Source organism: Cetorhinus maximus, unplaced genomic scaffold (genome assembly GCF_964194155.1).
Source record: "Cetorhinus maximus unplaced genomic scaffold, sCetMax3.hap1.1 HAP1_SCAFFOLD_1370, whole genome shotgun sequence".
NCBI lineage: Eukaryota > Metazoa > Chordata > Chondrichthyes > Lamniformes > Cetorhinidae > Cetorhinus > Cetorhinus maximus.
The window spans coordinates 25818-87712 of record NW_027597311.1 but is presented as its reverse complement, the minus strand read 5'-3'; the positions used below and the strand labels follow the sequence as shown (position 1 = coordinate 87712).

The following is a 61895-nucleotide window of genomic DNA, read 5'->3' as shown; positions in this document are numbered from 1 at the left end:
TGTTGTTGAATTTGTTGGTGCTTTTCAATGTTGAGATTGTTGTTGAATTTGTTGGTGCTTTTCAATGTTGAGGTTGTTGTTGAATTGGTTGGTGTTTTGTAACGTTGGAGTTTTTGAATTTCTTGGTGTTTCCAGTGTTGAGGTTGTTGTTGAATTTGTTGGTGCTTTTCAATGTTGGGGTTGTTGTTGAATTTGTTGTGTTTTTCTATGTTGAGATTGTTGTTGAATTTGTTGGTGCTTTTCAATGTTGAGATTGTTGTTGAATTTGTTGGTGTTTTTCAATGTTGATGTTGTTGAATTGGTTGGTGTTTTGTAACGTTGGAGTTTTTGAATTTCTTGGTGTTTCCAGTGTTGAGGTTGTTGTTGAATTTGTTGGTGCTTTTCAATGTTGGGGTTGTTGAATTTATTGGTGCTTTCTAATGTTGAGATTGTTGAATTTGTTTGTGTTTTTCAAGGTTGAGCTTATTGTTGAAGTTATCGTTGTTTTGTGATCTTGATGTTTTACAACCTTGCCTCGCACACTGGAACGCTTGATCTGAAATAAGATCATCTTTCTTCTGCAAAATGTTGGAGGGTTTTTCATCCTGGACACCACGACCCCGTGATCACGGATTCGCTCATCAGTCAGCTCCCTGTTTCTGCAAGGACTCACCTGAATGTATAGGTCGGTTAGGAATAATCCAATAGATTCCCCAGGTTGCTACGAGGGCTGGTTAGAATGTGTTTGTTGAATTACGAAGTCTTGCTTCAGGCTTAAGTGAGTGTCAAAGGTGTTTAGTGTGAGCTTAAAATTCGCTGTCGACTCCCCTGTCCTATGACAATGCCATCTGCCACTGGACCTACTGCATACAGAAAGGTCCTGACCTGAAGCTTCTGCTCTTTCACGTGAAGGCCTGATGCTGCTCCATACTGGAGACAATGGTGTTTCCATAACTCCCACTGCTGGCCTCTCCGCAGGCACTCGGGGTGGTTAAATGGACCAGGTTGGGGCAGGGACTGCTAACCAGGGATGGTCATCCTTTCCTCCCTCCAGTGTTCTTCCTTCTTCCATCAATGTGTTACAAGCTGCTATCGAGCTGCTGTCACCCTGTGGTTCCTTCGAGAACAACCTTGTGTTTTACGCATCAATGTCTCCACGGCTGCCACCATGTTATATAATGGTCCTTCCATCTTGGCCTCTAGGCATGGGACTTGGCTATTGGGCACCCTGTAGATTCTCTTTGGTATCTGATCAACAGTTGTTTACTAGTACGACTTGTGAACAGGTTACAGAGTAGGCACATTACACCTAGGCCTGTTTCCAACTCCTCTCTCTCTTTCAAGAGTCTAACTCATGACTGATTGAGGTTATTGATATATCATCATCTATGTCATACATGAACATATCACACCTGTTAACTCTTTTTTTTATGCTCCAGAACAGACGACATGGGCACAGTCTCTAAAAACATTACTCTGGGGTTGTTCCAGAGGACTGGAGAATTGCAAGCATTACACCCTTGCTCAACACAGGGTGAAAAGATAAACCCAGCAACTACAGGCCGGTCAATTTTACCTCGACAGTGGGGAAGCTTCTGGAAACAATAATCCAGGAGTAAATTAAATCATCACAAGGACAAATGCCGGTGAATTAAGGAAAACCAGCACAGATTTGTTCTGGGAAAATACTGTTTAATGAACTTGTTGGAGTTTTTTTGATGAGGGAACAGAGAGGGTCGATGAGGGTACCACTGTAGATGTAGTGTATACGGACTTCCAGAAGGCATTCGATACAGTGCCACACAACAGGCTTGTGAGCAAAGTTATAGCTCACGGGATGAAAGGGATAGCAACAACGTGAATAGATAGGGAGAAACTGCCGCGTTGGGGAAAGGAGCGAGGACGAGAGGGACACAGATTTCAGTTAATCGGTGAAAGAAGCAATTGTGATTTCCAGCTCATTGTGGTCACTTCCTGGGTAAACATCAGGACACCGAACACACCTAAGGGATTGGTTAAAGCAAAAGTGCGTAGGTTGGTGTATGAAGGAATTGAGAAGTTAGGTGCAGTATTACCAAGTTGGAGATCTTGTACACATGTCTGAGTTGGTAGGTTCCTCAGAATGAACTGTTCTGTTCAAATTGTACTTGTGTCTCTCACCAACTGTCCGTACGCAGAAGGTGTTTTGAATTCTTTGTGAAGTGTGTTGTGGTGTGTTTTCCCAAACCCTCAGTGTGTCTGATCCACTTTACTAATCACTCACAGCAAACTCACATTATGATCAACTCGAGTTAGTTTATTTGAATTTAAAACCCGGGGCAGAAATGTTCACAATGTCAACCTCCACATTCACACCCACACACACACACTCACACACCCACACACACACACCACATATACACAACACATAACACTCACACACAGACACACACAACATATACACACACGTTCACACACACACCCACACATTCACTCACACACGGACACATAAAGACACACACACACTCACACAAGCAAACACTCACACACAGACACACAGACATATACATACCAAAATACATACACATGCAAACACACACAAAAAAAATGCACCCACATACACACAGGCGCACACATACACAGACACACATACGCACACACACACACACACACACTCACACACACACACAGAAATGGAGGATAGACAAAGGAAATTTTTACAACTATGGATAGTAACAGTACAAGAACCACGGAGATGAAAATGAGTTCACACGATTTCCAGAGTATGAGAAGAAAAAGTCCAAAGGCTATTTCCGATGTGACGGAGTTTAGTCCCAAGTCCAGTGAGAGGTTACTGCACGCAAATTGAATGTCTCGTTTCTGACTTAACAACAATGAAAACATTGTAAGGAGTTACTTCATTGGCTGCAAAAGTACATTGGGGATCTCCTGAGTTAGTGAAAGGTGCTAGAGAAATGCAGGGCTTCTGTCCTGTAACATTTTGTCGGATTCCTGCCTGGATTTATAATGGGGTTTTCCAATGTCAACCGTCACACTGTCATTCCACCCCTCCTACCACTGGTGGCGCTGCAGGAGGCTTCTCCTGGGGGAGAAGGGGAACAGATGAACTTTCACCTTACGGACGTGGCCTCGGGCAGTCGGGGATTGTGGGGAAGGGAGGAGGGGCTGGGGATCTTTGGACAATCCTGACACTCTCGTTCTGTGTCCCAGTCTCTCTTCAGGAACAATATTTCTCAATATCAGCTGCCTCGATGCAGGGCAGTGCCCTTTTCTCACAGATGAAAGAGAGGCGATCGGTACAACTGACATCATTCCAGCCGTTTATTCTGATGATGGCACAGTTTTCATTACCACTCCCATTATTCGGTTCACCCTGCTCCCATCGAGTAAAACTGGGAATTGGGGAAATAAAAAATACCGATAAAAATCCACCACATTCTGCACAGAATCAACAAGATTCCTACAGCCTGGTACAAATCCCGAACTAATCCCACTGTCCCACTCTCTCCCCATAGCCCTGTATCAATCCCAAACTAATCCCACTGTCCCGCTCTCTCCCCATAGCCCTGTATCAATCCCAAACTAATCCCACTGTCCCGCTCTCTCCCCATAGCCCTGTATCAATCCCAAACTAATCCCACTGTCCCGCTCTCTCCCCATAGCCCTGTATCAATCCCAAACTAATCCCACTGTCCCGCTCTCTCCCCATAGCCCTGTACAAATCCCAAACTAATCCCACTGTCCCGCCCTCTCTCCATAGCCCTGTACAAATCCCCAAACTAATCCCACTGTCCAAATCTCTCCCCATAGCCCTGTATCAATCCCAATCTAATCCCACTGTCCCGCTCTCTCCATGCGACGCTGGGACTCACCTCACTGGGGTCCCATCCACCCATTTCCAGTTTCCTTCACTCTCTCGATCTGTTAGTCCGATCCAGTAATCCCGAGGATTGTTCTCGATAGATTTCTCTATGAAATTCTGCAGTGGATACAATGATGGGGTGTGAGCAGTTAGTTTTACGGCCTTAATTCACAGTGACACAGACACACACACACACACACCGACACACTCTCACACACACACACACACAGGGATACACTGATTCACTCACACACACAACTGATACCCAAAATACACCAAATCCTTTCTAAGGAAATTCTCCCTCATTCCCTCTGATTAAATATCGGGAAGACTGAAGTTGTTGTTTTCCGTCTCTGTTCCAAACTGCATTCCCGAGTTACCGACTCCATCCTGGGAACTCTCTGAGTCTGAACCAGACTGTTCACAAACCGGGGTCGGGTTTAACCTGGAGATGGGATTCCCACCTCATATCCTCATTGTCACCAAGACGGCCTCTTCCCAACTCCGTAACATCGCCCAGAACCACCCCGGGCTCAGCTCATCGACTGCTGAAACCCTCGTCCATGTAGTGTAGAGAGAGCTTTACTCTGTATCTAACCCCGTGCTGTACTTGTCCTGGGAGTGTTTGATGGGGACGGTGTAGAGGGAGCTTTACTCTGTATCTAACCCTGTGCTGTACCTGTCCTGGGAGTGTTTGATGGGGACAGTGTAGAGGGAGCTTTACTCTGTATCTAACCCCGTGCTGTAACTGTCCTGGGAGTGTTTGTTGGGGACGCTGTAGAGGGAGCTTTACTCTGTATCCAACCCCGTGCTGTACCTGTCCTGGGAGTGTTTGATGGGGACGGTGTAGAGGGTGCTTTAATCTGTATCTAACCCCGTTCTGTTCTTGTCCTGGGATTGTTTGATGTGGACAGTGTAGAGGGAGCTATAATCTGTAACCCCAGGCTGTACCTGTCCTGGGAGTGTTTGATGGAGATGGTGTAGATGGAGTTTTACTCTGCATCTAACCCCGTGTTGTACCTGTCCTGGGAGTGTTTGATGGGGACAGTGTAGAGTAATATTTTCTCTCTATTTAATTCTGACCGATGCGTCTGTCATTCTCACCTGTTCCTGTTCTGTATTTATGACGATGAGGTGTGAAGTTCGGGATTCACATTGTAGTTTTGCCGAGTACCATTCCTTGCTCTTCGTTGACAATCTATAGCAATGATGATTATGAACTTTCCAGCCGCTAGGACAGAGAGACTCTGCAAATTTATGAAGACTTAGTTCAGAGAAATACATCAGGACATTAGGAACAGGAGGAGGCCATTCAGCCCCTCTCGAGCTTGTTACACAGGAACAGGAGGAGGCCCATTCAGCACCTCTCGAGCCTGTTACACAGGAACAGGAGGAGGCCATTCAGCTCCTCTCGAGCCTATTACACAGGAAAAGGATGAGGCTATTCAGCACCTCTCGAGCCTGTTACGTGGGAGCAGGTGGAGGCCCATTCAGCGCCAACTCACCCGAGCAGTTTCGGAGAACGGTGCAGAGGGATCTGAGGTTCCGGAGCATCTTTTCAAGGGTCTCGGACATGTTCTGGATCTTTCCGCTTAACCCCGTCATGTTCTTGTCCATCTGTAGGACTGAGAGAATCACAGGGTCACAGAACTCACAGGATTAAAGGACCACAGGGTCTGAACCGCACAGAAGGAGGCCATTTGTCCGCACTGGCTCTCCGAATGAGCGTTAGGACCCAGTGCCATCGCCCTGCCTTTTCCCCCCTGTACCCTTGCACATTGTATCTGTTCAAATAACCATCCAATGCCCCCTTGAATGCCTCGATGGAACCTGACTCTACATATTCTTCCAGCCAAAATCAATCACTTCACACTTCTCTGTGTCAAACGTTGTCAATCCCCTACCTGCCCACTCCGACACCTGTCTATGTCACAACAGAGCTGGAGTGAGTGATGTGGATGTGGGATATATCAGAATGTTACAGTGAAGGCTGTGGGGTACATCACAGTGTTACCGTGAGGGATGTGGGATATATCAGAGTGTTACAGTGAGGGGTGTGGGATATATCAGAGTGTTACAGTGAGGGGTGTTGGATATATCAGAGTGTTACAGTGAGGGGTGTGGGGTATATCAGAGTGTTACAGTGTGGGATGCGGGATACATCAGGGTGTTACAGTGAGGGGTATGGGATACATCAGGGTGTTACAGTGAGGGGTGTGGGATACATCAAGGTGTTACCGTGAGGGGTGTGGGATACATCAGGGTGTTACAATGAGGGGTGTGGGATACATCAGGGTGTTACCGTGAGGGGTGTGGGGTACATCAGGGTGTTACCGTGAGGGGTGTGGGGTACATCAGGGTGTTACCGTGAGGGGTGTGGGGTACATCAGGGTGTTACCGTGAGGGGTGTGGGGTACATCAGGGTGTTACCGTGAGGGGTGTGTTGGTACATCAGTGTGTTACCGTGAGGGGTGTGGGGTACATCAGGGTGTTACCGTGAGGGGTGTGGGGTACATCAGGGTGTTACCGTGAGGGGTGTGGGGTACATCAGGGTGTTACCGTGAGGGGTGTGGGGTACATCAGGGTGTTACCGTGAGGGGTGTGGGGTACATCAGGGTGTTACCGTGAGGGGTGTGGGGTACATCAGGGTGTTACCGTGAGGGGTGTGGGGTACATCAGGGTGTTACCGTGAGGGGTGTGGGGTACATCAGGGTGTTACCGTGAGGGGTGGGGGGTACATCAGGGTGTTACCGTGAGGGGTGTGGGGTACATCAGGGTGTTACCGTGAGGGGTGTGGGGTACATCAGGGTGTTACCGTGAGGGGTGTGGGGTACATCAGGGTGTTACAGTGAGGAGTGTGGGATACATCAGGGTGTTACAGTGTGGTGTGGGTTATATACCAGACTGCAACTGTGAGTGGTGTGGGATATATCAGGGTGTTACAGTGAGGGTTGTGGGATATATCAGGGTGTTACAGTGAGGTGTGTGCGATATATCTGAATGTTACAATGAGGAGTGTGTGATTTCTCACAGAGGTAAAGTCATGGGTATGGGATATATCACAATGTTACAGACAGGCGGGTGGGATATATTGCAGTGTTAAAGTGAGTGATCTGTGATATACCACAAAGCTACAGTGGGTGTGTGAGGTATATCAGAGTGTTGCAGCGAGGGGTGTGGGATATATCAGGGTGTTACAGTGAGGTGTGGGTTATATACCAGACTGTAACTGTGAGGGGTGTGGGATATACCAGAGTGTTGCAGTGAGGGGAATGGGACATATCAGAGTGTTACAGTGAGGAGTGTGTGGTATATCACAGAGGTAAAGTCTTGGGTATGGGATATATCACAATGTTACTGAGAGGCGGGTGGGATATATTGCAATGTTAAAGTGAGTGATCTGTGATATACCACAAAGCTACAGTGGGCGTGTGAGGTATATCAGAGTGTTGCAGCGAGGGGTGTGGGATATATCAGGGTGTTACAGTGAGGTGTGGGTTATATACCAGACTGTAACTGTGAGGGGTGTGGGATATATCAGAGTGTTGCAGTGAGGGGAATGGGACATATCAGAGTGTTACAGTGAGGAGTGTGTGATATATCACAGAGGTAAAGTCTTGGGTATGGGATATATCACAATGTTACTGAGAGGCGGGTGGGATATATTGCAATGTTAAAGTGAGTGATCTGTGATATACCACAAAGCTACAGTGGGCGTGTGAGGTATATCAGAGTGTTGCAGCGAGGGGTGTGGGATATATCAGGGTGTTACAGTGAGGTGTGGGTTATATACCAGACTGTAACCGTGCGGGGTGTGGGATATATCAGAGTGTTACAGTCAGGGGTGTGGGATATATCAGAGTGTTACAGTGAGGGGTGTGGGGTACATCACAGTGTTACCGTGAGGGATGTGGGGTATATCACAGTGTTGCCGTGAGGGGTGTGGGATATATCAGAGTGTTGCAGTGAGGGGTGTGGGATATATCAGAGACTTACAGTGAGGGATATGGGATATATCAGAGTGTTGCAGTGAGGAGTGTGGGATATATCAGTGTGTTACAGTGAGGGGTGTGGGTTATATCTGCATGTAATAGTGAGGTGTGTGGGATATATCAGAGTGTTACAGTCAGGGGTGTGGGATATTTCAAAATGTTACAGCGAGGGGTGTGGGATATATCAGTGTGTTACAGTGGGGCGGGTGGAATATATTAATGTGTTACAGTGAGGGGTGTGGGATATATCAGAGTGTGACATTGTGGGATGTGGGATATATCAGAGATTTACAGTGAGGTATGCGGGATATATCAGAGTGTAACAGTGAGGTATGCGGGATATATCAGTGTGTTACAGTGAGGGTTGAGGGATATATCAGAGTGTTACAGTGAGGGGTGTGGAATATATCAGAGTGTTACAGTGAGGGGTGTGGGATATATCAGAGTGTTACAGTGAGGGGTGTGGGATATATCAGAGTGTTACAGTGAGGGGTGTGGGTTATATCAGAGTGTTACAGTGAGGGGTGTGGGATCTATCAGAGTGTTACAGTGAGGGTGTGGGATATATCAGTGTTACAGTGAGGGGTGTGGGATATATCAGAGTGTTTCAGTGAGGGGTGTGGGATATATCAGTGTTACAGTGAGTGGTGTGGGATATATCAGAGTGTTTCAGTGAGGGGTGTGGGATATATCAGAGTATTACAGTGAGGGGTGTGGGATATATCAGAGTGTTACAATGTGGGGTGTGGGATATATCAGAGATTTACAGTGAGGTCTGCGGGATATATCAGAGTGTTACAGTGAGGGGTGTGGGATATATCAGAGTGTTACAGTGAGGGGTGTGGGATATATCAGAGTGTTACAGTGAGGGGTGTGGGGTACATCACAGTGTTACCGTGAGGGATGTGGGGTATATCACAGTGTTGCTGTGAGGAGTGTGGGATATATCAGAGTGTGTTACAGTGAGGTGTGTGGGATATATCAGAGTGTTACAGTCAGGGGTGTGGGATATTTCAAAATGTTACAGCGAGGGGTGTGGGATATATCAGTGTGTTACAGTGGGGCGTGTGGTATATATTAATGTGTTACAGTGAGGGGTGTGGGATATAGCAGAGTGTGACATTGTGGGATGTGGGATATATCAGAGATTTACAGTGAGGTATGCGGGATATATCAGAGTGTTACAGTGAGGGGTGTGGGATATATCAGAGTGTTACAGTGAGGGGTGTAGGATATATCATTGGCTGTGTCGTGTTTGAAAGGGATCGTAAACTTTTGCTTTTGCTTTATTTGAAAAGTGGCCCTTCTTCAACCAAACAACTTCGATTAAGTTATTGAAAGCTGTAAAAAAGCTTTTTCCTATGCTCCTGTTATGTGCTTATGTGTGTGTATGAAGTTGTGATGACCCCCCCCGGGTTTGAATGTATGAATAAACTACGCTGCTGATTTAAACCTAGAGAGATGTTGCTGCTTCTCCCTTAAAATCTGACCTCACAAACTGAGGGTTTGGGTAAACGCACCACAGCCTATTTCCAACATGAAAACACCCCTGCTTACGGACAGAGGGTGAGAAAATAAAGGAGTTCAGTATTGCCTCCGTTCACTCTCTGTAACAGTTTCAATGTGAGGTTCAGCTTCCTACCTGGGACTCCCAGCCCTATTGCAATAGCCAAACTGATGATTAAGACAATGAGGCAGGCGATGCCAAGATTTGTTGAAGTTATTGATCTTCTTCCTCCAGCTGTTTCCTGCCCAGTTTTACCTGGAATAGAGAAGTAAAGATTGACCCACGTTGAGCAGCCTGTGTAACTGCACAGAACAGACAATGGTGACATATCTACCTACCTTATTGAGAGAAACAACAACCACGTTACTCGTTTATATCCCTCGTTTCACATCCCAGCGCACGGTACAGGAGGCTTATCAAAGAGAATCGAACACCGAGTCAAACAGGGAGATATTAGGGACAGGAAACCAAAAGCACAGACACAGAGATCGGTACAAGGAGCGTCTTAAGGAGGGTAGAGAGAGAGAGAGACAGACAGAGAGAGAGAGAGCCGGATAAAGAGGGAGAGAAATGGAGAGAGACAGAGAGTGAGAGTCAGATATATAGGAGGAGAGGTTTAGCGAGAGTTCTCTGCATCACAGGGCCCAGGCAGCTCAAGGCTTCTGGGGATAAACATAGATACAGAGTAAAGCTCCCTCTACACTGCCCCATCAAACACTCCCAGGACAGGTACAGCCTAGGGTTAGATATAGAGTAAAGCACCCTCTACACCAACCCCATCAACCACTCCCAGGACAGGGACAGCACGGGGTTAGATACAATGTAAAGCTCCCTCTACACTGCCCCATCAAACACTCCCAGGATAGGTACAGCACGGGGTTAGATACAGAGTAAAGCTCCCTCTACACCGTCCCCATCAAACACTCCCAGGACAGGTACAGCACGGGGTTAGATACAGAGTAAAGCTCCCTCTACACCGTCCCCATCAAACACTCCCAGGACAGGTACAGCACGGGGTTAGATACAGAGTAAAGCTCCCTCTACACTGTCCCCATCAAACACCCCCAGGACTGGTACAGCACGGGGTTAGATACAGCGTAATGCTCCCTCCACACTGTCCCCATCAAACTCTCCCAGGACAGGTATAGCACGGGGTTAGATAAAGTGTAATGCTCCCTCTACACTACATGAACGAGGGTTTCAGCAATCGATGAGCTGAGACCGGGGTGGTTCTGGGTGATGTTACGGAGTTGGGAAGAGGCCGTCTTGGTGACGATGTGGATATGAGGTGGGAATCCCATCTCCAGATTAAACACAACCCCAGGTTTGTGAACAGTCTGGTTCAGAGGGAGGGAGCTTTACTCTGTATCTAACCCTGTGCTGTACCTGTCCTGGGAGTGTTTGCTGGGGACTGTGTAGAGGGACCTTTACTCTGTACCTAACACCGTGCTGTACCTGTCCTGAGAGTGTTTGATGGGGAGGGTGTAGAGGGAGCTTTACTCTGTATCTAACCCCGTGCTGTACCTGTCCTGAGAGTGTTTGATGGGGACGATGTATAGGGAGCTTTACTCTGTATCTAACCCCGCGCTGTACCTGTCCTGGGAGTGTTTGATGGGGACGATGTAGAGGGAGCTTTACTCTGTATCTAACCCTGTGCTGTCCCTGTCCTGGGAGTGTTTGATGGGGACAGTGTAGAGGGAGCTTTACTCTGTATCTAACCCTGTGCTTTAGCTGTTCTGCGAGTGTTTGATGGGGACGGTGCAGAGGGATATTTTCTCTCTATTTAATTCTGACAGATGCGTCTGTCATTCTCACCTGTTCCTGTTCTGTATTTATGATGATGAGGTGTGAACTTAGGGATTCACAATGTACTTTTGCCGAGTTCCAATCCTTGCTCTTCGTTGACAATCTATAGCAATAATAATTATGAACTTTCCAGCCGCTCGTACAGAGAGACTCTGCAAAATTATACAGACCTAATTCAGAGAAATATATCGGGGCATAAGGAACAGGAGGAGGTCATTCAGCCCCTCTCGAGCCTGTTATATAGGAACAGGAAGAGGCACTTCAGCCCCTCTCGAGCCTTTTACACAGGAACAGGAGGAGGCCATTCAGCCCCTCTCGAGCCTTTTACACAGGAACAGGAGGAGGCCATTCAGCCCCTCTCGACCCTGTTACACAGGAACAGGAGGAGGCCATTCAGCCCCTCTCGACCCTGTTACACAGGAACAGGAGGAGGCCATTCAGCCCCTCTCGAGTATTTTACACCATTCTATTGGATCTGCTCTGTACCTTAACTCCCTCGGTTCCGTGACCCTCCATCCCCAACAACGATCCCTCAATCTCAGTTTTGACGTTCCCCTTTGACCTCCGGCCCCACAGTTTATTTCGGAGGCGGGGGTGAGTTCCTGATTTCCGCTCCCCTTTGTGTGAAGAGGTGTTTCCTGATGTCCCCCCTGAACGTCCTGGCTCGAATTTTAACCTCCTTCCCGCGTGTTCTCGACTCCCCCTCCCCGGCTCCCCCACAACCCACCGGATCAGAGGAAATAGTTTCTCTCCATCGACCCAATCGAATCTCTTCATTGCTTTCAACGCCTCGGATCCGGTCGCCGTGGTTTCACCTGTAGACCTCAGGCTTCGAGCTTGGATTGCCCGCCTGCACCTTATCCAATCCCTTCAATCTGTCAGACAGACCCCACCCCCCCGATCGATTCATCCCCTCGCCTGTCCCAAACTCCGGGAGGCAGAGGCCAGGATAGTGCGGACTTCCACCGCTTGGAGATTAAGGCCTTGACTGAAGGATGGGGAGGGCGGGGGTGGGGAGACAGGGGGTGGGCGTGGGGGTGGGAAGACAGGGGGTGGGGGTGGGGAGACAGGGGGTGGGGGTGAGGAGACCGGGGGTGGGGGTGGGGAGACAGCGGGTGGGGGGCGGGGGAGAGAAGGGGTGGGGGTGATCCCAATGGGGCAGAACGTGGGATGTTGCGGGAGGGGGCAGGAGTACGGCCGGCAGCTCCCACTCACCTGAACAGATTCGGAGCATTGGGCAGAGCAATCGCGCTGTCTCGGACAATTTCTGGAACGTTCCATTCAGCTCTGCAACGTTCCATGGGGCAACAGCCAAGGTCCGGTTCAGGGGGTCAGCATCACCGCACTCCTTGTTCATCTGTAGAACTGAGGGACAGAGTCAGGGTGAGAGATAGTGTGAGATATATCAGACTGTTACAGTGAGGGGTGTGGGATATATCAGAGTGTTACAGTGAGGGGTGTGGGGTATATCAGAGTGTTACAGTGAGGGGTGTGGGGTATATCAGAGTGTTACAGTGAGGGGTGTGGCATATATCAGAGTGTTACAGTGAGGGGTGTGGGATATATCAGAGTGCAACAGTGAGGAGCGTGGGGTATATCAGAGTGTTACAGTGAGGGGTGTGGGATATATCAGGGTGTTACAGTGAGGAGCGTGGGATATAACAGTGTTACAGTGAGGGGTGTGGGTTATATCGGAGTGTTACAGTGAGAGGTGTGGGATATATCAGAGTGTTACAGTGAGGGGTGTGGGATATATCAGGGTGTTACAGTGAGGGGTGTGGGATATAACAGTGTTACAGTGAGGGGTGTGGGTTATATCGGAGTGTTACAGTGAGAGGTGTGGGATATATCAGAGTGTTACAGTGAGGGGTGTGGGATATATCAGGGTGTTACAGTGAGGGGTGTGGGATGTTTCAGGGTGTTACAGTGAGAGGTGTGGGATATATCAGAGTGTTACAGTGAGGGGTGTGGGATATATCAGGGTGTTACAGTGAGGGGTGTGGGATATATCAGAGTGTTACAGTGAGGGGTGTGAGATATATCAGGGTGTTACAGTGAGGGGTGTGGGATATATCAGAGTGTTACAGTGAGGGGTGTGAGATATATCAGAGTGTTACAGTGAGGGGTGTGAGATATATCAGAGTGTTACAGTGAGGGGTGTGGGATATATCAGAGTGTTTCAGTGAGGGGTGTGGGATATTTCGGAGTGTTACAGTGAAGGGTGTGGAATATATCAGAGTGTTACAGTGAGGGGTGTGGGATACATCAGAGTGTTAGAGTGAGGGGTGTGGGATATATCAGAGTGTTAGAGTGAGGGGTGTGGGATATATCAGAGTGTTACAGTGAGGGGTGTGGGATATATCATACTGTTACAGTGAGGGGTGTGGGATATATCAGAGTGTTTCAGTGAGGGGTGTGGGATATTTCAGAGTGTTACAGTGAAGGGTGTGGGATATATCAGACTGTTACAGTGAGGGGTGTGGGATATATCAGAGTGTTTCAGTGAGGGGTGTGGGGTATTTCGGAGTGTTACAGTGAAGGGTGTGGGATATATCAGAGTGTTACAGTGAGGGGTGTGGGATATATCAGAGTGTTAGAGTGAGGGGTGTGGGATGTATCAGAGTGTTACAGTGAGGGGTGTGGGAAAAATCGGAGTGTTACAGTGAGGGGTGTGGGATATATCGGAGTGTTACAGTGAGGGGTTTGGGATACATCGGAGTGTTACAGTGAGGGGTGTGGGATATATCTGAGTGTTACAGTGAGGGGTGTGGGATGTATCAGTGTTTCAGTGAGGGGTGTGTGATGTATCAGGGTGTTACAGTGAGGGTTGTGGGTTATATCAGAGTGTTACATTGAGGGGTGCGGGATGTTTCAGAGTGTTACAGTGAGGGGTGTGGGATATATCAGAGTGTTACAGTGAGGGGTGTGGGATCTATCAGAGTGTTACAGTGAGGGGTGTGGTATATATCAGAATGTTAGAGTGAGGGGTGTGGGATATATCAGAGTGTTACAGTGAGGGGTGTGGGAAAAATCGGAGTGTTACAGTGAGGGGTGTGGGATATATCGGAGTGTTACAGTGAGGGGTTTGGGATATATCGGAGTTTTACAGTGAGGGGTGTGGGATATATCCGAGTGTTACAGTGAGGGGTGTGGGATGTATCAGTGTTTCAGTGAGGGGTGTGGGATATATCAGGGTGTTACAGTGAGGGGTGTGGGTTATATCAGAGTGTTACATTGAGGGGTGTGGGATGTATCAGAGTGTTACAGTGAGGGTTGTGGCATATATCAGAGTGTTACAGTGAGGGGTGTGGGATGTATCAGGGTGTTACAGTGAGGGGTGTGTGGGATATATCAGAGTGTTACAGTGAGGGGTGTGGGATATATCAGAGTGTTACAGTGAGGGGTGTGGGATATATCAGAGTGTTACAGTGAGGGGTGTGGTATATATCAGAATGTTAGAGTGAGGGGTGTGGGATATATCAGAGTGTTACAGTGAGGGGTGTGGGAAAAATCGGAGTGTTACAGTGAGGGGTGTGGGATATATCGGAGTGTTACAGTGAGGGGTTTGGGATATATCGGAGTTTTACAGTGAGGGGTGTGGGATATATCCGAGTGTTACAGTGAGGGGTGTGGGATGTATCAGTGTTTCAGTGAGGGGTGTGGGATATATCAGGGTGTTACAGTGAGGGGTGTGGGTTATATCAGAGTGTTACATTGAGGGGTGTGGGATGTATCAGAGTGTTACAGTGAGGGTTGTGGGATATATCAGAGTGTTACAGTGAGGGGTGTGGGATATATCAGAGTGTTACAGTGAGGGGTGTGGGATATATCAGAGTGTTACAGTGAGGGGTGTGGGATGTATCAGAGTGTTATAGTGAGGGGTGTGGGATGTATCAGGGTGTTACAGTGAGGGGTGTGGGATATATCAGAGTGTTACAGTGAGGGGTGTGGGATATATCAGAGTGTTACAGTGAGGGGTGTGGGATGTATCGTGGTGTTACAGTGAGATGTTCCTCCCCGTACTGTGGACTGTGAGACCTGTAATAATTGTGAAGTTGCAGATTAAGACAATGAGGCCGACCACGATGAGACGTCTAGATTTTTTTGAGCTTCTTCCTCCAGGTGTTTCCAGTCCAGTTTTATCTGGAATTGAGAAGTGAAGATTGACCCATGTTGAGCAGCCTGTGTAACTGCATGGAACAGACAATGGTGACGTATCTACCTCCCTTATCGAGAGAAACAACAACCACATTTTGCACCACATTTTCCTTTTGTCTGTGACATCTTTTGGTTATCTCCTCCTATCACTGCTTGCTTGTCCCAACAACCCCCTCCCCACACCCCCTTCTTTCCCACGCCCCCCTCCACCGACCCTTAAACCAGCTTATATTTCACCCCTATCCTATTTCTACTAAGTTCTGATGAAGGGTCATGACGACTCGAAACGTCAACTTTGCTCTTCTCCGCCGATGCTGCAAGACCTGCTGAGTTTTTTCAGGTATTTATGTTGTTGTTTTGGATTTCCAGCATCCGCAGTTTTTTGTTTTTATCAACAACCACGTTACTCGTTTATATCCCTCGTTTCACATCCCAGCGCATGGTACAGGACAGTTGTCAAAGAGAATCGAACACCGAGTCACACAGGGAGATATTAGGGACAGGTAACCAAAAGGTCAGTCACAGAGATTGGTATAAGGAGCGTCTTAAAGGAGTGGAGAGAGGGACAGAAAAATGGAGAGACAGACAGAGAGCGGGACCGAGGCAGAGAGCGGGACCGAGGCAGAGAGCGGGACCGAGGCAGAGAGCGAGTGTTGTAGGGGCTGGAGGCGGTTACAGGGATAGGGAGCATTATAGGGGCTGCAGGAGGTTACAGAGATAGGGAGGGGTGTAGGGGCTGGAGGAGGTTACAGAGATTGGGAGCGGTGTAGAGGCTGGAGGTGGTTACAGAGATAGGGAGGGTTGTAGGAGCTGGAGGAGGTTACAGAGATAGGGAGGAGTGTCGGGTCTGGAGGAGGTTACAGAGATAGGAAGGGGTGTAGGCACTGGAGGAGGTTACAGAGATAGGGAGTGTTGTAGGGGCTGGAGGTGGTTACAGAGATAGGGAGAGGTGTAGGGGGCTGAAGGAGGTTACAGAGATAGGGAGGGGTGTAGGCACTGGAGGAGGTTACAGAGATAGGGAGGGGTGTAGGCACTGGAGGAGGTTACAGAGATAGGGAGTGTTGTAGGGGCTGGAGGAGGTTACAGAGATAGAGAGTGTTGTAGGGGCTGGAGGCGGTTACAGAGATAGGGAGGGTTGTCGGCTCTGGAGGAGGTTACAGAGATAGGGAGGAGTGTAGGGGCTGGAGGAGGTTACACAGATAGGGAGGGGTGTAGGGGCTGGAGGAGGTTACAGAGATAGGGAGGAGTGTAGGGGCTGGAAGAGGTTACAGAGATAGGGAGGAGTGTAGGGGCTGGAGGAGGTTACACAGATAGGGAGGGGTGTAGGGGCTGGAGGAGGTTGCAGGGATAGGGAGGTGAATCACTTCACCACGTCCCTCCCCTCGACTACCCTGAACCATTATGACCTCTGACCCCACACTCCCAGGATGCCTGACCTTTATCCAGGGTCACCTTGGTTCTGCTGCGGACTCCGTGGAGTGAAGTTGACTTGGGCGTAACTTGGTTCCTGTTCACCTACAAGTGTCGGAGAGAGACGGAAAGAGGGAGTGAGAAGGGATGAAGAACGTGAGGACAGTTTGGTCAGTACGTGTGACGTAGGTGGGAAGCAGAGGACAACGACAGAGCAACAACACACACACCGACATGTCAATCAGCTCTGGAGAACGCCAAGATTAACTAGAACATAGCCAGGTGCATCTCAAATGCTTCCTTCACCAGCTCCAGGCAGATGACATGTAACTTACTCCTCCAACAAGTGCAACACAAAACGAGCAGGCATGGAAACCGAGGAACAACAGGCACATAGATACGGTGCGATCGTCACGTGGCTGAGGTCCAACAGAAATGCAGCTAAAATGCAACGGATGTGCGATTGTGGTGCAAGCTAACTGCAATTGAGATGTAACACACACGGAACTAAGCAGCACGTGACACACTACAGTACAACAGGGACAGGACTCATGCTTAACTGTGACGTAACTACGATGCAATGGAAACATAACTCAGATGTAAATGACAGGGAAGAGACGTGTCGCTCAGTTGTGTTAGGAAGAGGGTATTCGATTTTCAAACAGAGATTAGCAGATCCATAATTAAGGTCTAACAGATACATAACTAAGGTGTAACAAACAGAGAGGAGTTGGATCAGGTACGATATTGACTCAGGTGTAACTTAAGATGAAACTAAAAGAATCAAGGTCTACCTAATGCCTCATGTACAACACACCTGAAAAACAACTAAAGTGCAGCAGGTTGGGCACAAATCAGTATCTTACGACTGACATACGATATCTGTAACTGACCTGTTGTACGGACCTTAGTTGTCCCTGAGGCAGGAAGAAGATTCAGCTCCGCGTACAAGATCTCCGGATCGTCTGGAAAAGGGAAGAGAAACTACACAATGGATGAGAGTTAGATACAGAGTAAAGCTCCCTCTACACCGTCCCCATCAAACACTCCCAGGACAGATACAGCACGGGGTTAGATACAGAGTAAAGCTCCCTCTACACCGTCCCCATCAAACACTTCCAGGACAGGTACAGCACGGGGTTAGATACAGAGTAAAGCTCCCTCTACACTGTCCCCATCAAACACTCCCAGGACAGGGACAGCACAGGGTTAGATACAGAGTAAAGCTCCCTCTACACCGTCCCCATCAAACACTCCCAGGACAGGGACAGCACGGGGTTAGATACAGAATAAAGCTCCCCCTACACCGTCCCCATCAAACACTCCCAGGACAGGTACAGCATGGGGTTAGATACAGAGTAAATTTCCCTCTACACCGTCCCCATCAAACACTCCCAGGACAGATGCAGCACGGGGTTAGATACAGAGTAAAGCTCCCTCTACACTGTCCCCATCAAACACTCCCAGGACAGGGACAGCACAGGGTTAGATACAGAGTAAAGCTCCCTCTACACCGTCCCCATCAAACACTCCCAGGACAGGGACAGCACGGGGTTAGATACAGAATAAAGCTCCCTCTACACTGTCTCCATCAAACACTCCTAGGACAGGTACAGCACGGGGTTAGATACAGAGTAATGCTCCCTCTACACTGTCCCCATCAAATACTCCCAGGACAAGTACAGCACGGGGTTAGATACAGAGTAAATCTCCCTCTATACTGTCCCCATCAAACACTCCCAGGACAGGTACAGCACGGGTTTAGATACAGAGCAAAGCTCCCTCTACACAGTCCCCATCAAACACTCCCAGGACAGGTACAGCACGGGGTTAGATACAGAGTAAAGCTCCCTCTACACTGTCCCCATCAAACACTCCCAGGACAAATACAGCACGGGGTTAGGTACAGAGTAAAGCTCCCTCTACACTACATGAACGATGGTTTCCACAGTCGATGAGCTGAGACCGGGGTGGTTCTCGGCGATGTTACGGAGTTGGGAAGAGGCCGTCTTGGTGATGATGCGGATATGGGGTGGGAATCGCATCTCCAGATTAAACACAACCCCAGGGTTGTGAACTGTCTGGTTCAGACTCAAAGAGTTCCCAGGATGGAGTCGGTAACTTGGGAATGGAGTTTGGAACAGAGACGGAAAACAACGGCTTCAATCTTCCTGATATTTAATCAGAGGGAATGAGGGAGAATTTCCTGAGTTTGGGGCATTTTGTGTATCAGTTGTGTGTGTGTGTGAGAGTGAGTGAGTGTGTCCGTGTGTGTGTGTGTCTGTCTGTGTCAGTGTGAATTAAGGACGTAAAACTAACTGTTCACACCCCATCATTGTATCCGCTGCAGAATTTCATAAAGAAATCTGTCGAGAACACTCATGGGGATTACCGGATCGGACTAACAGATCGAGAGAGTGAAGGAAACTGGAAACGGGTGGATGGGACCCCAGTGAGGTGAGTCCCAGCGTCGCATGGAGAGAGAGAGCAGGACAGGGGGATTAGTTTGGGATTGATACAGGGCTATGGGGTGAGAGCGGGACAGTGGGATTAGTTTGGGATTTGTACTGGGCTATGGGGAGAGAGCGGGACAGTGGGATTAGTTTGGGGATTGATACAGGGCTATGGGGAAAGAGCGGGACAGTGGGATTAGTTGGGGATTGATACAGGGCTATGGGGAGAGAGCGGGACAGTGGGATTAGTTTGGGATTGATACAGGGCTATGGGGAGAGAGCGGGACAGTGGGATTAGTTTGGGATTGATACAGGGCTTTGGGGAAAGAGCGGGACAGGGGGATTAGTTTGGGATTGATACAGGGCTATGGGGAGAGAGCGGGACAGTGGGATTAGTTTGGGATTGATACAGGGCTATGGGGAAAGAGCGGGACAGTGGGATTAGTTGGGGATTTGTACAGGGCTATGGGGAGAGAGCGGGACAGTGGGATTAGTTTGGGATGGATACAGGGCTATGGGGAGAGAGCGGGACAGTGGGATTAGTTGGGGATTTGTACAGGGCTATGGGGTGAGAGCGGGACAGTGGGATTAGTTTGGGATTGATACAGGGCTATGGGGAGAGCGGGACAGTGGGATTAGTTTGGGGATTGATACAGGGCTATGGGGAAAGAGTGGGACAGTGGGATTAGTTGGGGATTTGTACAGGGATATGGGGAGAGAGCGGGACAGTGGGATTAGTTTGGGATTGTTACAGGGCTTTGGGGAAAGAGCGGGACAGTGGGATTAGTTGGGGATTTGTACAGGGCTATGGGGGGAATGACAGTGTGATGGTTGACATTGGAAAACCCCATTATAAATGCAGGCTGGAATCCGACGAAATGTTACAGGAGAGAAGCGCTGCATTTCACTAGCACCTTTCACTAATTCAGGAGATCCCCAATGTACTTTTGCAGCCAATGAAGCAACTCCTTAGAATGTTTTCATAGTTGTCATGTCAGAAAAGAGGCATTCAATTTGCGTGCAGTAAGCTCTCACTGGACTCGGGACTGAACCCGGTCACATCGGAAATACCCTTTGGACTTTTTCTTCTCAGACTCTGGAAATCATGTGAACTCATTTTCATCTCCGTGGTTCTTGTACTGTTACTATCCATAGTTGTAAAATTTTCCTTTGTCTATCTTCCATTACTGTATCGGTGTGAGAGTGTGTGTGTGTGTATGCGTATGTGTGTCTGTGTATGTGTGCATCTGTGTGTGTGTGTGTGTGTGTGTGAGAGAGAGTGTATGTGGGTGCTTTTTTTTTGTGTGTTTGTATGTGTATGTATTTTTGTATGTATATGTTTGTGTGTGTATGTCTGTGTGTCTGTGTGTTTGTGTGTGTGAGTGTTTGCTTGTGTGAGTGTGTGAGTGTCTGTATGTGTCCACGTGTGAGTGTGTGTGTGGGTGTTTGTGTGAATGCCTGTGTATATGTTGTGTGTGTCTGTGTGTGAGTGTATGTGTTGTGTACATGTGGTGTGTGAGTTGTGTGAGTGCGAGTGAGAGTGTGACATTGTGAACATTCCCGCCCCGGGTTTTAAATGTAAATAAACGAGCCCGAGTAGATCATAATCTGAGTTTGCTGTGAGTGATTAGTAAAGCGGATCAGACACACTGAGGGTTTGGGAAAACACACCACAACATACTTCACAAAGAATTCAAAACACCTTCTGCATACGCACAGTTGGTGAGAGACAGAAGTACAGTTTGCCTTTCCCTTTCCTGTCTGGAATAGTTCATTCTGAGGAACCTACCAACTCAGACATGTGTACAAGATCTCCAACTTTGTAATACTGCTCCTAACTTCTCAATTCCTTCATACACAAACCTATGCACTTTTGCTGTGACCAATCCCTTAGGTGTGTTCGGTGTCCTGACATTTACCCAGAAAGTGCCCACAACGAGCTGGAAAACACAATTGCTTCTTTTACCGATTAACTGAAATCTGTGTCCCTCTCTTCCTCGCTCCTTCCCCCAGTGGGACAGTTTCTCCCTCTCTATTCACGTTGTTGCTATCCCTTTCATCCCGTGAGCTATAACTTTGCTCACAAGCCTGTTGTGTGGCACTGTATCGAATGCCTTCTGGAAGTCCATGTACACTACATCTACAGTGGTACCCTCATCGACCCTCTCTGTTCCCTCATCAATAAAACTCCAGCAAGTTCATTAAACAGTATTTTCCCAGAACACATCCGTGCTGGTTTTCCTTAATTCACCTGCATTTGTCCTTGTGACAATTTAATTTTCTCCTGGATTATTGTTTCCAGAAGCTTCCTCACCGTCAAGCTTAAACTAACTGGCTTGTAGTTGCTGGGTTTATCTTTTCACCCTGTGTTGAGCAAGGTGGTAACGCAATTCTCCAGTCCTCTGGAACAACCCCAAAGTAATATTTTTAGAGATTGTGCCCATGTAGTCTGCTCTGGAGCTTAAATGGTTAACAGGTGTGATATGCTCATATATGACATAGATGATGATATATCAACAACCTCAATCAGTCATGAGTTAGACTCTTGAAAGAGAGAGAGGGATTGGAAACATGCCTAGGTGTAATGTGCCTACTCTGTAACCTGTTCACAAGTCGCAATAGTAAACAACTGTTGAGCAGATACCAAAGCGAATCTACAGGGTGCCCAATAGCCAAGTCCCATGCCTAGAGGCCAAGATGGAAGGACCATTATATAACATGGTGGCAGCCGTGGAGACATTGATGCGTAAAACACATGGTTGCCCTCGAAGGAACCTCAGGGTGACAACAGCTAGATAGCAGTTTGTAACACATTGATGGAAGACGGAAGAACACTGGAGGATGACCATCCCTGGTTAGCAGTCCCTGCCCCTACCTGGTCCATTTAACCGCCCCGAGTGCCTGCAGAGAGGCCAGCAGTGGGAGTTATGGAAACACCATTGTCTCCAGTATTGAGCAGCGTCAGGCCTTCACGTGAAAGAGCAGAAGCTTCAGGTCAGGACCCTTCTGGATGCAGTAGGTCCAGTGGCAGATGGCGTTGTCAAAGGGCAGAGGAGTCGACAGCGGGTTTGAGCCCATTTCTAACACCTTTGACACTCACTTAAGCCCGAAGCGAAACTTAGTAATTCAATGAACACATTCTAACCAGCCCTCGTAGCAACCTGGGGAATCGTTTGGATAATTCCAAGCCGACCTATACAGTCAGGCGAGTCCTTGCAGAAACAGGGATTGGTGAGCGAATCCGTGATCACAGAGTCCTGGGTGTCCAGGATGAAAAACTCTCCAACATTCTGCAGAAGAAAGATGATCTTATTTCAGATCAACCTTTCCAGTGTGCGAGGCGAGGTTGTAAAACATCAAGATCACAAAACAACGATAACTTCAACAACAACTTCAACCTTGAAAAACAGCAACAAATTCAACAACAACCCCATCATCGTTGGTGCTTTTCAAATTCAACAACCCCAACATTGGAAAGGACCCACAATTTCAACAACAACCCCAACATTGAGAAGCACCAACAAATTCAACATCAACATTGTAAAACACCAACAAATTCAACAACAACACCAGTATTGAGAAACACCAACAAATTCAACAACAACCTCAACATTGAGAAACACCAACAAATTCAACAACAACCTCAACATTGAGAAACACCAACAAATTCAACAACAACCTCAACATTGAGAAACACCAACAAATTCAACAACAACCTCAACATTGAGAAACACCAACAAATTCAACAACAACCTCAACATTGAAAAACACCAACAAATTCAACAACAACCTCAACATTGAGAAACACCAACAGATTCAACAACAACCTCAACATTGAAAAACACCAACAAATTCAACAACAACCTCAACATTGAGAAACACCAACAAATTCAACAACAACCTCAACATTGAGAAACACCAACAACCTCAATAACCTCAATATTGAAAACACCAAATTCAATAACAACCTCAACATAGAAAACACCAACAAATTCAACAACCCCCTGCCCGCTCTGTGTGACCCCGCCCCCTCCGCGCTTTGTGTCACCCCGCCCCCTGTGCGCTCTGGGTGGCCCCGCCCCCTGCGCTCTCTGGGTGGCCCCGCCCCCTGCGCTCTCTGGGTGGCCCCGCCCCCTGCGCTCTCCGTGTGACCCCGCCCCCTGTGCGCTCTGTGTGACCCCGCCCCCTGCGCGCTCGAGCGGAGCCGGCAGTTGAAGGGAAGCGCGAGAGGAGCCGGGTGAACAGGGGTGACTGAGGGAGTCGGTGAGGCGGGAACGAGGTGATCCTGTGAGTGCGGCCGGGGCAGCATTTACTACTCTTATTACTGATCGTTTTTAATGTCTTATTTTGTGATTCATCGTTTGTAAGGGACTATATTCTGTAACAGCGAGGAGCAGGGATGAAGGGCCCGAGAGTAATTGATATTATTTGATATTAAGTATCTTCCAAAAGGTTTAATTTAATTTAAAGGGGTCAGTCATGGCAGGAGAGCTCAAAGCCGTGGTGTGCTCATCCTGCTCTATGTGGGAAGCCGGGCACGTTTCCAGTGCCCGGGACCAGCCTGTGTGCGGGAAGTGTCTCCAGCTGCAGCTCCTGGAAGCCGGGGATTTGGAGCTGGAGCGGCGGCTGGGGACACGGTGGAGCATCCGCGAGGTGGAGAGTATCGTGGATAGGGACGTATAGAGAGGTGGTCACACCGTAGGGTCCATGGTTTGTGTCTGAGGGGGTCTCTCTCCTCCGTTCCTGTCCTGTCTGCTTCTCTCTCTCTCTCAGATGTGTCTCAGTCTTTCCTCAGACTCGATGTCAGGGCGAAAACTTCCTCAAAACTGTTTCTGCCTCTTGGTTCCATTTCACAATGACACTTCCCCTGAGATCAGAATGAGAGGCTGGTTGTACTGACTCCAGGAGCAGCAGTCCCTCTCTCACAATCTCTCTCACCATCTCTCTCTCTATCTCCCTCTCTCTCAATCTCTCTCACCATCTCTCTCTCTGACTCCCCCTCTCTCAATCTCTCTCACCATCTCTCTCTCTGTCTCCCTCTCTCTCAATCTCTCTCACCATCTCTCTCTCTGTCTCCCTCTCTCTCAATCTCTCTCACCATCTCTCTCTCTGTCTCCCTCTCTCTCAATCTCTCTCACCATCTCTCTCTCTGTCTCCCTCTCTCTCAATCTCTCTCACCATCTCTCTCTCTGTCTCCCTCTCTCTCAATCTCTCTCACCATCTCTCTCTCTGTCTCCCTCTCTCTCAATCTCTCTCACCATCTCTCTCTCTGTCTCCCTCTCTCTCAATCTCTCTCATCATCTCGCTCTCTGTCTCCCTCTCTCAATGTCTCTCACCATCACTGCCTCTGTCTCCCTCTCTCTCAATCTCTCTCACCACCTCTCTCTCTGTCTCCCTCTCTCTGTCTCTCTCACCATCTTTCTCTCTGTCTCCCTCTCTCTCAATCTCTCTGTCACCTTCTCTCTCTCTGTCTCTCTCTCAATCTATCTCACCACCTCTCTCTCTCTTTATCTTACACTCTCCAGATCTCTGCATCTCTCTTTATTAATCTCTTTCACCATCTCTATCTCCCCATCTCTTTCTCTGTCTGACTGTCTCTCTCTTTTTCATTCCTTTTGTCTCTCTCTGTCTCTCGGTTTCTGTGTAATTTTCATTCTCTTTCTGTCTCTCTCTCTCTCTCTCTCGCCCTCACTCTGTCCCACCAATGGTCCCCCAAACCCTCAGTCTCTCTCTCACCATCGCTCTCTCTCTCTCTCTCAATCTCTCTCACCAACTCTCTCCCTGTCTCCCTCTCTCTCAATCTCATTCACCATCCCTCTCTCTGTCTCTCAGCTTCAATGTCTGTCACCATCTCACACTATGTCTCTCTCTCTGTCTCTCTCTCTCTGTCTCACTCCCAGTCTCTCTCACCATCTCTCTCTGTCTCTCTCACTTGCAATCTCACTCAGCATCTCTCCCTCTCTCTCTGCCTCCCTCTCTCTCTCCCTCTCTCTGTCTCTCTCCCTCTCCCTCTCTCCCTCCCTCTCTCTGTCTATCCCTCTCCCTCTCTTTCCTTCCCTTTCTCCCTCTCTCCCTCCCTTTCTCTCTCCCTCTCTCCCTCCCTCCCTCTCTCTCTCTCTCCCTCTCTCCCCCTCTCTCTCTCTCTCTCGCTCTCTCTCTCTCTCCCCTCTCTCTCCCTCTCTCTGTTTCTCTCTCTCCCCCTCTCTCCCTCACTCCATCCCTCTCTCTGTCTTTCCCTCTCCCTCTCTTTCCTTCCCTTTCTCCCTCTCTCCCTCCCTTTCTCTCTCCCTCTCTCCCTCCCTCCCTCTCTCTCTCTCTCCTCCCTCCCTCTCTCTCTCTCCCTCTCTCTCTCTCTCTCTCCCTCCCTCTCTCTCTCTCGCTCTCTCTCTCTCCCTCTCTCTGTTTCTCTCTCTCCCCCTCTCTCTCTCTCTCCCTCCCTCTCTCTCTCTCTCTCTCCCTCCCTCCCTCTCTCCCTCTCTCTGTCTCTGCAGTTTGTGGACTGGCTTCTCCCGGTCCTGCCGGGAGTTTGGGCTGACAATCTGTGTCAGGAAGAGCGACCGTTCCGGCCTGGGACGTGGAGCCTCCTCCTTCCGTCCACATTGACAGCCTGACTGAAGCTCCTGACCCCCAAACCCCCCCTCCCCTCCCCCCATCTGTGATACAAGGAGGGCAGCGACCAAGAGCTCGAGTCCAGCTTGTTGCTGCTTCTCAATGTTGAGGTTGTTGAATTTGTTGGTGCTTTTCAATGTTCAGGTTGTTGTTGAATTTGTTGGTGTTTGTCAATGTGGGGGTTGTTGTTGGGATTGTTGGTGTTTTTCTATTTTGAGTTTGTTGCTGAACTTGTTGGTGTTTTTCTATTTTGAGGTTGTTGTTGAATTTGTTGGTGTTTTTCAATGTTGAGGTTGTTGTTGAATTTGTTGGTGTTTTTCAATGTTGAGGTTGTTGTTGAATTTGTTGGTGTTTTTCAATGTTGAGGTTGTTGTTGAATTTGTTGGTGTTTTTCAATGTTGAGGTTGTTGTTGAATTTGTTGGTGTTTTTCAATGTTGAGGTTGTTCTTGAAATTGTTGGTGTTTTTCAATGTTGAGGTTGTTGAAGTTGTTGGTGTTTTGCAATGTTACGATTGTTGTTGTATTCATTGGTTCTTCTCAATGTTGGGGCGGTTGTTGAATTTGTTGGTGTTTCTCAATGTTAGGGTTGTTGAATTTGTTGGTGTTTTTGAATGCTGAGATTGTTGTTGAAATTTTTGGTGTTTCTCAAGGTTGAGGTTGTTGTTGAATTTGTTGGTGCTTTTCAATGTTGACATTGTTGTTGAATTTGTTGGTGTTTTTCAATGTTGGGGTTGTTGTTGAATTTGTTGGTGTTTTTCAATGTTGGGGTTGTTGTCGAATTTTTGGTGCTTTTCAATGTTGAGGTTGTTATTGAATTCGTTGGTGTTTTTCAATGTTAGGGTTGTTGGTGAATTTGTTGGTGTTTTTCAAGGTTGAGGTTGTTGTTGAAGTCATTGTTGTTTTGCCATCTTGATGTTATACAATCTCACCTCGCACACTGGAATGCTTGATCTGAAATATGATCATCTTTCTTCTGCAGAATGTTGGAGGGATTTTCATCCCGGACACCCACGATTCTGTGATTATGGATTCGCTCATCAATCAGCCCCCTGTATCTGCAAGGACTCACCCGACTGTATCGGTCAGTTTGGAATAATCCAATCGATTCCCCAGGTTACTGCGAGGGCTGGCCAGAATGTGTTCAGTGAGTTACTAAGTCTTGTTTGCGGCATAATTGAGTGTCAAAGGCATTAAGAATGGGCTGAAACCAGCGGTTGACTCTTTTCCCTTTGACATCGCCGTCTGCCACTGGACCTACTGCATGCAGAAAGGCCCTGACCTGAAGCTTCTGCGTTTTCTCATGAAGGCCTGTTGCTGCTCAATACTGGAGACAATGGTGTTTCCATAACTCCCACTGCTGGCCTCTCTGCAGGCACTCGAGGCAGTCAAATGGACTGGGTAGGGGCAGGCACTGCAGACCAGGGATGGTCATCCTTACCTCCCTCCAGTGTGCTTCCTTCTTCCATCCATGTGTTACGAGCTGCTATCTAGCTGCTGTCACCCTGTGGTTCCTTCGAGAACAACCATGTGTTTCATGCATCAATGTCTCCATGGCTGCCACCATGTTATATAATGGTCCTTCCATTTTGGCCTCTAGGCATGGGACTTTGCTATTGGGTACCCTGCAGGTATCCTTTGGTATCTGCTCAACACTTGTTTACTAGTACGACTTGTAAAAAGGTTACAGAATAGGCACGTTACACCTAGGCATGATTCCAACCTCTCTCAAGAGTCCAACTCATGAGTGATTGATGTTATTGATATATCATCACCTATGTAATACATTAACATATCCCACCTGTTAACCCTTTATGCTCCAGAATGGACTACATGGGTACAATCTCTTAAAAAAGTTATTCAGGGGTGGTTCCAGAGGGCTGGAGATTTGCAAACATTGCACCCTTGCTCAACACAGGGTGAAAAGATAATCCCAGCAACTACAGGCCAGTCAGTTTAACCGCGATGGTGGGGAATCTTCTGGACACAATAATCCAGGAGAAAATTAATTGTCACATGGACAAACGCGGGTGAATTAAGCAAAACCAGCACAGATTTGTTCAGGGAAAATCCTGTTTAATGAACTTGATGGAGTTTTATTGATGACAGAGCAGAGAGGATCGATGAGAGTATGGCTGTAGATGTGGTGTACACAGACTTCCAGAAGGCATTTGATACAGTGCCACACAAGAGGCTTGTGAGCAAAGTTAAAGCTCACGGGATGAAAGGGATAGCAGCAACGTGGATAGATAGGGAGAAACTGTCCCATTGGGGGAAGGAGCGAGGAAGAGAGGGACACAGAATTCAGTTAATTGGTAAAAGAAGCAATTGTGTTTTTGTGCTCGTTGTGGTCACTTCCGAGGAAAACATAAGGACACCGAACACGCCTGAGGGATTGGTTACAGCAAAAGTAGAGAAATTGGGAGCAGTATTACAAAGTTGGAGATCTTGTACACGTGTCTGAGTTGGGAGGTTCCTCAGAACGAACTGTTCCGGACAGGAGAGAGACAGGAAAACTGTACTTCTGTCTCTCACCAGCTGTCCGAACGCAGAAGGTGTTTTGAATTCTTTGTGAAGTGTGTTGTGGTGTGTTTTCCCAAACCCTCAGTGTGTCTGATCCACTTTACTAATCACTCACAGCAAACTCACATTGTGATCAACTCGGGTTAGTTTATTTACATTTAAAACCCGGGGCAGGAATGTTCACAATGTCACACTCACACTCACACACGCACACGAACAAACACAAAAAAACACACACCCACGTACACACACACACACACACACACAGAGACGCGCACACACAGTGATGGAGGAAAGAAAAAGGAAACTTTTGCCACTATGGATCTTTGGACAATCCTGACACTCTCGTTCTGTGTCCCAGTCTCTCTTCAGGAACAATATTTCTCAATAGCAGCTGCCTCGACGCAGGGCAGTGCCCTTTTCTCACAGATGAAAGGGAGGTGATGGGTACAACTGGAATCCTTCCAGTCGGCTGTTCTGATAATGACACAGTTTTCATGACCATTTGCATTATTCCGTTCCGTCTGATCCCATCGAGTAAAACTGGGAAATGGGGAAATAAAAAACTACCGATAAAAATCCGACGCATTCCTGCACAGAATCAGCAAGATGAAACTGAAAGAATCAAGTCCTACCTGATGCATCATGTACAACGCAATTGAGAAACGACTAAAGTGCAGCAGGTTTGACACAAATCAGTATCTTACGACTGACATACGATATCCGTAAGTGACCTGCTATGCGGACAATAGTGGTCCCAGATTCAGCTCCGAGATGGAAACAGAATCTTTACAATGGGTGGGAATTTTATACTGAGTGAAGCTCCAGGTTGTTGAGTGTTTTGCTGGGTGAGTCTCTCTCTCTCTCTACGGGGCTGGTTGTTTTGCTGGGTGAGTTTCCCCCTGTATATATTTCTCTCCCAGCTGGAGTCAGGTTGTTGTTGCTGTTAAAATTCACTGTCGCCTTCTCCCGGTCTTTGCACTCCCAACACAGACCACAGGTGGCAGGACGTACAGCCGGGATGCGGCAGCGCCGGCTCAATATTCACACAATCATTGGCCTTCGCCCTCTAGAGGAGGAACCAGAGTCTGCAGGGACACCGCCCTCTGGAGGTCCGGAGGAGGCACTGCACACTGTGTGCACACCGCCCTCTGGAGATCAGGAGGATCCACACCCCGCCTCCTGTGCTGTCTGTGTCACCCCGCCCCCTGCGCGCTCTGTGTGACCCCGCCCCCTGTGCGCTCTGTGTGACCCCGCCCCCTGCGCGCTCTTTGTGACCCCGCCCCCTGCGCGCTCTTTGTGACCCCGCCCCCTGCGCGCTCTGTGTGACCCCGCCCCCGGCGCACTCTGTGTGACCCCGCCCCCTGCCCGCCCTGTAGAACCCAGCCCCCTGCCATCACCATGTGACCCCGCCCCTTGTGCGCTCGAGAGGAGCCGGCAGTTGAAGGGAAGCGCGAGAGGAGCCGGGTGAACAGGGGTGACTGAGGGAGTCGGTGAGGCGGGAACGAGGTGATCCTGTGAGTGCGGCCGGGGCAGCATTTACTACTCTTATTACTGATCGTTTTTAATGTCTTATTTTGTGGTTCATCGTTTGTAAGGGACTATATTCTGTAACAGCGAGGAGCAGGGAAGAAGGGCCCGAGAGTAATTGATATTATTTGATATTAAGTATCTTCCAAAAGGTTTAATTTAATTTAAAGGGGTCAGTCATGGCAGGAGAGCTCAAAGCCGTGGTGTGCTCATCCTGCTCTATGTGGGAAGCCGGGCACGTTTCCAGTGCCCGGGACCAGCCTGTGTGCGGGAAGTGTCTCCAGCTGCAGCTCCTGGAAGCCGGGGATTTGGAGCTGGAGCGGCGGCTGGGGACACGGTGGAGCATCCGCCAGGTGGAGAGTATCGTGGATAGGGACGTATAGAGAGGTGGTCACACCACAGGCTCCATGGTTTGTGTCTGAGGGTGTCTCTCTCCTCCGTTCCTGTCCTGTCTGCTTCTCTCTCTCTCTCAGATGTGTCTCAGTCTTTCCTCAGACTCGATGTCAGGGCGAAAACTTCCTCAAAACTGTTTCTGCCTCTTGGTTCCATTTCACAAAGACACTTCCCCTGAGATCAGAATGAGAGGCTGGTTGTACTGACTCCAGGGGCAGCAGTTCCTCTCCCTCACCATCTCTGTCACCATCTCTCTCTCTGTCTCCCTCTCTCTCAATCTCTCTCACCATCTCTCTCTCTGTCTCCCTCTCTCACAATCTCTCTCACCATCTCTCTCTCTGTCTCCCTCTCTCTCAATCTCTCTCACCATCTCTCTCTCTGTCTCCCTCTCTCTCAATCTCTCTCACCATCTCTCTCTCTGTCTCCCTCTCTCACAATCTCTCTCACCATCTCTCTCTCCGTCTCTCTCAATCTCTCTCACCATCTCTCTCTCTGTCTCCCCCTCTCTCAAACTCTCTCACCATCTCTCTCTCTGTCTCCCTCTCTCTCAATCTCTCTCACCATCTCTCTCTCTGTCTCCCTCTCTCTCAATCTCTCTCACCATCTCTCTCTCTGTCTCCCTCTCTCTCAATCTCTCTCACCATCTCTCTCTCTGTCTCCCTCTCTCTCAATCTCTCTCACCATCTCTCTCTCTGTCTCCCTCTCTCTCAATCTCTCTCACCATCTCTCTCTCTGTCTCCCTCTCTCACAATCTCTCTCACCATCTCTCTCTCTGTCTCCCTCTCTCAATCTCTCTCACCATCTCTCTCTCTCTCTCCCTCTCTCTCAATCTCTCTCAACATCTCTCTCTCTGTCTCCCTCTCTCAATCTCTCTCACCATCTCTCTCTCTCTCTCTCCCTCTCTCTCAATCTCTCTCACCATCTCTCTCTCTCTCTCCCTCTCTCTCAATCTCTCTCACCATCTCTCTCTCTGTCTCTCTCTCTCAATCTCTCTCACCATCTCTCTCTCTGTCGCCCTCTCTCTCAATCTCTCTCACCATCTCTCTCTCTGTCTCCCTCTCAATCTCTCTCAACATCTCTCTCTCTGTCTCCCTCTCTCTCAATCTCTCTCACCATCTCTCTCTCTGTCTCTCTCTCTGTCAATCTCTCACCATCTCTCTCTCTGTCTCCCTCTCTCTCAATCTCTCTCACCATCTCTCTCTCTGTCTCCCTCTCTCTCAATCTCTCTCACCATCTCTCTCTCTGTCTTCCTCTCTCTCAATCTCTCTCACCATCTCTCTCTCTGTCTCCCTCTCTCTCAATCTCTCTCACCATCTCTCTCTCTGTCTCCCTCTCTCAATCTCTCTCACCATCTCTCTCTCTCTCTCTCCCTCTCTCTCAATCTCTCTCACCATCTCTCTCTCTCTCTCCCTCTCTCTCAATCTCTCTCACCATCTCTCTCTCTGTCTCTCTCTCTCAATCTCTCTCACCATCTCTCTCTCTGTCGCCCTCTCTCTCAATCTCTCTCACCATCTCTCTCTCTGTCTCCCTCTCAATCTCTCTCACCATCTCTCTCTCTGTCTCCCTCTCTCTCAATCTCTCTCACCATCTCTCTCTCTGTCTCTCTCTCTGTCAATCTCTCACCATCTCTCTCTCTGTCTCCCTCTCTCTCAATCTCTCTCACCATCTCTCTCTCTGTCTCCCTCTCTCTCAATCTCTCTCACCATCTCTCTCTCTGTCTTCCTCTCTCTCAATCTCTCTCACCATCTCTCTCTCTGTCTCCCTCTCTCTCAATCTCTCACCATCTCTCTCTTTGTCTCCCTCTCTCTCAATCTCTCTCACCATCTCTCTCTCTGTCTCCCTCTCTCTCAATCTCTCTCACCATCTCTCTCTCTGTCTCCCTCTCTCTCAATCTCTCTCACCATCTCTCTCTCTGTCTCCCTCTCTCTCAATCTCTCACACCATCTCTCTCTCTGTCTCCCTCTCTCTCAATCTCTCTCACCATCTCTCTCTCTGTCTCTCTCAATCTCTCTCACCATCTCTCTCTCTGTCTCCCTCTCTCTCAATCTCTCGCACCATCTCTCTCTCTCTGTCTCCCTCTCTCTCAATCTCTCTCACCATCTCTCTCTCTGTCTCTCTGTCAATCTCTCACCATCTCTCTCTCTGTCTCCCTCTCTCTCAATCTCTCTCACCATCTCTCTCTCTGTCTCCCTCTCTCTCAATCTCTCTCACCATCTCTCTCTCTGTCTCCCTCTCTCTCAATCTCTCTCACCATCTCTCTCTCTGTCTCCCTCTCTCTCAATCTCTCACACCATCTCTCTCTCTGTCTCCCTCTCTCTCAATCTCTCTCACCATCTCTCTCTCTGTCTCTCTCAATCTCTCTCACCATCTCTCTCTCTGTCTCCCTCTCTCTCAATCTCTCGCACCATCTCTCTCTCTGTCTCCCTCTCTCTCAATCTCTCTCACCATCTCTCTCTCTGTCTCCCTCTCTCTCAATCTCTCTCACCATCTCTCTCTCTGTCTCTCTCTCTCTCAATCTCTCTCACCATCTCTCTCTCTGTCTCTCTCTCAATCTCTCTCACCATCTCTCTCTCTGTCTCTCAATCTCTCTCACCATCTCTCCCTCTGTCTCCCTCTCTCTCAATCTCTCTCACCATCTCTGTCTCTCTCACCGTCTCTCTCACCGTCTCTCTCTCTCACCATCTCTCTCTCTCACCGTCTCTCTCTCTCTCACCATGACTCCCACCGTCTCTCCGTCTCCCTCTCTCTCAATCATTCACACCAGCTCTCTCTCTGTCTGTCTCTCACAATCTCTCTCGCCCTCTCTCCCTCTCTCTTAATCTCTCAATGTCTTTCTCACCATCTCTCTCACCATCTCTCCCTCTGTCTACCTCTCTCTCTGTCTGTCTCTCTCTCTCTCTCACTATCTCTCTCTCCGTCTCCCTCTCTCTCAATCTCTCTCACCATCTCTCTCTCTGTCTCCCTCTCTCAATCTCCCTCACCATCTCTCTCTGTCTCTCTCTCTCAATCTCACTGTCTCTCTCTCTCTCTATCAATATCTCACCATCTCTCTCTCTGTCTCCCTCTCTCAATCTCCCTCACCATCTCTCTCTGTCTCTCTCTCTCAATCTCACTGTCTCTCTCTCTCTCTATCAATATCTCACCATCTCTCTCTCGCTCTCTCTCTCCCTCTCTCATTTTCTCTCACCATCTTTCTCTCTCTCTCTCCCTCTCTCTCAATCTCTTTCAATCTCTTTCACCATCTCTCTCTCTCTCCCTCTCTCTCAATTTCTCTAACCATCTCTCTCTCTCTCTGTCTCTATGTCTCAATTTCTCTCTCTCGCTCTGCCTCTCTCTGTCTCTAGTTGAACACCTGACTGATGTCAGTGATACGCCATCATCTACATCATACATTGGCATATCCCACGTCTTAAACCATTTTACTACACTTCCCCCAATCAACTAACCCACTTTCAGTGACGACATGAACCTATGCCTTTAACTCTCAACATTGCGTTTCTGTGGCTCCCTTTTTACAGCCACAGGTTTGAGCCAAATCCAGCCCCTCCTGTACCCACACCACTCCCCCACCCCTCTCCCCCACAAGTCACAGCCCCGGGGGATTCAATCACCCACAGAATTCTGGGCCCTGAGGCACGGTGTCTCGGAGGCAGGTGTGGGTGTTCCTCCCACGTCTGGCAGGACATGATCCTTCGTGGAATGGGAGAGCACGTCAGCAGCCATTCCTGGAAGCAGAGTATAGCTCATGGGGTGTCCGAGCTGCAAGAGACTGGTGTAGGATCCCACCTCCGAGACCCAGGCTGTCTGTTGGCTGTCACTGGCTAATGAACAATCGCAGAGGTTTAGATGTGCCTGAACAGTCACTGGTTATGAACGTCACTTCAGACAGACACACAAGGCAACAGGCTTTCCCCAGTCTAAGGCATGAGTTTCCCCTCCCCCACCCTTCACCAGGCGTATCTACCAATTAGGGGCAGGAGCAGGCCACTCAGCCCCTCCAGCCTGCTCCGCCATTCAATACGATCGTGGCTGACCCGACTGTGACCTCAGCCCCACATTCCCGCCCACCCCCCGATAACCTTTCACCACCCATTCTCCTCCCCTCCCTCTGAATCGGGCAACCCCTTATTTTTAAACAGTGACCCCAAATTCTAGATTCTCCCCCAAGAGGAAACATCCTCTCCACATCCACCCTCTCAAGACACCTCAGGACCTTATTTGTGTCAATCAAGTCACCTCTCACACTTCTAAACTCCAGTGGATACGAGTCCAACCTTTCCTCATAAGACAACCCACCCACTCCTGGTATTAGCCCAGTAAACATTCATGGAACTGCTCCCAATGCATTTACATCTTCCCTTAAATAAGCAGACCAATACCGTACACAATACTCCAGATGTGGTCTCATCAGTGCCCTGTCCAACTGAAGCATAACCTCCCTACTTTTGTATTCAATTCCTCCTCACAATAAACGATAATGTTCTATGAGCTTTCCTAATTACCTGCTGTACTTGCAGACTAACCTTTTGCAATTCATGGACTAGGACTCCCGGATCCCTCTGCATCTCAGAGCTCTTCAATCTCTCACCATATATATAATGTGCTTCTCCTTTATACTTCCTGCCAAAATGGACAATTCCACACTTTCCCACATTATCCGTCATGTGCCGGGTCTTTGTCATGTGACTCTTACATCATCATGGGGTGGGCGGTACTGTCCCTCCCGTCCCACGTGTTAACCCTTTCAACCCCAAGCACCTTAACATGACAAAGACAATGAAGGCTCTGCAAGGGAAGACTCACCTCAGAGGGAAGACTGGAGAACATCGACCTTCGAGCGTGTGGGACTAGAAGGGGATGTGGTGGCGTAGTGCTATTTTCACCGGACTGTTAATCCAGCGACCCAGGATAATGCCCTGGAGACGCAGTTTCAAATCCCAACACGGCAGAGGGTGGAATTTGAATTCAATAAAAATCTGGAGATTAAGTGATCATGAAACTATTGGCGATTGTCCTAAGAAACCCATCTGGTTCACTAATGCCCTTGAGGGAAGGATATATGCCACCCTTACCTGGTCTGGCCTACACGTGACTCCAGACCCACAGCAATGGGGTTGACCCTTCAATGTCCTCTGAGCAAGGGCAATAAGGGATGGGCAATAAATGCTGACCAAGCCAGGGGTGTCCACAGCCCATGAACTAATAAATAAAATCTCATGGACACCGGCAAAGAGCTGTTATGGAAGTATAATCATTCCTCATAATATTATTGTGATTTATTGTAAAATTAAGTGTTTTCGTGGGGTTTGGATAGTTTCTCTGTGTTCAATTGGCTTGGAGACAGCTGGTCTGGAGGCTAAGATTCATGAAAAGAAGCTCGGTTTGAAATAGGTAAACATGGCTGAAGTTTTAGAATGTGCGGTGAGGAGAATTGGCATTTTTAGATCAATCAGAGTAGTTTGAATTTCAAAGAGACGGTGGGATGTTTACGCCTTGCCAGAGAAGCGAGGCCAAGCAGTGTGTTTATTTTTCCCAATGGTTACTGATAGTATTAGCACCATAAAGAGATTTATATTATGCGAAAGGTAAAGATCCAATGACTTATGGGAACAATGGGATTTACAATAAAAGGGAGAAACATGTATAAAGGAGAAGAAGCTGTGTGTCACAGAGAAAGGCATTGCAAGATCTCCCAGAAGTGTGAAAAGCCTCCAGCATTAAGCTGCTGTCTACAGAAACTGAAGGTGGGAAAAGCCACTTTGGATTCTACTGTCCAGCGTAATGTGGTGATTTGCCTGGATCTGTTTAAAATCAAATTGGTTTTTCCTCTTGCCTTAATGGGGGTGTAGCTGGAAGCTCGATTAATTAGGGGCTTTTTGGAGTTATTACAGTAGTAATTTGTAGACCTGTGTATGTGCTTGCAATCATTTCACTTGTTAATGAACGTTTAATTAAGGTTTGTAAAAAATCTTTCAAGTCTTGGTGAACTTATTGTTACTGAATTCAGGGCAGGCATCTCGAAATAAAATACAAATTGCAAAACAGTTGTGACCGCATGATCAGGATTCCCTCGTGGATTTGATCTGCCTGGCACACATCATCTGCTGTGTCATAACAGAGCGTCGGGAGAGGAATGGTTAAAGCAATAGTGCGTAGGTTAGTGTATGAAGGAATTGAGAAGTTGGGAGCAGTATTGCAAAGTTGGAGATCTTGTACACGTGTCTGAGTTGGTAGGTTCCTCAGAACGAACTGTTCCGGACAGGAGAGAAACAGGCAAACTGTACTTCTGTCTCTCACCAACTGTCCGTACGCAGAAGGTGTTTTGAATTCTTTGTGAAGTGTGTTGTGGTGTGTTTTCCCAAACCCTCAGTGTGTCTGATCCACTTTACTAATCACTCACAGCAAACTCACATTATGATCAGCTCAGGTTAGTTTATTTACATTTAAAACCCGGGGCAGGAATGTTCACAACATCACACACACTCACGCAACTCACACCACATATATACACAACACATACACTCACACACACAGAGATACACACAAACACACACTCACACAAACAAATACTCACACAAAGAAACACACAAACATACACACACAAACACACACAACAAACACACAAAAAAAACATGCACCCACATGCACTCGCACACACACAGACGCACACATACACAGACACACATACGCACACACACATACACTCACACACAGACACAGTAATGGAGGATAGAAAAAGGAAACATTTACAACTATGGATAGTAACAGTACAAGAACCACGGAGATAAAAATGAGTTCACATGGTTTCCAGAGTCTGAGAAGAAAAAAGTCCAAAGGGTATTTCCGATGTGACCGAGTTTAATCCTGAGTCCAGTGGGAGCTTACTGCACGCAAATTGAATGCCTCGTTTCTGATATGACAACTATGGAAACACTGTAAGGAGTTGCTTCTTTGGCTGCAAAAGCAGGTTGGGGATCTCCTGAGTTAGTGAAAGTTGCTAGAGAAATGCAGGACATCTGTCCTGTTACATTTCGCTGGATTTATAATGGGGTTTTCCAATGTCAACTGTCATGCTGTCATTCCCGCCTCCCAACACTGGTGGCGCTGCAGTAGGCTCCTCCTGAGGGAGAAGGGGAACAGATGAACTTTCACCTTACGGACGTAGCCTCGGGCAGTCGGGGATTGTGGGGAAGGGAGGAGGGGCTGGGGATCTTTGGACAATCCTGACACTCTCGTTCTGTGATAAAAACAAAAAACTACTGCGGATGCTGGAAATCCAAAACAAAAACAGAATTACCTGGAAAAACTCAGCAGGTCTGGCAGCATCGGTGGAGAAGAAAAGAGTTGACGTTTCGAGTCCACACGACCCTTCAACAGAACTGAAGGTTCTTTTGAAGGGTCATGTGGACTCTCGTTCTGTGTCCCAGTCTCTCTTCAGGAACAATATTTCTCAATATCAGCTGCCTCGACGCAGGGCAGTGCCCTTTTCTCACAGATGAAACGGAAGGGATTGGAACATCTGTAATCATTCCATCCACTGGTTCTGATAATGGCGCAGTTTTCATTACCATTCCAATTATTCGGTTCACCCTGACCCCATCGAGTAAGACTAGGAATTGGGGAAATAAAAAATACCGATAAAAATCCTGCACAGAATCAACAAGATTCCTATAGCCCTGTACAAATCCCAAACTAATCCCACTGTCCCTGCTCTCTCCCCATAGCCCTGTACAAATCCCCAACGAATCGCACTGTCCCGCTCTCTCCCCATAGCCCTGTATCAATCCCAAACTAATCCCACTGTCCCACTCTCCCCATAGCCCTGTATCAATCCCAAACTAATCCCACTGTCCTGCTCTCTCCCCATAGCCCTGTATCAATCCCAAACTAATCCCACTGCCCCGCACTCTCCCCATAGCCCTGTATCAATCCCAAACTAATCCCACTATCCCGCTGTCTCCCCATAGCCCTGTACAAATCCCCAACGAATCGCACTGTCCCGCTCTCTCCCCATAGCCCTGTATCAATCCCAAACTAATCCCACTGTCCCGCTCTTTCCCCATAGCCCTGTATCAATCCCCAACTAATCCCACTGCCCCGCTCTCTCCTTATAGCCCTGTATCAATCCCAAACTAATCCCACTGTCCTGCTCTCTCCCCATAGCCCTGTATCAATCCCAAACTAATCCCACTGCCCCGCACTCTCCCCATAGCCCTGTATCAATCCCAAACTAATCCCACTATCCCGCTCTCTCCCCATAGCCCTGTACAAATCCCAAACTAATCCCACTGCCCCGCTCTCTCCCCATAGCCCTGTACAAATCCCCAAACTAATCTCACTGTCCCGCTCTCTCCCCACTGCCCTGTATCAATCCCAAACTAATCCCACTGTCCCGCTGTCCTCCCCATAGCCCTGTACAAATCCCCAAACTAATCCCACTGTCCCGCTCTCTCCCCGTAGCCCTGTATCAATCCCAAACTAATCCCACTGTCCCGCTCTCTCCCCATAGCCCTGTATCAATCCCAAACTAATCCCACTGTCCCGCTCTCTCCCCATAGCCCTGTATCAATCCCAAACTAATCCCACTGTCCCGCTCTCTCCCCATAGCCCTGTACAAATCCCAAACTAATCCCATTGCCCCGCTGTCTCCCCATAGCCCTGTATCACTCCCCAAACTAATCCCACTGTCCCGCTCTCTCCCCATAGCCCTGTACAAATCCCAAACTAATCCCACTGCCCCGCTCTCTCCCCATAGCCCTGTATCAATCCCAAACTAATCCCACTGTCCCGCTCTCTCCCCATAGCTCTGTACAAATCCCAAACTAATCCCACTGCCCCGCTCTCTCCCCATAGCCCTGTATCAATCCCCAAACTAATCCCACTGTCCCGCTCTCTCCCCACAGCCCTGTATCAATCCCAAACTAATCCCACTGTCCCGCTCTCACCCCATAGTCCAGTACAAATCCCAAACTAATCCCACTGTCCTGCTCTCTCTCTCTCCATGCGACGCTGGGACTCACCTCACTGGGGTCCCATCCACCCATTTCCAGTATCCTTCAGTCTCTCGATCTGTTAGTCCGATCCAGTAAGTCTCAGGATTGATAGATTTCTTTATGACATTCTGTAGCACATATAATGATATAGTGTCACCAGTTAGTATTACTGCCTTAATTCACACACAGTCATTCATATCCTCATGGACACACACTCATATACACACACACACACACATATACACACACACAAACACGCTCACACACACAGAGACACAGACACTCACACACTTGCCCTCACACAGACACACTCTCTCTCACACACACTCTCTCACACACACGCACACCTGATACACAAAATGCCCCAAACCCTTTCTCAGGAAATTCTCCCTCATTCCCTCTGATTAAATATCGGGAAGACTGAAGCCGTTGTTTTCCGTCTCTGTTCCAAACTCCATCCCCGAGTTACTGACTCCATCCTGGGAACTCTCTGAGTTGTGTTTAATCTGGAGATGGGATTCCCACCTCATATCCACATCGTCACCAAGACGGCCTCTTCCCAGCTCCGTAACATCGCCCAGAACCACCCCGGGCTCAGCTCATCGACTGCTGGAACCCTCGTTCATGTAGTGTAGAGGGAGCTTTACTCTGTATCTAACCCCGTGCTGTACCTGTCCTGGGAGAGTTTGATGGGGACAGTGTAGAGGGAGCTTTACTCTGTATCTAACCCCGTGCTGTACCTGTCCTGGGAGTGTTTGATGGGGACGGTGTAGAGGGAGCTTTACTCTGTATCTAACCCCGTGCTGTACCTGTCCTGGGAGAGTTTGATGGGGACGGTGTAGAGGGAGCTTTACTCTGTATCGAACCCCGTGCTGTGCCTGTCCTGGGAGAGTTTGATGGGGACGGTGTAGAGGGAGCTTTACTCTGTATCTAACCCCGTGCTGTCCCTGTCCTGGGAGAGTTTGATGGGGACGGTGTAGAGGGAGCTTTACTCTGTATCTAACCCCGTGCTGTCCCTGTCCTGGGAGTGTTTGATTGGGACGGTGCAGAGGGATATTTTCTCTCTATCTCATTCTCACAGATGCGTCTGTCATTCTCATCTGTTCCTGTTCTGTATTTATGATGATGAGGTGTGAATTTTTGGATTCACAAAGTCGTTTTGCCGAGTCCCAGTTTACTTCATCTGTTGAGAATTTATAGCAAAACAAAAACAGAATTACCTGGAAAAACTCAGCAGGTCTGACAGCATCGGCGGAGAAGAAAAGAGTTGACGTTTTGAGTCCTCATGACCCTTCAGCAGAACTTGAAGGGTCGTGAGGACTCGAAACGTCAACTCTTTTCTTCTGCGCCGATGCTGCCAGACCTGCTGAGTTTTTCCAGGTAATTCTGTTTTTGTTTTCGATTTCCAGCATCCGCAGTAGTTTTTTGTTTTTATCTATAGAATCTATAGCAATGTTGATTATGAAATTTCCAACCGCTCGGACAGGGAGACTCTGCAAAATTATAAAGGCTTAATTCAGAGAAATACCTCGTAACATTAGGAACAGGAGGAGGCCATTCAGCCCCTCTCGAGCCTGTTGCACAGGAACAGGAGGAGCCCATTCGGCCCCTCTCGAGCCTGTTACACAGGAACAGGAGGAGGCCATTCAGCCCCTCTCGGGTATTTTACACCATTCTATTGGATCTGTTCTGTATCTTAACTCCCTCGGTTCCGTGTCCCTCCATCCCCAACAACAATCCCTCAATCTCAGTTTTGACGATTCCCTTTGACCTCCGGCCCCCACAGTTTATTTCGGGGGTTGGGGGGGAGAGTTCCTGATTTCCGCTCCCCTTTCTGTGAAGAGGTGTTTCCTGATGTCCCCCCTGAACGTCCTGGCTCGAATTTTAACCTCCTTCCCGCTTGTTCTCGACTCCCCCTCCCCGGCTCCCCCCACAACCCACCGGATCAGAGGAAATAGTTTCTCCCCATCGACCCAATCGAATCTCTTTATTGCTTTCAACGCCTCGGGTCCGGTCGCCGTGGTTTCACCTGTAGGCCTCAGGCTTCAAGTTTGGATCGACCACCTGCACCTTATCCAATCCCTTCAATCTGTCAGACAGACCCCACCCCCCCGATCGATTCATCCCCTCGCCTGTCCCAAACTCCGGGAGGCAGAGGCCGGGATAGTGCGGCCTTCCTCCGCTTGGAGATTGAGGCCTTGACTGAAGGATGGGGAGGATGGGGGTGGGGAGTCAGGGGGTGGGGGCGGGGAGTCAGGGGGTGGGGGCGGGGAGTCAGGGGGTGGGGGCGGGGGCGGGGAGTCCGGGGGTGGGGGCGGGGAGACGGGGTGGGGGTGGGGGTGGGGAGACAGGGGGTGGGGGTGGGGAGACAGGAGGTCGGGGCTGGGGGTGGGGAGACAGAGGGTGGAGGTGGGGAGACAAGAGGAGGGGATGGGGAGACAGGGGGTGGGGGTGGGGAGACAAGAGGAGGGGATGGGGAGACAGGGGGTGGGGGTGGGGAGACAAGAGGTGGGGATGGAGAGACAGGGGGTGGGGGTGGGGAGACAAGAGGTGGGGATGGGGAGACAGGGGGTGGGGGTGGGGAGACAGGGGCTGGGGGTGGGAAGACAGTGGGTGGGGGCGGGGAGACAGGAGGTGGTGGCAACCCCAAAGGGGCAGAGCGTGGGATGTTGGAGGAGGGGGCAGGAGTACGGCCGGCAGCTCCCACTCACCTGAACAGCTTTGGAGCATTGGGCAGAGCGATCGCGCTGTCTCGGACAATTTCTGGAACTTTCCATCCAGCTTTGTCAGGTTCTGCAGGGCAATGGCCAAGGTCCGGTTCAGGGGGTCAGCACCACCGCACTCCTTGTTCATCTGTAGAATTGAGAGACAGAGGCAGAGTGAGTGATAGTGTGGGATATATCAGAGTGCTACAGCGAGGGGTGTGGGATATATCAGAGTGTTACAGTGAGGGGTGTGGGATATATCAGAGTGCTACAGCGAGGGGTGTGGGATATATCAGAGTGCTACAGCGAGGGGTGCGGGATACATCAGAGTGTTACAGCGAGGGGTGCGGGATATATCAGAGTGTTACAGTGAGGGGTGTGGGATATATCAGAGTGCTACAGCGAGGGGTGCGGGATACATCAGAGTGTTACAGCGAGGGGTGCGGGATATATCAGAGTGTTACAGTGAGGGGTGTGGGATACATCGGAGTGTTACAGTGAGGGGTGTGGGATATATCAGAGTGTTACAGTGAGGGGTGTGGGATGTATCAGGGTGTTACAGTGAGGGGTGTGGGATGTATCAGGGTGTTACAGTGAGATGTTCCTCCCCGTACCGTGGACTGAGAGACCTGTAATAATTGCGAAGTTGCAGATTAAGTCAATGAGTCCGACCACGATGGGACATCTGGATTTTTTTGATCTTTTTCCTCTAGCTGTTTCCTGCCCAGTTTTACCTGGAATAGAGAAGTAAAGATTGACCCATGTTGAGCAGCCTGTGTAACTGCACGGAACAGACAATGGTGACGTATCTACCCCCCTTATCGAGAGAAACAACAACCACGTTACTCGTTTATATCCCTCGTTTCACATCCCAGCACAGGGTACAGGAGGGTTATCAAAGAGAATCGAACACCGAGTCACACAGGGAGATATTAGGGACAGGAAACCAAAAGCTCAGACACAGAGATCAGTACAAGGAGCATCTTAAAGGAGGAGACAGAGAGACAGAGAGAGAGAGAGGGAAAGAAGCAGAGAGTGAGGCAGAGAGAGAGAGGATGGGAGAGCGAGACAGAGACAGTGATCGAGACAGAGAGGGAGAGGCGGAGAGGTTGTGGGAAGCAATTTCAGAGTTTAGGCCCCCAGGCAGCTGAAATCCCAGCTGCGAATGGCGGAGCGATGGTAATCGGGGAACGCACGAGAGGCCGGAATTGGAGGAACACCAAGAACTCAGGGGGTTGTAGGTGGTTGCAGAGATAGGGAGGGGTGTAGTGGCTGGAGGCGGTTACAGAGATAGGGAGAGGTGTAGTGGCTGGAGGAGGTTACAGAGATAGGGAGGGTTGTAGGGGCGGGAGGAGGTTACAGAGATAGGAAGGGGTGTAGGAGCTGCAAGAGGTTACAGAGATAGGGAGGTTTGTAGGTAATGGAGGAGGTCCAGAGATGGGGAGGGTTTTATGGGCTGGGGCAAGTTACAGAGATAAGGTGGGGTGTAGGGTCTGGAGGAGGTTGCAGAGATAGGGAGGGTTGTAGGTACTGGAGGAGGTTTACAGAGATACGGAGGGGTGTCGTGGCTGGAGGGGTTTACAGAGATAGGGAAGGTTGTAGGTAATGGAGGAGGTTACAGAGATAGGGTGCGTTATAAGCGCTGGAGGAGGTTACAGAGATAGGGTAGGTTGTAGGCACTGGAGGAGGTTACAGAGATAGGGAGGGGTGTAGGGTCTGGAGGAGGTTAAAGAGATAGGGAGGGTTGTAGATAATGGAGGATGTTACAGAAATAGGTAGGGTTGAAGGGGCTGGAGGAGGTTACAGAGATAGGGAGGGTTGTAGGTACTGGAGGAGGGCTACAGAGATAGGGATGGGTGTAGGGTCTGGAGAAGGTTACAGAGATAGGGTGGTTTGAAAGGGATGGAGGAGGTTACAGAGTTTGGGAAGGTTGTCGGGGTTGGAGGGGGTTACAGTGATAGGGAGGGGTATAGGGGCTGGAGGAGGTTACAGAGATACGGAGAGTTGTAGGGGCTGGAGGAGGATACAGAGGTAGGGAGGGGTGTAGGGGCTGGAGGAAGTAACAGAGATAGGGAGCATTGCAGGGGCTGGAGGACAATACAGAGCTAGGGAGGGATGTAGGGGCTAGAGGAGGTTACAGAGATAGGGAGGGCTGTAGGGGCTGGAGGAGGTTACAGAGTTAGGGAGGGTTTTAGTGGCTGGAGGAGGTTACAGAGATGGTGAGGTGAATCCCTTCACCCTTCACCACGTCCCTCCCCTCGACTACCCTGAACCATTTTGACCTCTGACCCCATACTCCCAGGTTGACTGACCTTTGCCCGGGGTCACCTCTGGGCCGTGGTTCTGCTGCGGACTCCACGGAGTGAAGTTGACTTGGGCGTAACTTGGACTCTCGTGGGTGAACAGGAACCGAGAGAGATGGAGCGAGGGAGTGAGAAGCAATGAAGTACGTGAGGACAGTTTGGTCAGTACGTGTGACGTAGGTGGGAAGCAGAGGACAACGACAGAGCAACAACACGCACACCGACATATCACTCAGATCTGGAGAACGCCAAGACCTAACCAGAACGTAGCCAGGTGCTTCTTGAATTCTTGCTTTACCAGCTACAGGCAGTTGACACGTAAATGCGACTTAGCAAAGACTTAATTCACCAATAGAACAAGTGTAACACAAAACAAGCAGGCATGGAAACCGAGGAACAGCAGGCACATAGATACGGTGTGATCATCACGTGGCTGAGGTCTAACAGAAAAACAGCTAAGATACAACGGATGTGTGATGGACGTGTAAGCGAAGTGTAATTGAGACGTAACACACATGCAACTAAGAAGCAAGTGACACACTACAGGAGTACAACAGGGACAGGACTCATGCTTAACTGTGATGTTACTACGATGCAATGGAAACGGAACTGAGATGTAAATGACAGGGAAGAGGGGCGTCGCACAGTTGTGACAGTCAGAGGGTATTCGATTTCCAAACAGAGATTAGCAGACCCATAACTAAGGTCAAACAGATACGTAACTAACGTGTAACAGGCAGAGAGGAGATGGATCAGGTACGATATTGACTCAGGTGTAACTTAAGATGAAACTGAAAGAATCGGGCTATCTAATGCATCATGTAAAACACAATTGAGAAACGACTAAAGTGCAGCAGGTTTGACACAAATAAGTATCTTACGACTGACATACGATATCTGTAACTAACCTGTTGTACGGACCTCAGATGTCCCGGAGGCAGGAAGAAGATTCAGCTCCGCATACAAGATCTCCGGATCGTCTGGAAAACGGAAACAGAAACTATACAATGGATGAGAGTTAGATACAGAGTAAAGCTCCCTCTACACTGTCCCCATCAAACACTCCCAGGACAGGTACAGCACAGGGTTAGATACAGAGTAAAGCTCCCTCTACACCGTCCCCATCAAACAATCCCAGGACAGGTACAGCACGGGGTTAGATACAGAGTAAAGCTCCCTCTACACCGTCCACATCAAACACTCCCAGGACAGGTACAGCACGGGGTTAGATACAGAGTAAAGCTCCCTCTACACCGTCCACATCAAACAGTCCCAGGACAGGTACAGCACAGGGTTAGATACAGAGTAAAGCTCCCTCTACACCGTCCACATCAAACACTCCCAGGACAGGTACAGCACAGGGTTAGATACAGAGTAAAGCTCCCCCTACACTGCCCCCATCAACCACCCCCAGGACACGTACAGCACTGGGTTAGATAAAGCTAAAGCTCCCTCTACACCGTCCCCATCAAACACTCCCAGGACAGGTATAGCACGGGGTTAGATACAGAGTAAAGCTCCCTCGACACTGTCCCCATCAAACACTCCCAGGACAGGTACAGCATGGGGTTAGCTACAGAGTAAAGCTCCCTCTACAACGTCCCCATCAAACACACCCAGGACAGGTACAGCATTGGGCTAGATACTGCATAAAGTTCCCCCTCTCTCTCAATCTCACTATGTTCCCCCCTCTCACTCCCTCTCACTCTCACTCTCAATCTCTGTCACCATCTCTCTGTCTCACTCACTCTCAACCTCTCCATTTGTCTGCCTCTCTCTTTCTGAATCTCTGCCTCTCTCTCTCCCGCTCCGTCTCTCTCTCTCCCTCCATTGAACAGTTTAACCTACGTTCACTGGGGGCTGTCGTGTTGTTTTTGATGTGTCTCACATTCATGTAGTCGGTGTCCTGCTCCATGGTTTGTGTCTGAGGGGTCTCTCTCCTCCGTTCCTGTCCTGTCTGCTTCTCTATCTCTCTCAGATGTGTCTCAGTCTTTCCTCAGACTCAATGTCAGGGTGAAAACTTCCTTAAAAATGTTTCTGCCTCTTGGTTCCATTTCACAATGACACTTCCCCGGAGATCAGAATGAGAGGCTGGTTGTACTGACTCCAGGGGCAGCAGTTCCTCTCTCTCAATCTCTCTCACCATCTCTCTCTCTGTCTCCCTCTGTCTCAATCTCTATCACCATCTCTCTCTCTCTGTCTCCCTCTCTCTCAATCTCTCTCACCATCTCTCTCTCTGTCTCCCTCTCTCTCAATCTCTCTCATCATCTCTCTCTCTCCCTGTCTCTCTCTCTCTGTCTGACAGTCTGTCTCTCTTTTCCATTCCTTTTTATTCTGTCTTTGTCTCTCAGTTTCTCTATAATTTTCATTTTCTTTCTGTCTTTCTGGCTCTCTTTCTCTATTGACCTCTTTTACTGACCCTCCATCTGTCCCCCGACCCGTCAGTCTCTCTCTATCCCTCTCTGTCTCCCTCTTTCTTTCACTCTCTCCCTCTCGCTCTCTCTCCCTCTCGCTCTCCCTCTCTCTCTATCCCTCTCTCTATTGAACAGTTTAACCTACGTTCACTGGGTGCTGTTGTGTTGTTTTTGATGTGTCTCATATTCATGTAGTTGGTGTCCTGTTCCATGGTTTGTGTCTGAGGGGGTCTCTCTCCTCCGTTCCTGTCCTGTCTGCTTCTCCTTCTCTCTCTCAGATGTATCTCAGTCTTTCCTCAGACTCGATGTCAGGGCAAAAACTTCCTCAAAACTGTTTCTGCCTCTTCGTTCCATTTCACAATGACACTTCCCCGGAGATCAGAATGAGAGGCTGGTTGTACTGACTCCAGGGGCAGCAGTCCCTCTCTCTCAATCTCTCTCACCATCTCTCTCTCTGTCTCCCTCTCTCTCAATCTCTCTCACCATCTCTCTCTCTGTCTCCCTCTCTCTCAATCTCTCTCACCATCTCTCTCTCTGTCTCCCTCTCTCTCAATCTCTCTCACCCTCTCTCTCTCTGTCTCCCTCTCTCTCACCATCTCTCTCTCTGTCTCCCTCTCTCTCAATCTCTCTCACCATCTCTCTCTCTGTCTTCCTCTCTCTCAATCTCTCTCACCATCTCTCTCTCTGTCTCCCTCTCTCTCAATCTCTCTCACCATCTCTCTCTCTGTCTCCCTCTCTCTCAATCTCTCTCACCATCTCTCCCTCTCTCTCCCTCTCTCTCAATCTCTCCCACCATCTATCTCTCCCTCTCTCTTCCTCTCTCTCTCTCTCTCTCCCTCCCTGTCTCCCCACCTCTCTCTCTCTCTCTCTCCCCCCCTCTCTCTCTCCCTCTCTCTCTCTCTCTCCCTCTCTCTCTCTCTCCCTCTCTCTCTCTCTCTCCCCCCCTCTCTCTCTCTCTCCCTTTCTCTCTCTGTATGTCCCTGCAGTTTGTGGGTTGGCTTCTCCCTACCCCCAAATACCCCCCCTCACCCCGTCTGTGATACAAGGAGGGCAGCGCCCGAGAGCTCGAGTCCAGCTTGTTGGTGCTTCTCAATGTGGGGGTTGTTGTTGAATTTGTTGGTGTTTCTCAATGTTGAGGTTGTTGTTGAATTTGTTGGTGCTTCTCAATGCTGAGGTTGTTGTTGAATTTGTTGGTGTTTTTCAATGTTGAGGTTGTTGTTGAATTTTGAGGTTGTTGTTGAATTTGTTGGTGCTTCTCAATGTTGAGGTTGTTGTTGAATTTGTTGGTGTTTTTCAATGTTGAGGTTGTTGTTGAACTTGTTGGTGTTTTTCAATGCTGAGGTTGTTGTTGAATTTGTTGGTGTTTTTCAATGTTGAGGTTGTTGTTGAATTTGTTGGTGCTTCTCAATGTTGGGTTTGTTGTTGAATTTGGTGTTTTTCAGTGTTGAGGTTGTTATTGAATTTGTTGAGGTTGTTGTTGAATTTGTTGGTGTTTTTCAATGTTGAGGTTGTTGTTGAATTTGTTGGTGTTTTTCAATGTACACATAGGCACAAATTCTAAAAGAATATTACTCTGGGGTGTTTCCAGAGGACTTGAGAATTGCAAGCGTTACCCCCTTGCTCAACACAGGGTGAAAAGATAAACGCAGCACCTACAGGCCGGACAGTTTAACCTCGACGGTGGGGAAGCTTCTGGAAACAATAACCAGGAGAAAATTAAATCATCACAAGGACAGACGCAGGAGAATTAAGGAAATCTGGCACGGATTTGTTCAGGGAAAATACTGTTTAAACAACTTGCTGGAGTTATATTGATGAGGGAAGAGAGAGGGTCGATGAGGGTATCACTGTAGATGTGGTGCACATGGACCTCCAGAAGGCATTCGATACAGTGCCACACAACAGGCTTGTGAGCAAAGTTATAGCCCATGGGATGAAAGGGATAGCAGCAACGTGAATAGATAGGGAGAAACTGTCCCATTAGGGGAAGGAGCGAGGACGAGAGGGACACAGATTTCAGTTAATCGGTAAAAGAAGCAATTGTGTTTTCCTGCTCATTGTGGTCACTTCCTGGATAAACATCAGGACACCGGACACACCTAAGGGATTGGATACAGCAAAAGTGCGTAGGCTGGTGTATGAAGGAATTGAGAAGTTCGGAGCAGTATTACAAAGTTGGAGATCTTGTACATGTGTCTGAGTTGGTAGGTTCCTCAGAATGAACTGTTCCGGACAGGAGAGGGACAGGCAAACTGCACTTCTCTCTCTCACCAACTGTTCGTACGCAGAAGGTGTTTTGAATTCTTTGTGAAGTGTGTTGTGGTGTGTTTTCCCAAACCCTCAGTGTGTCTGATCCACTTTACTAATCACTCACAGCAAACTCACATTATGATCAACATGGGTTAGTTTATTTACATTTAAAACCCGGGGCAGGAATGTTCACAATGTCACACTCACACTCACACACACACACAACTCACACACCACATATACACAAACACCCACACTCACACGCGGACACATACAGACACTCACACAAGCAAACACTCATACACACAAACACAGACATATACACACAAACATACACATACAAAAATACATACACATACAGACACACACAAAAAAACATTGCCCCACGCACACACACGCAAACACACACACACACAGACACACACATATACAGACACACATACGCACACACGGATACACACAAACACTCACACACAGGCACAGTAATGGAGGATAGACAAAGGAAACTTTTACAACTATGGACAATAACAGTACAAGAACCACAGAGATGAAATTGAGCTCACATGATTTCCAGAGTCTGAGAAGAAAAGAGCTTACTGCACGCAAATTGAATGCCTCATTTCTAACATGACAACTATGAAAACATTGTAAGGAGTTGCTTCATTGGCTGCAAAAGTACATTGGGGATCTCCTGAGTTAGTGAAAGGTGCTAGAGAAATGCAGGGCTTCTGTCCTGTTACATTTTGCCGGATTCCTGCCTGGATTTATAATGGGGTTTTCCAATGTCAACCTTCACGCTGTCATTCCCCCCTCCCACCACTGGTGGCGCTGCGGGAGGCTCCTCCTGGGGGAGAAGGGGAACAGATGAACTTTCACCTTTCGGACGTGGCCTCGGGCAGCCGGGGATTGTGGGGAAGGGAGGAGGGGCTGGGGATCTTTGGACAATCCTGACACTCTCGTTCTGTGTCCCAGTCTCTCTTCAGGAACAATATTTCTCAATATCAGCTGCCTCGACGCAGGGCAGTGCCCTTTTCTCACAGATGAAAGGGAGGCGATCGGTACAACTGGCATCATTCCAGCCGTTTATTCTGATAATGGCGCAGTTTTCATTACCATTCCAATTATTCGGTTCATCCTGATCCCATCGAGTAAAACTGGGAAATGGGGAAATAAAAAATACCGATAAAAATCCAACACATTCCTGCACAGAATCAACAAGATTCCAACAGCCCTGTACAAATCCCAAACTAATCCCACTGTCCCCGCACTCTGCCTATTGCCCTGTATCAATCCCCAAACTAATCCCACTATCTCGCTCTCTCCCCATAGCCCTGTATCAATCCCCAAATTAATCCCACAGCCCCACCCTCTCCCCATAGCCCTGTATCAATCCCCAAATTAATCCCACAGCCCCACTCTCTCCCCATAGCCCTGTATCAATTCCCAAATTAATCCCACAGCCCCACTCTCTCCCCATAGCCCTGTATCAATCCCCAAATTAATCCCACAGCCCCACTCTCTCCCCATAGCCCTGTATCAATCCCCAAATTAATCCCACAGCCCCACTCTCTCCCCATAGCCCTGTATCAATCCCCAAACAAATCCCACTGCCCCGCACTCTCCCCATAGCCCTGTAACAATCCCCAAACTAATCCCACTGCCCCGCACTCTCCCCATTGCCCTGTATCAATCCCAAACTAATCCCACTGCCCCGCTCTCTCCCGATAGCCCTGTATCAATCCCAAACTAATCCCACTGTCCCGCTCTCTCCCCATAGCCCTGTATCAATCCCAAACTAACCCCACTGTCCTGCTCTTTCCCCATAGCCCTGTATCAATCCCCAAACTAATCCCACTGTCCCGCTCTCTCCCCATAGCCCTGTATCAATCCCAAACTAATCCCACTGCCTCACTCTCTCCCCATAGCCCTGTATCAATCCCCAAACTAATCCCACTGCCCCGCTCTCTCCCTATAGCCCTGTATAAATCCCAAACTAATCCCACTGTCCCGCTCTCTCCCCATAGCCCTGTATCAATCCCAAACTAATCCCACTGCCTTGCTCTCTCCCCATAGCCCTGTATCAATCCCAAACTAATCTCACTGTCCTGCTCTCCCCATAGCCCTGTATCAATCCCAAACTAATCCCACTGCCTTGCTCTCTCCCCATAGCCCTGTATCAATCCCCAAATTAATCCCACTGCCCCACTCTCTCCCCATAGCCCTGTATCAATCCCCAAACTAATCCCACTGTCCCGCTCTCTCCCCATAGCCCTGTATCAATCCCAATCTAATCCCCCTGTCCTGCTCTCTCTCTCCATGCGACGCTGGGACTCACCTCACTGGGGTCCCATCCACCCATTTCCAGTTTCCTTCAGTCTCTCGATCTGTTAGTCCGATCCAGTAAGTCCCAAGATTGTTCTCGACAGATTTATTTATGAAATTCTGCAGCAGATATAATGATCTGGTGTGAACAGTTAGTTTTATTGCCTTAATTCACAGTGACACAGAAAACACACACACAAACACACACGGACACACTCACTCACTCACACACACACACAGGGACACACACACTCACTGACACACACAACTGATACACAAAATGCCTCAAACTCTTTTCTCAGGAAATTCTCCCTCATTCCCTCTGATTAAATATCGGGAAGACTGAAGCTTTGTTTTCCGTCTCTGTTCCAAACTCCATTCCCGAGTTACCGACTCTTTCCTGGGAACTCCCTGAGTCTGAACCAGACTGTTCACAGCCCTGGTGTCATGTTTAATCTGGAGATGGGATTCCCACCTCATATCCACATCGTCACCATGACGGCCTCTTCCAAACTCCGTAACATCACCCAGAACCACCCCGGGCTCAGCTCATCGACTGCTGGAACCCTCGTTCATGTAGTGTAGAGGGAGCTTTACTCTGTATCTAACCCCGTGCTGTACCTGTCCTGGGAGTGTTTGATGGGGACAGTGTAGAGGGAGCTTTACTCTGTATCTAACCCCGTGCTGTACCTGTCCTGGGAGTGTTTGATGGGGACGGTGTAGAGGGAGCTTTAATCTGTATCTAACCCCGTGCTGTACCTGTCCTGGGAGTGTTTGATGGGGACAGTGTAGAGGGAGCTTTACTCTGTGTCTAACCCCGTGCTGTACCTGTCCTGGGAGTCTTTGATCGGGACGGTGTAGAGGGAGCTTTACTCTGTATCTAACCCCGTTCTGTACCTGTCCTGGGAGTGTTTGATGGGGACGGTGTAGAGGGAGCTTTACTCTGTATCTAACCCCGTGCTTTCCCTGTCCTGGGAGTGTTTGATGGGGACGCTGTAGAGGGAGCTTTACTCTGTATCTATCCCCGTGCTGTACCTGTCCTGGGATTGTTGGATGGGGACGGTGGAGAGGGAGCTTTACTCTGTATTTAACCCCGTGCTGTACCTGTCCTGGGATTGTTGGATGGGGACGGTGGAGAGGGAGCTTTACTCTGTATCTAACCCCGTGCTTTCCCTGTCCTGGGAGTGTGTGATGGGGACGGTATAGAGGGAGCTTTACTCTGTATCTAACCCCGTGCTTTCCCTGTCCTGGGAGTGTGTGATGGGGACGGTGTGGATGGAGCTTTACTCTGTATCTAACCCCGTGCTGTACCTGTCCTGGGAGTGTTTGATGGGGACGGTGTAGAGGGAGCTTTACTCTGTATCTAACCCCGTGCTGTACCTGTCCTGGGAGTGTTTGATGGGGACGGTGTAGAGGGAGCTTTACTCTGTATCTAACCCCGTGCTGTACCTGTTCTGCGAGCGTTTGATGGGGACGGTGCAGAGGGATATTTTCTCTCTATCTCATTCTGACAGATGCGTCTGTCATTCTCACCTGTTCCTGTTCTGTATTTATGATGATGAGGTGTAAATTTTGGGATTCACGTTGTAGGTTTGCCGAGTCCCAGTTAACTTTCTTTGTTAAGAATTCAAAGCAATGATGATTACGAACTTTCCAACCGCTCGGACAGAGAGACTGCAAAATTGTAAAGACTTAATTCAGGGAAATACATCGAAACATTAGGAACAGGAGGAGGTCGTTCAGCCCCTCTTGATCCAGTTACACAGCAACAGGAAGGGGCCATTCAGCCCCTCTCAACCCTGTTACAAAGAATCAGGAGGAGGCCCATACAGCCCGTCTCGAGGTGAGGTTTGTGGGATATATCAGAGTGTTACAGTGAGGGGTGTGGGATATATCAGAGTGTTACAGTGAGGGGTGTGGGATATGTCAGAGTGTTACAGTGAGGGGTGTGGGATATATCAGAGTGTTACAGTGAGGGGTGTGGGATATGTCAGAGTGTTACAGTGAGGGGTGTGGGATATATCAGGGTGTTACAGTGAGGGGTGTGGGATATATCAGGGTGTTACAGTGAGGGGTGTGGGATATATCAGAGTGTTACAGTGAGGGGAGTGGGATATATCAGTGTTACAGTGAGGGGAGTGCGATATATCAGAGTGTTACAGTGAGGCGTGTGGGATATATCAGAGTGTTACAGTGAGGGGTGTGGGATATATCAGAGTGTTACTGTGAGGGGTGTGGGTATATCAGAGTGTTACTGTGAGGGGTGTGGGATACATCAGAGTGTTACAGTGAGGGGTGTGGGACATATTAGATTGTTATAGTTAGGGGTGTGGGTTATATCAGAGTGTTACTGTGAGGGGTGTGGGATATATCAGAGTGTTACTGTGAGGGGTGTGGGATATATCAGAGTGTTACTGTGAGGGATTTGGGATATATCTGAGTATTGCAGTGAGAGATATGGTATATATCATCGTGTTACAGTGAGGGGTGTGGGATACATTAGAATATTAGGGAGAATGGTGTAGGACATATCAGAGTGTTACACTGAGGAGAATCGGATATATAAATGTGTGACAGTGAGGGGAATGGGACATATCACATTGTTACTGTTTGGGGTGTGTGTTATATCAGAGTATTACAGTGAGGGGTGTGGTATATATCAGAGTGTTACAGTGAGGGGTGTGGGATATATCACAGTGTTACAATGAGGGGTGTGGGTTATATCAGAGTGTTACAGTGAGGGGTGTGGGATATATCAGAGTGTTACAATGAGGGGTGTGGGATATATCAGAGTGTTACAGTGATGGGTATGGGAGATATCAGAGTGTTACAATGAGCGGTGTGGGAGATATCAGAGTGTTACAGTGAGAGGTGCCTAATATATCAGAGGTGTTATAGTGAGGGGTGTGGGATATATCAGAGTGTTACAATGAGGGGTGTGGGATATATCAGAGTGTTACAGTGAGGGGTGTGGGAGATATCAGAGTGTTACAATGAGGGGTGTGGGATATATCAGAGTGTTACAGTGAGGGGTGTGGGATATATCAGAGTGTTACAGTGAGGGGTGTGGGATATATCAGAGTGTTACAGTGAGGGGTGTGGGATATATCAGAGTGTTACAGTGAGGGGTGTGGGATATATCAGAGTGTTACAGTGAGGGGTGTGGGATATATCAGAGTGTTACAGTGAGGGGTGTGGGATATATCAGAGTGTTACAGTGAGGGGTGTGGGATATATCAGAGTGTTACAGTGAGGGGTGTGGAATATATCAGTTTTAGTGTGAGAGGGTTTGAATGTATGAATAATCTACGCTGCTGATTTAAACCTAGAGAGATGTTGCTGCTTCTCCCTTTAAAGTCTGACCTCACAAACTGAGGGTTTGGGTAAACGCACCACAGCCTATTTCCAACATGAAAACACCCCTGCTTACGGACAGAGGGTGAGAAAATAAAGGAGCTCAGTATAACCTCCGTTCACTCTCTGTAACAGGTTCAGTGTGAGGTTCAACTTCCTACCTTGGACTCCCAGCCCTATTGCAATAGCCAAACTGATGATTAAGACAATGAAGCAGGCGATGCCAAGATGTGTTGAAGTTAGTGAGCTTCTTCCTCCAGCTGGTTCCTGCCCAGTTTTACCTGGAATAGAGAAGTAAAGATTGGCCCATGTTGAGCAACCCGTGTTACTGCACGGAACAGACAATGGTGACGTATCTACCTCCCTTATCGAGAGGAACAACAACCACGTTACTCATTTATATCCCTCGTTTCACATCCCAGTGCACGGTACAGGAGGGTTATCAAAGAGAATCGAAGACCGAGTCACACAGGGAGATATTAGGGACAGGAATGCAGAAGCTCAGACACAGAGATCGGTACAAGTAGCATCTTAAAGGAGGAGAGAGAAACAGAGAAATTGAGGCAGAGGGAGAGAAAGAGAGAGATAGATAGATAGGCGGAGAGGTTCAGCGAGAGTTTTTTGCAGTTTCGGGCCCAGGCAGCTGAAGGATTCGGGGAACAACCATAGGTACAGAGTAAAGCTCCATCTACACTGTCCCAATAAACACTCCCAGGACAGGTACAGCACGGGGTTAGATATAGAGTAAAGCTCCCTCTACACTGTCCCCATCAAACACTCCCAGGACAGGTACAGCACAGGGTTAGATACAGAGTAAAGCTCCCTCTACACCGTGCCCATCAAACACACCCAGGACAGGAAAAGCACGGGGTTAGTTGCAGAGTAAAGCTACCTCAACACCGTCCCCTTCAAACACTCCCAGGACAGGTACAGCACGTTGTTAGATGCAGAGTAAAGATCCATCTACACTGTCCCCATCAAACACTGAGGACAGGTACAGCACGGGGTTAGATACAGAGTAAAGCTCCCTCTACACTGTCCACGTCAATCACTGCCAGGACAGGAACAGCATGGGGTTAGATAAAGAGTAAATCTCCCTCTACAGCGTCCCCGTCAAACACTCCCAGGACAGGTACAGCACGGGGTTAGATACAGAGTAAAGCTCCCTCTACACCGTCCCCCATCAAACACTCCCAGGACAGGTACAGCATGGGGTTAGATACAGAGTAAATCTCCCTCTACACCGTCCCCATCAAACACTCCCAGGACAGGTACAGCACAGGGTTAGATTCAGAGTAAAGCTCCCTCTACACCGTCCCCATCAAACACTCCCAGGACAGGTACAGCACTGGGTTAGATACAGAGTAAAGCTCCCTCTACACCGTCCCCATCAAGCACTCCTAGGACAGGTACAGCACGGGGTTAGATACAGAGTAAAGCTCGCTCTACACCATCACCATCGAACACACCCAGGACAGGGACAGCACGGGGTTAGATACAGAGTAAAACTCCTCCTACACCGCACCCATCAAACACACCCAGGACAGGGACAGCACAGGGTTTGATACAGAGTAAAGCTACCTCCACACTGTCCACATCAAGCACTCCTAGGACAGGGACTGCACGGGATAAGATACAGAGTAAAGCTCAGTTGAACATGTCCCCATCAAACATTCCCAAGATTGGTGCAGCACAGGGTTAGATTCAGAGTCAAGCTCCCTCTACACTGTCCCCAACAAATTCTCCAGGGACAGGGACAGCGCGGGGTTAGATACAGAGTAAAGGTCAGTCTAACATGTCCCCATCAAACACTCCCAGGACAGGGACAGCATGGGATAAGATACAGAGTAAAGCTCAGTCGAACATGTCCCCATCAAACATTCCCAAGATTGGTGCAGCACAGGTTTAGATACAGAGTAAAGCTCCCTCTACACCGTCCCCATCAAACACTCCAAGGACAGGTACAGCACGGGGTTAGATACAGAGTAAAGCTCCCTCTTCACTGTGCCCAACAAACTCTCCAGGGACAGGGACAGCGCGGGGTTAGATACAGAGTAAAGGTCAGTCTAACATGTCCCCATCAAACACTCCCAGGATAGGTGCAGCACAGGGTTAGATACAGAGTAAAGCTCCCTCTACACCCTCCCCATCAAACACTCCCAGGACAGGTACAGCACGGGGTTAGATACAGAGTGAAGCTCCCTCTACACTGTCTGCATCAAACACTCAGGACAGGTACAGCACGGGATCAGATACAGAGTAAAGCTCCCTCTACATCGTCCCCTTCAAACACTCCCAGGACATGTACTGCAACGGGTGATATACAGAGTATAGCTCCCTCTACACCGTCCCCATCAAACACTCCCAGGACAGGTACAGCACGTTGTTAGATACAGAGTAAAGCTCCCTCTACACCGTCCCCATCAAACACTCCCAGGACAGGTACAGCACGGGGTTAGATACAGAGTAAAGCTCCCTCTACACCGTCCCCATCAAACACTCCCAGGACAGGTACAGCATGGGGTTAGATACAGAGTAAAGCTCCCTCTACACCGTCCCCTTCAAACACTCCCAGGACAGGTGCAGCACGGGGTTAGATACAGAGTAAAACTTCCCCTGCACTGTCTTTATCAAACTCTCTATCTCACTTTCTGTCTCTCTGCCTCTCTTTCTCTGTTTCTGTTTTTCCATCTCTCTATGCATATTTGTCTCTCTCACTCTCCCTATCTTTCTTTCTCTCTCTCACTCTTGGCATTCTCTCTCTCGTTCTTGCTCTATTTCTCTCTCTGTTTCTCCATCTCCACCTCTCTGTCTCTCTCCCTATCTCGCTGTCCCTCTCCTTGCATCTCTCTCTCTCTCTCCCTCTATTGAACAGTTTAACCTATGTTCACTGGGGGCTGTTGTGTTGTTTTTGATGTTTCTCGTATTCATGTAGTCGGTGTCCTGCTCCATGGTTTGTGTCTGAGGGGTCTCTCTCCTCCGTTCCTGTCCTGTCTGCTTCTCTCTCTCTCTCAGATGTGTCTCAGTCTTTCCTCAGACTCGATGTCAGGGCGTAAACTTCCTCAAAACTGTTTCTGCCTCTTGGATCCATTTCACAATGACACTTCCCCTGAGATCAGAATGAGAGGCTGGTTGTACTGACTCCAGGGGCAGCAGTCCCTCTCTCTCAATCTCTCTCACCATCTCTCTCTCTGTCTCCCTCTCTCTCAATCTCTCTCACCATCTCTCTCTCTGTCTCCCTCTCTCACAATCTCTCTCACCATCTCTCTCTCTGTCTCCCTCACTCTCAATCTCTCTCACCCTCTCTCTCTCTGTCTCCCTCTCTCTGTCTCTCTCACCATCTCTCTCTGTCTCCCTCTCTCTCAATCTCTCTCACCCTCTCTCTCTCTGTCTCCCTCTCTCAATCTCTCTCACCATCTCTCTCTCTCCCTCTCTCTCAATCTCTCTCACCATCTCTCTCTCTGTCTCCCTCTCTCTCAATCTCTCTCACCATCTCTCTCTCTGTCTCCCTCTCTCTCAATCTCTCTCACCATCTCTCTCTCTGTCTCCCTCTCTCTCAATCTCTCTCACCATCTCTCTCTCTGTCTCCCTCTCTCTCAATCTCTCTCACAATCTCTCTCTCTGTCTCCCTCTCTCTCAATCTCTCTCACCATCTCTCTCTCTGTCTCCCTCTCTCTCAATCTCTCTCATCATTTCTCTCTGTTCCTCTCTCTCTCAATCTCTCTCACCATCTCTCTCTCTGTCCCTCTCTCTCAATCTCCCTTTCTCTCCCTCCCTCTCTTTCCCTCTCTCTCTTCTCTTTTTCGCTCTCACTCTGTCTCTCTCTCTCTGTCACTCTCTCTGTCTCCCCCTTTCTCTGAATCTCTCTCTCTATGTGACTCTCCCTCACTCCCCCGACTCTGTCTGTCTCTTTCCCTTTTTATCTCTCTACCTGCCTCTTTCTCTCTCTGTTTGTCTCTCTCTCTCTGTCGCTCTCTCTCTCTCTCTCCCCCGTTCTCTGAATTTCTCTGTCTGCCTCACTCCAACTCTCTCTCTCCCTGTCTCTGTCTGTGCCTTTCCCTCTTTCTCTCTCTGTCTGTCTCTTTCTCTCTCTGCCTCGCCATCTTTCTCTCTCTCTGTTTCTCTGTCTGTCCAACAGGCATGTAATTAGCCACCACATCATTGGTTACTGCGGTAGATAAGAGCACATGGTATAGGGGGTAACATATTAGCATGGATAGAGGATTGGTCAGCTAACAGGGAGCAGCGAGTAGGGTAAATGGGTTTTTTCGGGTTGGCAAGATGTGACAAGCGGAGAGCCTCAGGGGTCAGTGCTGGGACCTCAACGATTCACCATTTATATGAGTGACCTGGATGAGGGCAGCGAATGTGTGGTCACTAAATCTGCCGATGACACCAGGATAGGTGGGAAAGTAAGTCATCAACAGGAGGTAGAGAGTCTGCAAAGGGATATGGACAGGTCAAGCGGGTGGACAAAGAGTTGGCAGATGGAGTGTAACGTGGGAAAACATGAACCTGCCCAGGAGGCAGGAGGAACAGAAACGCAGTATTCTATTTAAACGGAGAGAGATTTCAGAACTCTGCGGTACGGAGGGATCTGGGTGTCCTGGTGCATGGATCAGAAGAAGTTAGTCCGCAGATGCAGCAAGTGATTAGGGAGGCAAATGGAGCGTTGGTGTTTATTGTGAGGGGGATGGAATGTAAAAGTAGGGAAGTTTCACTGCTGCTGTACAGGGCCTTGGCGAGTCCGCAGCTGGAGTACTGCATAGAGTTGTGGCCTCCTTATTTGTAAATAGATATAACTGCTTTAGAGACAGTTCAGAGGAGGTTCACTGGGCTGATTACTGGGATGATGGGGTTTGTCTTATGAGGAGAGGTTGAGCAGGTTGGGCCTGTACCCATTGGAGTTTAGAAGAATGAGAGGCCATCTTATTGAAACATATAAGATTCTGACAGGGGCTCGACAGGGTGGATGCTGGGAGGATGTTTCCCCCTCGTGGGGGAATCTAGAACGAGGGGTGGGGGGCACAGTTTCAGAATAAGGCGTCTCCCATTGAAGACGGATATGAGGAGGAATTTCTTCTCTCGGAGGGTGGTCAGTCTGTGGAATTCTCTCCCCCAGAGAGCGGTGGAGGCCGGGTCAGTGAATATATTCGAGGCTGAGTTAGACGGGTTTCTGATTGACAAGGGAGTCGAGGGTTATGGGGAGGGGGTGGGGGAAGGACAAGATCAGCCATGATCTTACTGAATGGTAGAGCAGGCTTGAGGGGCCGAATGGCCTACTCCTGCTCCTAAGTCAAATGTTTCTATGTTCCGCTCTCTCCCTGTCCCTCTCTCTCTCTGGCTCTGCCTCTCTCTCTCTGTGTTTTTCTGCTTCTCTCTCTCTCTCCCTCTATTGAACAGTTTAACCTATGTTCACTGGGGGCTGTCGTGTTGTTTTTGATGTGTCTCATATTCATGTAGTCGGTGTCCTGCTCCATGGTTTGTGTCTGAGGGGTCTCTCTCCTCCGTTCCTGTCCTGTCTGCTTCTCTCTCTCTCTCAGATGTGTCTCAGTCTTTCCTCAGACTCGATGTCAGGACGAAAACTTCCTCAAAACCATTTCTGCCTCTTGGTTCCATTTCACAATGACACTTCCCCTGAGATCAGAATGAGAGGCTGGTTGTACTGACTCCAGAGGCAGCAGTACCTCTCCCTCAATCTCTCTCACCATCTCTCTCTCTGTCTCCCTCTCTCACAATCTCTCTCACCATCTCTCTCTCTCTCTCCCTCTCTCTCAATCTCTCTCACCATCTCTCTCTCTGTCTCCCTCTCTCACAATCTCTCTCACCATCTCTCTCTCTCTCTCCTTCTCTCTCAATCTCTCTCACCATCTCTCTCTCTGTCTCCTTCTCTCTCAATCTCTCTCACCATCTCTCTCTCTCTCCCTGTCTCTCAATCTCTCTCACCATCTCTCTCTCTCTCCCTCTCTCTCAATCTCTCTCACCATCTCTCTCTCTGTCTCCTCTCTCAATCTCTCTCACCATCTCTCTCTCTGTCTCCCTCTCTCACAATCTCTCTCACCATCTCTCTCTCTCTCTCCCTCTCTCTCAATCTCTCTCACCATCTCTCTCTCTGTCTCCCTCTCTCACAATCTCTCTCACCATCTCTCTCTCTCTCTCCCTCTCTCTCAATCTCTCTCACCATCTCTCTCTCTGTCTCCTTCTCTCTCAATCTCTGCCACCATCTCTCTCTCTCTCTCCGTCTCTCAATCTCTCTCACCATCTCTCTCTCTCTCCCTCTCTCTCAATCTCTCTCACCATCTCTCTCTCTGTCTCCTCTCTCAATCTCTCTCACCATCTCTCTCGCTGTCTCCCTCTCTCTCACAGTCTCTCTCAACACTTCGCAATCTCCCTTTCTCTCCCTCCCTCTGTCTCTGTCTCTGTTTCTCTTTCACTCTCACTCTACCTCTCTCTCTCTGTCGCTTTCTCTCTCTGTCTCTCCCGTTCTCTGAATCTTTCTCTCTATTTGCCTCTCTCTGTCTATCTCTCTCCCTCTTTCTATGTCTGTCTCTTTCCCTCTTTCTCTCTCTGCCTGTCTCTTTCTCTCTCTGCCTCCCTCTCTTTGGCTCTCTCTCTCCGACAGGCGTGTGATTAGCTGCCATATCAAAGGTTACTGCAGAAGATAAGAGCACATGGTCTAGGGGGTAACATATTAACATGGATAGAGGATTGGTCAGCTAAGAGGGAGCAGCGAGTAGGGTTAAATGGGTGTTTTTCTGGTTGGCAAGATGTGACGAGCGGAGATCCTCAGGGGTCAGTGCTGGGACCTCAACGATTCACCATTTATATGAGTGACCTGGATGAGGGCAGCGAATGTGTAGTCGCTAAATCTGCCGATGACACCAGGATAGGTGGGAAAGTCAGTCGTCAACAGGAGGTAGAGAATCTGCAAAGGGATATGGACAGGTCAAGCGGGTGGGCAAAAACTTGGCAGATGGAGTGTAACGCGGGAAAACATGAACCTGCCCAGGAGGCAGGAAGAACAGAAACGCAGTATTCTATTTAAACGGAGAGAGATTTCAGAACTTTGCAGTACAGAGGGATCTGGGTGTCCTGGTGCATGGATCACAAGAAGTTAGTCCGCAGATGCAGCAAGTGATTAGGAAGGCAAATGGAGCGTTGGTGTTTATTGTGAGGGGGATGGAATGTAAAAGTAGGGAAGTTTCACTGCTGCTGTACAGGGCCTTGGCGAGTCCGCAGCTGGAGTACTGCGTAGAGTTGCGGTCTCCTTATTTTTAAACAGATACAACTGCTTTAGAGACAGTTCAGAGGAGGTTCACTGGGCTGATACCTGGG

At 48.8% G+C, this 61895-nt stretch overlaps 1 pseudogene; it reads right to left on the bottom strand.

The window, feature by feature from the left end:
- Positions 1-3196: 3196 nt before the first annotated feature.
- On the bottom strand, positions 3197-46199 carry LOC144676124 (CD209 antigen-like protein C; annotated as a pseudogene).
- Between the last annotated feature and the right edge of the window lie 15696 nt (positions 46200-61895).